The sequence below is a fragment of the Primulina tabacum genome, chromosome 15 (assembly GCF_025594145.1).
Source record: "Primulina tabacum isolate GXHZ01 chromosome 15, ASM2559414v2, whole genome shotgun sequence".
Classification (NCBI taxonomy): Eukaryota; Viridiplantae; Streptophyta; class Magnoliopsida; order Lamiales; family Gesneriaceae; genus Primulina; species Primulina tabacum.
This window is the reverse complement of record NC_134564.1, coordinates 29,162,665-29,232,866: the sequence shown is the minus strand read 5'-3', so window position 1 is coordinate 29,232,866 and position 70,202 is coordinate 29,162,665. Positions and strand designations below refer to the sequence as shown.

At 33.3% G+C, this 70,202-nt stretch overlaps 9 protein-coding genes across 26 annotated transcripts; 4 read left to right on the top strand and 5 right to left on the bottom strand.

Moving 5' to 3' along the window:
* Positions 1-12,208: 12,208 nt before the first annotated feature.
* LOC142527373 (trihelix transcription factor GTL2-like) lies at positions 12,209-14,385 on the top strand. The gene is made up of 2 exons (XM_075632152.1): positions 12,209-12,634; positions 13,031-14,385. Exons 1-2 carry the CDS (start codon positions 12,342-12,344, stop codon positions 14,202-14,204), a joined length of 1,467 nt encoding a protein of 488 aa, XP_075488267.1. The 5' UTR covers positions 12,209-12,341; the 3' UTR covers positions 14,205-14,385.
* A 4,959-nt stretch (positions 14,386-19,344) lies between these two features.
* Positions 19,345-21,698, top strand: LOC142527864 (transmembrane emp24 domain-containing protein p24delta3-like). Its single transcript, XM_075632839.1, has 4 exons — positions 19,345-19,677; positions 20,852-21,064; positions 21,228-21,304; positions 21,397-21,698. Exons 1-4 carry the CDS (start codon positions 19,471-19,473, stop codon positions 21,539-21,541), a joined length of 642 nt encoding a protein of 213 aa, XP_075488954.1. The 5' UTR covers positions 19,345-19,470; the 3' UTR covers positions 21,542-21,698.
* Positions 21,699-22,496: 798 nt separating this feature from the next.
* LOC142526998 (F-box protein At1g10780-like) lies at positions 22,497-24,864 on the bottom strand. Of its 3 annotated transcripts, none has more exons than XM_075631704.1 (4): positions 24,665-24,864; positions 23,470-24,214; positions 23,101-23,381; positions 22,497-22,892 (listed from the first exon to the last, which is right to left on the bottom strand). In XM_075631704.1, the coding sequence occupies exons 2-4, from the start codon at positions 24,209-24,211 to the stop codon at positions 22,656-22,658; spliced, it is 1,260 nt and encodes a 419-aa protein (XP_075487819.1). In that variant the 5' UTR covers positions 24,212-24,214; positions 24,665-24,864; the 3' UTR covers positions 22,497-22,655. The 3 variants fall into 3 exon arrangements, with proteins under 3 accessions (XP_075487819.1, XP_075487818.1, XP_075487820.1); XM_075631703.1 differs by having other exon boundaries at positions 24,669-24,864; XM_075631705.1 differs by having other exon boundaries at positions 24,681-24,864.
* An 873-nt stretch (positions 24,865-25,737) lies between these two features.
* On the bottom strand, positions 25,738-28,639 carry LOC142527837 (uncharacterized). 4 transcript variants are annotated; one of them, XM_075632808.1, is made up of 2 exons: positions 28,519-28,639; positions 25,738-26,975 (listed from the first exon to the last, which is right to left on the bottom strand). In XM_075632808.1, the coding sequence occupies exons 1-2, from the start codon at positions 28,610-28,612 to the stop codon at positions 26,224-26,226; spliced, it is 846 nt and encodes a 281-aa protein (XP_075488923.1). In that variant the 5' UTR covers positions 28,613-28,639; the 3' UTR covers positions 25,738-26,223. The 4 variants fall into 4 exon arrangements, with proteins under 4 accessions (XP_075488923.1, XP_075488924.1, XP_075488922.1 ...); XM_075632809.1 differs by having other exon boundaries at positions 28,506-28,615; XM_075632807.1 differs by lacking the exon at positions 28,519-28,639 and adding an exon at positions 28,270-28,512.
* A 4,081-nt stretch (positions 28,640-32,720) lies between these two features.
* Positions 32,721-38,309, top strand: LOC142526523 (uncharacterized). The gene is made up of 5 exons (XM_075630984.1): positions 32,721-33,892; positions 33,982-34,739; positions 34,814-34,903; positions 36,946-37,671; positions 37,778-38,309. The coding sequence occupies exons 1-5, from the start codon at positions 33,808-33,810 to the stop codon at positions 37,898-37,900; spliced, it is 1,782 nt and encodes a 593-aa protein (XP_075487099.1). The 5' UTR covers positions 32,721-33,807; the 3' UTR covers positions 37,901-38,309.
* A 3,801-nt stretch (positions 38,310-42,110) lies between these two features.
* Positions 42,111-44,010, top strand: LOC142527975 (uncharacterized). Of its 2 annotated transcripts, none has more exons than XM_075632990.1 (2): positions 42,111-42,875; positions 43,548-44,010. In XM_075632990.1, the coding sequence occupies exons 1-2, from the start codon at positions 42,291-42,293 to the stop codon at positions 43,599-43,601; spliced, it is 639 nt and encodes a 212-aa protein (XP_075489105.1). In that variant the 5' UTR covers positions 42,111-42,290; the 3' UTR covers positions 43,602-44,010. The 2 variants fall into 2 exon arrangements, with proteins under 2 accessions (XP_075489105.1, XP_075489104.1); XM_075632989.1 differs by having other exon boundaries at positions 42,113-42,875; positions 43,531-44,000.
* Positions 44,011-45,496: 1,486 nt separating this feature from the next.
* On the bottom strand, positions 45,497-45,865 carry LOC142526046 (cysteine proteinase inhibitor 1-like). The gene has a single exon (XM_075630321.1). The coding sequence runs from the start codon at positions 45,863-45,865 to the stop codon at positions 45,497-45,499; it is 369 nt and encodes a 122-aa protein (XP_075486436.1).
* Positions 45,866-47,288: 1,423 nt separating this feature from the next.
* On the bottom strand, positions 47,289-50,654 carry LOC142526700 (large ribosomal subunit protein uL3-like). 2 transcript variants are annotated; one of them, XM_075631250.1, is made up of 6 exons: positions 50,544-50,654; positions 50,090-50,191; positions 49,665-49,775; positions 48,929-49,233; positions 48,088-48,497; positions 47,289-47,746 (listed from the first exon to the last, which is right to left on the bottom strand). In XM_075631250.1, the coding sequence occupies exons 2-6, from the start codon at positions 50,172-50,174 to the stop codon at positions 47,488-47,490; spliced, it is 1,170 nt and encodes a 389-aa protein (XP_075487365.1). In that variant the 5' UTR covers positions 50,175-50,191; positions 50,544-50,654; the 3' UTR covers positions 47,289-47,487. The 2 variants fall into 2 exon arrangements, with proteins under 2 accessions (XP_075487365.1, XP_075487366.1); XM_075631251.1 differs by lacking the exon at positions 50,544-50,654 and adding an exon at positions 50,478-50,540.
* An 11,537-nt stretch (positions 50,655-62,191) lies between these two features.
* LOC142527660 (tubby-like F-box protein 8) lies at positions 62,192-65,926 on the bottom strand. 11 transcript variants are annotated; one of them, XM_075632527.1, is made up of 7 exons: positions 65,766-65,890; positions 65,620-65,671; positions 65,266-65,316; positions 64,368-64,599; positions 64,086-64,173; positions 63,604-63,736; positions 62,192-63,094 (listed from the first exon to the last, which is right to left on the bottom strand). In XM_075632527.1, the coding sequence occupies exons 6-7, from the start codon at positions 63,654-63,656 to the stop codon at positions 62,383-62,385; spliced, it is 765 nt and encodes a 254-aa protein (XP_075488642.1). In that variant the 5' UTR covers positions 63,657-63,736; positions 64,086-64,173; positions 64,368-64,599; positions 65,266-65,316; positions 65,620-65,671; positions 65,766-65,890; the 3' UTR covers positions 62,192-62,382. The 11 variants fall into 11 exon arrangements, 10 of the variants coding, with proteins under 10 accessions (XP_075488642.1, XP_075488643.1, XP_075488644.1 ...); XM_075632528.1 differs by having other exon boundaries at positions 65,620-65,856; XM_075632529.1 differs by having other exon boundaries at positions 65,667-65,856.
* Between the last annotated feature and the right edge of the window lie 4,276 nt (positions 65,927-70,202).

Here is a 70,202-nt window from a genome sequence, read left to right as displayed (position 1 = left end):
GCAAGAAGTTTTATATTAGAATACTTTGGTTAGTATAAACAATTTGTAAAACCTACCTCAGCAGGACTTACCACTAGTCTATTGAGTCAACAACGATAAAACATATTGATTAATGTGTCGAAAGACTCTTTCTGAAAGTTTAAAAGATTCACTCAATATACAAATAATTTTTTTTCTAAATTTTGAGTGAGTGAATGCAACATGATTGATCTTTGATGCTAGCTATGATATAATTTTGAATTGTTTGCCTGAATACTTTAAGCGAGGTAGCACCAATACTTGCTCAAGATTTCTCATAAAAATAGGTTTTGATCACGTAGATTGTAGTCATTTCCGAGTCCTAAATAGAAGCGTTTTTAGGAGCAATTTAAAACCGATCTTGAAAAGATAACAACATAATTGTTTTAGTTAAACTGTTTCTATTGCCTTACATTTTAAGATTGGTTTCTTAACCCCCTTCCATTGAACCTATTTTAGTATGTGTTTGTATAACCGCTGTTACAAACTGCTATGAACATTCTTTAAAGTGATCATTTTGAATATTTTAAACAGTGGTTCTCACAAAACCGGTGTTGTAAGCTATGTTTATTGTCATATTTTATCAGGATTGATTTTTAAACTGTACCTATTGAATACTATAAGTACCAGTAAATATAAACCGCTCCTGTTGATATAATTATTAGGATCACTCTTGAAACTGCTTCACTGAATATTTTTATTAGAGATTTCACAAAATCGGTGTTGTGAACCGTTTTTATTGGTTTGGAAACTTTTCCACTGAATAATTTTAGTATCAATTAGTATAAACATCTACTATAAAATGCTCCTATTAATATAATTTAGGACAACTATTGAACATGTTCATAGTGAACATTCTTAGTAATGGTGTGAACAGTTTTTATTGCTCTATTTTTTAGGATTTGTTTGGAAATTGTACTTACTTTAGTATCATTTCGTATAAACCATGGCTATAAACTGGTCCTATTGATATAACTATTAGAATTATTCTTGAAATTGTTCAGAGTGAATATTTTTAGCTAAAGTTGTCACAAAACAGGTGTTGTTGATCACTTTTATTGCTCTATTTTTTAGGACTGATTTGAAATTGTACCAATTGAATACTTTTTAGCATTGGTCTGTATAAACCGCTACTATAAACTTTGTTAACTTTTGCGGCTAAAACATCAAGATGAGTAGTGACTATTTGAAATGTCTAAATTAATATTATGTTAATTTTTTTGCTTGTTTTTAATAAAAAAAATTGACCTATCGATTCAGGTTCATTAAATCTCATATACGGCACCGTATGGAGCAACGTCCAAAAAATGACTGAAATAAAAAATAAAAACCTATGTGGCAGACTAAGACCAAAATTTGAAAACACCGAGGATTAAAATCGACAAGAACAAATAGGCATGATATTACCACAATGTTTAAACGAGGTTCTCCACACCAAATTAAAATCACAGTAGGAAATGGCTCATCTATGCAAGGAGCTTGCGATGACAGTTTATATAATCAAAATAATTTTTCTCAAAAGTTTTATATTACGATATATTAATGTTGCAACCAAACGAGTGCAAGTGAAAACGTCATTCTAAACTAATCAAGCAAATTCCTATGTCGAACTATGCTAAAGTTGGTTAGTCTTGGAATTATGTTGAACGCAGCGCTCTGTTATTCCGGTGAGTCTTTGATGTCCACTTAGCTATCAGTCTTCTCTAGTGATGTTCATTCTGGAATTTATAAGTGCAATAATTTGAAATTCTGGAAAATAAGTCATGTACTTCATGCATCCAATAATTAAAACATTAATATGATATGATGGATGAGAAAAAGGAGATGTATGGCGTGCCTTTGCGTATTTAACGCACGATTTTACGTTGACAAATCGAAGAACGGCGGAGAGAAGACGATGGCTTGAAACCCTTTGCAACTTTTGAACTTTTCTTCAAATTATTTTGTGTGTGTATCGTGTATAAGGGGGGTGGGGAGAGTCTTTCTGAATTTTGGGAGTGGGGAGGCGTGAGGTTTGATTTGTGAAATCAAGGGTTTTGGTGCTCAATGATTTTAAATAGCTAATTAATTTGCTAATTAGGCTTAGGCCTATTACGCCACTAAATTAAGCCCATTAGCCTAAATTAGAATTTAATAAAATGTTATCAAAGTTTTTGTTTAAATAAGTTTGTGAATTTATTAGCCGAGTTGCCAAAAAGCTCGTATTTTAGTTGAAAAACCAACACCGATAAAATTTACGTCCCGGCGAATAAAATCACATCAAAACCTCTTATTTTCAAAAATATGAAAAACCATCAACCATATTTTAAATAATTAAAAACAACTATTTAATAAAAATATTTTCTATTTTTCAGCCATCGGTCTCCGTTTCTCGATCGCAACTCGAATAACCTTTTAAAAATATATTTTAATGCAATAATGTAGAAAAATATATTTTAAACATGCAAATATGCACAACATAATTAATTAATGCAATTAAAACAATTAATTAAAATACAGGAGAATTTAATAATTTGCATGCATGTGGTTCGCGTGGACTTTAAAATTTTCGGGGCGTTACACATACCATCTTTGATAAGCCCAAATCTTATAGAGATTTAGGGATTTTATTTGTGCTTATTTATAATTTTTATCCCTAATTATGTACTTATTTGAATTAATAATTGTAGATTTGAATAAAAGAGGAAACATGCTTAAATTGAGAGATAAAATAAATTTATAAGACTTCAAAGGAAAAAAATTCCAAAAGAAAGGAATAAAATATTTTATATTTTATATGTCATATTTTATTTCTTGATAATATTGAAGTTTTGGAAAAAAATATACGTAGATCTTAATAAAGATAAAACCTCACATTTGAAAATAAAACATCTACAATTTTTTTATCTTGACATGGACTTAAAAGATTTGAAAGATGAGGTCCATTTAAAAGAATAAAAAGAGGCGTGAAGGCATAATAGAAACAGAGAGAAGGAGAGCAGAGACGTGAGGAAGAGAAGAAGCACAATGCAGAACAGAAGGCTACAGTGAAGCAACAACATTGAGGAAGAAGAATCGAAGGGAGGAAGATACAAGGCAGAAGCAGGAAGAATTCCTCAACACGCGCCAAATCACTGAGAATTCATTTCATTCCTTCTCAAATATGTTTTCTTCATTAAATTTAAACATGGATTTGACTTTTGTTTTGAATTTATGGAGTAGATTTTTATAAACTAAGGCCACGATAGAGCCGAGACAAATTGCTTTTGATGTTTTGAGTTTGATTCAATTCTATTATTTATTTTTTTCATTGATTGTTGTCGTTTATCATGTTTTCTTTTAATCTGGCTAATTAAATTGAATATTCGTTGGTTAATCTAAAACCGAAAGGCGATAGATTAATATTTGCTTCATACATCAATCAACACATGGTTAAATCAACTAGAAATATTATTCGGTTTCAGTTTGCGACTTTAGGTTGAAAAACTGGAATTTCACAGCGACTTAATGCGGTTGAATCTAATTAAATTCAGTTAGAAATAATCGGACTGTTATATTTAATTAGATTTTTTTAATTCGAGAAATCGTTTAAAAGATAATTTTGGAAATTTCGCCGTGAATGAAATAATTAATTTATTGAATTTAAATTTGACACGTGAATTATAAGTTTGTGTCGGCACCGTTGTGCGCCTTAGTTGTTTTTAAATAATTTAAATTTTCGTCTAAATTAATAGCTTAAATTATTTTTGGCTTTAGTTAATTTATTTAAATTGTTTAATTTAATTTCAATTAATTTATCTCATCTCACTTGAATTTGATTAGTCTAAATTAAGAAAAATAATTCATATTTTAGTATTTAAACATCGATATTTGTGGGTACGATACCTGGACTCATCATCCAATTATTATTACTTGACATAGTCCGCTTGCTAGATTTTTTTCCAACCGAAATCATCTGAAATGTCTGCTTAATCGTTTTCTTAAAAAGTACTAGAAATTTTTTTTTAAACATCGCATAGCATCGGCCGAACCATACATGTTTGTCTAAAATACTTTTGCACCCTTTTTAAAATAAAACCAACTAACATTTAAAAATCCAAAGGAAATAGTTTAAAACATAAAATCGTTAAACTTTTTATCAAACCTATAAACATTATTTGAAAAGCATTGCTCATACTATAACCTCTCAAAAACCACTCATAAATAAATTGTCGTAAAAATATCTTAAACATCACTTAAAATCATAAATCATAACTAGTGCGAAAAACTAGCGTCGGTCATCGGGTTATGTGCACCTTCAGTCCAGCAAAGTCAATCATGTCCATTAACATTATTATCATAATCGCATACATCAATCACACCTAGTGAGTCTAAATACTCAACACATCATAATCTTGATAACAAGTAATACATATACAGATCACATACAACAGTGAAAAATATTTGTACTTAAAATATCGTTTTCATGAAGATGCATAAACCTTAAAACAATATCATTTTCATAAACATTTTCATGATGCATAAATTTTAAACAAAACGCTTTTCATAATGATGCATCAATTTTAAACATAAACATTTTCATAAACTTTTTCGTAAACCTTTTCATATCATCCTCAACATATTCATATGAACATGCATAACATAAACCTCAACATTTTTCATTTTCCTCATTTCATAACATATATCCTTTCATCATGATCATAAACATTTTTCCTTTTGTTTGAATTCAGATTGTTAATTATGACTTTCCTCATCCTCAAAAAGTCGATGGATCCATCTACATGTAACCACAGTACTGGGCGACGGGGACACCAGCAACACTCTCACCGGTTAACTGGCCTTGGCCTATTCTCATCGAATGGAAATACGATCGTCGGGGCTCCCTCGGGGGCCTTCTCCCATAGACGGGCTCCCACTGGGGCCTTTTCCCACGCATGAGTTCCCTCTGAGACCTTCTCCCGAAATGAGCTCTTTCTGGGGCTTTTTCTCCTCACGACATCCCCATTCTTATCCTCATATCCTTAATACTCACAATTACTTCACCTCCTCCAATGTTTCACATTTTCATCAAATCATGCATTTAATATCATTTTCTTTTAAAAACAAGCATGCAACATTTCTTTTAACGTTTTCGTTTAATCATAAAATCAATAAACATTTAAAATAATAAATCATAACATATTAAATCATACAATCCATAAACATTTAAAACCAACATTTAACATATTAAAATCATAAACATTTTAAAATAACATTTTAACATATTAAAATCAGTAAACATTTAAAATAACGTTTTAACATATAAAAATCATAAAAAGCCATAAACGTTTTAAAATCAACATCATAAAAATGGGGTAGAATTACATATAATATGTAAATCATACATTCCATAAACATTTAAAACCAACATTTAACATATTAAATCATCACATTTAAAATAACATTTTAACATATTAAACATTAAACATTAGAATAACATTATAACATATACATATCCATGAACATTTTTGACTTTTTCTTAGTTTCATTGTCTCTAACGTGTCCCAAATAATTATTTAAGCCTACATGAATTTTTCCATATTTTTATTTGGCTTAAATCGATAACTTTTAATTTAATCTTTAAATAAGATGTATTACTGCGTTTTAATCCCGAATTAAACCAAACCTTAATATAAAATTCCCAATTTACAAACTTGGACTTTTAATAATTATTTGAGCTTAAATATAATTTTTCATAAATTTATAAAACTTAAAACTAGGTTTTATAATTAATTCTTTAATTAACGTTTCGTGCGGCGATAAAATCTCGGATAAATCCAGAACTTATTATTTTGATCCCAAATTTTAAACATAATATTTTTAGTATTTATTCTACCCTTCTAAGTCATGAACCACACCCGTGGACCCATGGATTCAATTTTAACCTTTTAATTTTGAATTTGACACCTTATCGAAGCACCCGAGTCATCTTCCAAAATATTCGAGCCACACCCAAGCCACCTTGAGCCAAAACCTAGCCAACCCACCTAAGGACCCTACTGACCAGCCCAGCCCAAAGAACCAGCCCTGGCCCGCTCAAAAACCTTACTGAACCTTGACCCGATTCTGCCCGTGTGCGTGTGTGTGTGAAACCCCTAAGCACATAAGGACTCCTAGACAACCTAGGACACTTCCAGCCGAGCCACCACCGAGCCCACCTGACCCTAACCATCCCTGGACCACGCTCAGACCCTACCCAGACCAGCCCAAGCCCTGGAACCAGCGCACGAAGCACCTGAATCAGAAGACACAAGCTGCGTGTTCCTTGCTCCTCTCACGTTTACATGTTTTGCTGGTGCCAGCAGTGAGCCAAGACACTCCAGCCCCTAGCCAGACCCCTGCCCATCATCCTAGGACCCTGATGAACCACCTAGCCCAGCCCCAAACCGAGCCACAGCCCCTAGAACTCTCGGCCACCAGAAAACCCCTCGAGAAGAGCCCCAACCAGCGTGGACTCCTCCCCAGCCCTGCTGCGCGAGTCCCAGCCCCCTAGGACTCTACCAGGCCCTCGCCCAAGACCCTCGTCGAGCCCCAGCCAGCCCTGGCCGAGCCCCCAAGTCTCATGCATAGTAACCGAACCATAGCATTAAGAACAAGCCAAGGAATCCTACGGTTTCTTTCTCATGTTGCTGCCCACGGTTCCAGCTTGTTTCTATTCATGTTTCAGAGTTTTGTGTGTGATTCTAGGCCCTTAAACTTGTGTAAAACAATCCCATATTACTTCCTAATCATGGCAGCCCCTTAGGTATATGAATTTCATGATTTATGGATCAAATTACATGTTTTAAAAACCAGTTAAGATGCTTGTGCGAAAACAATAAGGCGCAACTTGTTTTCATACAATTTCATAAACAAATACATAATATGGTGTGATGATGAGTAAAAGAAAGAATATCCTTTGCATTTTAAACGCACGATTATCCGTTGACGAACGACAAATGCACGATTATCCGTTGACGAACGACCTTGGCTTGAATATCCTAGCAATTTTCGAAACTTTCTTCCTTGAAATCCTTGTGTGTGTGTCCTGTACTGTGTTGAGAGAATTTGTGAGATTGTGAGGCGTGGGGTTTATGGGATTATGGGGTGGGTTTTTAGTTTAAATAATGCTTAGAATCCTAATTAAACTCTAATTGATAGCTTAGGCCCATTAATCATATTAATTAGGCCCAATTAGCCATTAGTGTTTAATTAATATATAAAAATTAATTTTGTTTAATAAATTTTGTGAATTTATTAGCCGAGTTGCCAAAACATTCGTATTTTTGTTGAAAAATAACACCGATAAAAATTACGTCCAGACGTATAAATTCACCTCAAAAACCCATTATTTTAAAAAATATGAAAAAGCATCACTCATATTTTAAATAATTAAAAACAATTATTTAATAAAAACATTTTCTATTTTTCAGCTCTCGGTCTTCGTTTCTCGATCGCAACTCGAATAACCTTTAAAAATACATTTTAATGCAACCATGTAGAAAAATATATTTTAAACATGTCAATATGCACAACATAATTAATTAATGCAATTAAAACATTTAATTAAAATACAAGAGATTTTGAAAACTTGCGTGCATGTGATTCGCGTGGACTTTTAAATTCTCGGGACGTTGCATCATCGGTCAATCTTTCAAAGAAAAATGTATTTTTTAAAAAAAATTTAACATTAGTTGAAAATAATGTTATAACAATATCATGTGCATAAAAGTATTGAAGGCAATGAAAAAGCAAAAATAATTTTCCAAATGATACCATTCTATATATTGAATATACAATATATGCTAGTAAATATAGTACAAATTTTTGTATCTTTAAAGATAACAGCCGAACTGGATATCATATTAAAACATTGAATGAAACAATGTTGAACACCTTTGCATTACTTCTATTATGTCTGGCTAGAAGCAAATAAAAGAAATATAACACACACTTCTTTGTGGGATGTATTACACAATAATAAAAGCAGTGGAGGAAAACATTGTCACAAATCAGAAGTTTGTCAATAAGAAAAGTTTACTATTATGGAACGACCAACTTGTTCATCCCGGAACATCAATGATGTGAAGAATAATAAATCATCCACATGAACATCATTTAAAGAATCAGAAGATTATTTTGCATGATGATTTTCCATGTGTGGCTTGTTCACAAGGTAAACTAATTATAAAACATTCACCTATTAAGGTTGATGTTGAAATTCCAACTTTAGTGGATAGATTTCATGGAGATATTTGTGGTTTAATTCTCCCACCATGTGAACCATTTCAATATTTGATGGCATTGACTGATGCATCAACTAAGTGGTCACATGTTAGTTTGATTTCATATCAAAATATAGTTTTTGCTAGACTACTTGGACAAATTATTAAATTACGAACTCAATTTCATTATTACTCAATCAATACAATTCGTCTTGATAATGCTGTTGAATCCAAATCAATAGCATTTGATGATATTGTACGTTAATCGGGATTTCAGTAAAGCATTCAGTTGCCCATATATCCATACGCAGAATGGACTGGCAGAAGCATTTATTAAACGGTTGCAATTAATCATTAGACCACTACTCATGAAAACAAAATTACGATCTTATGATTGGGGTCATGTCATAATACATGTTGCATCATTGTTTCGTGTAAAACTAACTAATTATCACCAATACTCAACTTTGCAACTAGTATATGGTAGAGAACCTGAAGTTTACAACATTCGAATATTTGGTTGTGCAGTACAAGTAGTACCCATCCCACCTACACAAAGACCCAAAATGGGTCAACAATATAGACTTGGAATTTACGTGGGATATGATTCACCATCATTTATTAGATATTTGGAGCATTTAAGGTTGACTTGTTTACTGCAAGATTTTGAGATTGCCACTTTGATGAAACAGAATTTTCAGGACTAGGGAGAACAAAGTTGTATCTTGAAGAACAACAACAAAAACTTTGGGATGAGAAAATATTATCTGATTATGATCCTTGAAACAATCGATGTGAGCAAGAAGTTCAAAGAATTATTCACTTGCAAAAAATTGTAAATCAATTGTCCAATGCTTTTGTTAATACAAAAAATTGTGACAAAATCACACATAAAAATAGAGAATGCTCTAGTCGAAAATTGATGTCCCTGCAGGACCATGTATTAATCTATCTGAAAATGAATCTAAAATAAGCTAAAAGCGTGATCGACCAATTGGTTTGAATGATAACAGTGCCTCGAAAGATAAAGGTACAAGAGACAAAATAATTTAAATCTCCAGAAGAAGCAATTTTACATGATACAATAAAGAAATAAATGAATCAGATGTGGATAATGTGGTTCCTAAATAATCACAATCACTTGAAAATATCGAGATTTCAACAAATTACTTGATGTTTAATAAAATATTGGATCAAAGTAATACAACAATTGACGATGTTTTCACCCTTAATGTGGCCCGTTATATCATGCAAGGTAATGAAGATCCTGAACCATAATCTATTAGTGATTGTCAACAAATGCATGCTTCAAAATGCAATGAGGCTATAGAAACCGAATTAGATTCTCTACAGAAACTTAGTTTGGACCAGTAATTCAAACACCTAAAAGGATACAAATGGGTGTTTGTAGGAAAAAGAAAAGAAAATGAAAAATTTTTAAGATACAAAGCCAGACTTGTAGCTCAAAATTTCTCTCGGAGACCTGGAATCGACTACGAAGAACGTATTAACCTGCGATGGATGCCACTACATTCCGATTCTTGATTAGATTAGTTGTATCCAGAAATTTAGACATGCGACTTATGAATGTGGTTACTGCATATTTATATGGTCCACGTGATAGTGTGACATATATATGAAAATCCCTGATTGATTTAAACCACCAGAAGCAAACTCTAAGGATCATCTTTTCAATAAAGCTGCAAAAGTCATTATATAGATTAAAACAACTCGAGAGCATGTGATACAATCGGTCTTAGTGAATATTTACTACTAGAATTTTATACAAATGATGCTATTTGTCCATGCATTTACAAAAAGAACGAGTGATGGTTTTGCAATTGTGACAGTATATGCAGATGATCTAAATCTTATAGGGACTTCAGAAAAACTTACCAAAACTGGTAATTATTAAAAAGTGAACTTGAGATGAAAGACTTGGGAAAGACAAAATTTTGTATTAGATTGCAAATTGAACATTTACCAAAAAGAAATATTTGTCGGACAAAATTTTGTCTTGTATTGCAAATTGAACATTTACCAAAAAGAATATTTGTTCATCAATCATCTTACATTGAAAATATACTAAAACGATTTTACATGGACAATGCACACCAATTGGCATCACCAATGGTCGTTGGATCCCTTGACACTAAGAAGATCCTTCTCATCCACTTGAAAACAAAGAAAAGATAATTAGTCATGAAGTATCATATCTTAATGCAATTGATGCATTACCATATCTCGCAAATTGCAATTTTTCTATTTTGGTTAACGATAAAAAAATATTACTTTTTGTGTCAAAAATATTACTTATTATTGTGAATAAAAATAAAGCTGATCAATCTAACAAATAAAAATTCATGATATCATATCATAAAAACTGAGTAGATTGATAATGAATAGTGACAATGAGGTCAAAGAAGTGTCCTCCAACCGACTACCCAGCCCATGGAACACTCCTCCATCTCCTCCGGTTTGTGAGATATCATTTATGAGATATTCATAAATTTATTTAAATGGCGGGTCCATTCTACTTGGCAAGAGACACCTGTGAAAAATCCCCCCACTACTAAATAACATACATAAGATGGGCCCCACTCTCTGCACGCATTCACGTGCTCTGCCTACAAATTTGACGTTCTCTACATAGGATTCTGTCCGATATATTTTTCATTTCAGCTCATCCCCACGTGTGTGCGCCACACGTGCACCTCACCCTCCACTCACATTGTGTGTGTGGCATCAATCCACTCTCTTTATTGAATTATTTTATTAATATCGCTTTCAATTTTTTTGGGGTGACTGCTCATGCATTTAATACTCTGTTGGGATACAAGGCAAAAAGTTATCTAAATGCCAACACACACCAATTTTCTTGTTTTCATAATTTGTGTTCTTCTGGTTAGTGATAATCAGACTAAATGAATCAAATGGAACCAAATATTAGTTGTTCGCTTCCGGCTCGAAATGTTAGAACTTATTTTTGAGCTATTCGAATGATTACTAGGATATTAAAGTTCGAGAATAAAGATTCGAAAAGGTTGAAACGTAGAGCTCAAAAACCTAGGAAATGTTCGAAATGTATATATATTTAATATATAATGATATTATATCAATAAATTATTAAGGCACGTGAGCAGCTCGTGAATTCTAGAACAAAAAATTTCTGGCCCAAGTTCGATAAGTTCGAACACGAATCAAATATTTATCGAGCCGAATTTAAAAGTTCGAGAACCGATTCGATTCGTTTACAACCCTGATAATAACAACAATGATAATAATTATTGAGATTGCAACCAAAGTCTCAATTTGAAAGATGAAGAAAGAAAGATCACGTGTTAATAAGATATAATGATATCTTTATTAGTTTTTTGGGTAAAGTTCAAAAACAAATACATGAGATCTTAGGCCCAAAGTGGACACTATGATACAATTGTGTAGATATGTGACTTTCATACTCCAACAAGTGGTATAACAACCATGATCTAGATCGAGCCATGTGAGTGGAATACTCGGATATTTAAACGAAAGAAGTGAGAGATCCTGGTAAAAATCCTTGATAAGCACTCGAGATAGATGATGCTCCCTATATTAGCGTAAGGCGTGCGCCCCAACGCGGTGAAGACGACTGACCTCGATTGGAGAAAGGATAAGGCTTGAGAGGAGGCCTGAATCATGAGAATAATGGTGCAACTTCGTTTAATCAGAGGAGTCTCACATTGAAATATTAAGAGGAATATCATAAGTTAATAAAATGGAATGATATTTTTATTGTTATTTGTCTTTTTTTTTTTAAATTGAAAAGCACTTATGTTCAAATGAACAATATTATATTATTATAAAGATACATAACTTTAATGTCACGACGATAATATTATAAAATGGATTTGAACTCAAGTCTCTCCATTTTAATACGACTGCATCATAAATGTGTCTAAAATTTTTTTAATTAAACGAAACCCTCAATTAAAGAATACAAAAGACCCAAAATATATAAAAATTATCTCTCCAAAGTAATACATTTTCTTTTCTTTTAAGTGAATATATATTTCTAGCGTTGGCAAACTAGAACGCAGAAAAAACACGAGAGAATCCATCATGTTCAATGGCGTGCCCAGTGATGAATTTCATCGATTCATGTCCTCGAGAAATTCTTCGCTTCCAATTCAGCTTCATTCCTTTTCGGATAATTTCAATCCATTCTCCTCTTCTTCGTCTTTGCTGCAGCAATTTCAACGGCAAGAATCAGTACTGGTTAAAAATGCGGGCAAGCAGCTGCAAAGAGATGGATCCATGGATCCCTGGTCGGCAGATGAACTTCTCGCGCTGCTCAAAGTTAGATCCAGCATGGAGAATTGGTTCCCTGATATGAGTTGGGAGCTTGTTTCGAGGTGAATTTAATTTGTTTTTATGGCGATTTAGGTGAGTTTTCTTCTGTTTGGCTTTCGCATTATTAATGTCCAACTATATATATATATATATATATATATATATATATATATAGCTGACTTATATATTTATATATATATGTGTGTGTGTGTCAATCAATAAATTCGTCAAACGGGCTTCCAAGAGTTCAAGAATTTAGCCGAGAGATTTCCCTTTTTACGGGGCTCCTTACCTTCTGGGGTCTTTTTTGGGATTGTTTACTTGCTTTCAAGCTGTTTCGTTTTGGTAAAAACTATGACTAAGTTGTATATCTGCCTTGATGACAAACTGCTTATAGTCTTTAATTGTTTACTGCAAAAAGTTAAATTATGGTCTGCATTAATTCGTACAATTTGCAGGAAACTGGCTGGGCTTGGATTTATCAGGAATGCAGAACAATGCAAGGAGAAATTTGAAGATGAAAGCTTAAATTTCAACGGTCTTAGCTACGAAAAAAACTACAGAATATTCAACGAGTTTGATCCATTCTACACCTCTGAGAATCAAGAAAAATCCCATGTCCCAGAAACTGTGAAACAAATCATTAAAGAAGGGGACAAAGTACAGCAGAATATTTATGTTGAAGAATTAGAGACAGAAAAGTTCCAAGAAATGGAGGAAAAAACGGAAGAAAAAACCAGGAAGAGAAAGAGGAAAGACAAATTTGAAATGTTCGAAGGTTTCTGTGAGGCAATTGTGAGTAAAATGATTGCTCAACAGGAGGAGTTACATAACAAACTGATTGAAGATTTGGTGAGAAGGGATAAAGAAATGGCGGAAAGAGAGGAAGCTTGGAAGAGACAAGAAATGGATAGGATTAAGCGTGAGAATGAGATCAAGGCACGGGAGCAAGCTCTTGCAGGAGAGAGCCAGGCAAAGATCATTGAGTTTTTAAAGAAGATTCAAGATCTAGTCAAGTTAAATGACTCTACTACTGGCAAAAAATTTCAAGATTTTGAGTTCTCCAACGCACAAAACACATCTTTTTCACCGAGAATGGTTGAATCCCACAAAAACCCTAGTTCCGAAATCCCTTTTGATAGCAACACAGAAGCCACTAAAGCTACTCCATCTCCTCCAAGCCCAAGCTCCAGTCTTGCCACAAAAAATTCAGAAGCGAACTCTTGCTCTATCTCAGCTCTAACAATTGAGAATAATCTCTCTACCAATAAATCTCGTGAGATGATGGATTCAAGAGGTGACATCGGGAAGAGATGGCCGAGAGATGAGGTGTTGGCTTTGATTAATCTGAGGTTTAAATCTAGTGGGAACGTGGAGGAAACCAAGGAAGGAGCAAAGGGTCCTCTTTGGGAAAGAATCTCCCTAGGGATGATGGAACTGGGATACAAGAGAAGCGCAAAAAGATGCAAAGAGAAATGGGAAAACATCAACAAATACTTCAGGAAAACCAAAGACATCACTAAGAAGAGGTCCACGGATTCAAGAACTTGCCCTTATTTTCATCAGCTCCACTCTTTATACAGTGGAGGAACACTTGAGGACCATTCAAATGTGCAAGAAAATAGGGAGTAGACGGAGACACGGAGTCCATTACCGTCCACCACTAGACCTGTGAGAAATGTCCAAAAATTTTATGTGCAATGTTTCTAAGTTAAAAAATGTAATCAGCTGCCACCTCGGCCCTTTCTCTTCTTTCCGGTGGTTTTGGATCTGAGCCTGGTAGCGAGAAAAATAACATTTTGAGCATGCTTTCTCTCTCTATCTCAAAAGCAGGCAGGCAGACAGGCTATTGAATTAACTAATATATTACAATAAAAAAACAATGGAAATTCGGGAATTGTTTCCTTTAAATTTCGCGTTAATCTGCATGAATGACCGACTGACATATGAAATTCAGAGCTCGGGATTAGACCCGTCATCCACCTGCATGCATTATTGCCAAATCAAACAAATTGAAATCTGGAGTATTATTTTCAATTTGAAGGAAGCTGGTAAGGTATAATATCATTTAATTGCATTTTTAACTTTTTCTGATTCATTGTCGGTTACTGAATGCAGAAAAAGTGAATGATTTGACTGATTATTCAAACTCATAGAGCTTGCAGACCCGGCCCCGGGGATCATATACTAGCTAAGCTAGTCCCGCATCATTTCTTGCGTCGGGGATGAAACCCGAACAATTCAGCACCATTCACGTATCCACACAATTAAATTCTATTATTTTTAAATCAACCAATTTAATTAGTTGAAATTTTTAAATAAATATTAGAATCAAACAAATAAAAATAGTTTTCGAGTCAAATGCAAGCTTTCTTTCGAGCTTTAAAGTAGTTGTTCTTAATGTTCAACTCGATTTATTTGTATTTTTATTATTTTTTTGTCATTATGTAGGACTGAGCGCTTGTCGCTTTACCAAAAGCTATAGCCAGTAGTAATGATACAACCCAAATCTTTTAAACCGCACAGCAGCTCAAGTATCACGATTTGATCGCTCTACCATGGACAATTATTGCACTCAACAATCTCCCTCCCAATAATTGCACTCCTTGCAATCAATGGGAATCGAACACGTGACATTGTCTCTGATACCAATAGTAGGACCGAGCGCTTGTCGTTTTACTAAAATCTATAGCTAGTAGTAATGATGCAACTCAAATATTTTAAACCGCACATCAGCTCAAGCACCACGATTCGATCGTTTTGCCAAACAAAGACAATTATTGTACTCAACACATTACATGTTGACTAGATTACCATTTTATCAATGATTTTGTCACAAATCACAGTAGATAATATTCAAATATAGTTGGTATCCAATGATTGCGAATTTTCGCTAAAAAGATAAATAATTTATTTTGATGATTTATATTTCTCTATTTTTATAATGTTATTGTCATACATTACGTTAATGTTTTTGAATTAAACTAAGCCCATTTGATCAACCCTAAATATGACTATTTACTTGCATAATGCACCACAAGTTCACCTCTTGGAGAGATTCATCGTATTATAATATTTGCCATAGTATTTGGAGTTGAAGATTATAGTACCAATTACTATGGAGAAACATCGATTAAAAAAATCATTTTAACACTTTATTATACTCATAGTTTGGTTCATATGATAGAAAGATAAATTATACATATTACTATTCTGTTGTACGCCTTGCATGTTTATACAATCGACAAAGTTATTTTTCAATTAAAATTTCCAAATAAGATATATGATTGGAGCAATATAATAAATTCGAATTTTTTTCGCTACTTTGCTTCTCTGTAATTTTAATCATCGGTCGTCGGTTTCTGCTGCGCGCTAGACTCTCGTCGGTTCTGTTCCACCGCTGCGCCTCCTCGGTGTATATAATATATATATATATATATATATATATATATATTGTATATATATATATTTGTATATATATATATTTGTATTTGTTTATAATTAAGTTTATGTATATTATGCTAGTTAAATCGACGACGGTTTTACCAAACGTTGCTATTATTAAAACCGTCGCAAATGTTTAAATTGCGACGGTTTAAATTAAAACCATCGCTAAAGTTTGTGAACACCTATTTTTTTTTGTAGTGTATAAGTTTGAGTAATTAATCTACAGTAATAATTTACTTATGTAGGAATCATTTTGGTCATGATGGCAACAGAAATTGGATGTATAACTGATTAGAGAATGTTCTTTTTTTAAAATAACAAATGAATTCTTTAACTGGTGTGGAATCATTTGTTGAATTTGATAAAAATGAATCCGCAATGCATGTCCGAAGGAGAATTGAGTTGTCCGTGTAACCGTAAGCAATGTAGACATAAATTATTCTTAGATGAGGATACGGTTAAAGTTCTCCTAGGATGCTATGGATTTGTATTGGATTATTATCGTTGGATCCACAATGATGAAGAATAAAGGATTATGATTTTCTTTCGGCATGCGAGGTTTTTTTTTTCCGGCATACGAGGTTAATGGTGATGATTTTTATAAAGAAATCCATACAATTACTAATTGTGGATGGAGGAGATTAAGCATCTTTTGAGAATTACCTTATTTCCAGACAAAGCTTATCGGACATGATTAGGATATGATGCATATGGAGAAAAATGTATTTGACAATGTGTTCGACACCAAGAAAGTATTTCACATGTAAATGATGTTGCAGATAATGATGATCCGGCGTTGTTGTCTATTTTTAAGTTTACTCGTCGGATATATCGGTATTGGTAAACAATGTTGCCACTCTGACGAAGAGCATGGTATTGTGATATCGTGTTCTCGCATCCAAGACGCAGCGGAAGTTTAAAATTTTTGTTCTTGAGCATCGTGTGTTCAAAACATTCATAGGATGTTCTAAGAATTATACACTCGCATATATACCGCTGGACTCCAAGCTATTCTGGATTTTAAGCGGATATAACCCTTCTTGTATATCCCTACGAGCGGCTCTTCAAACTCAATCGTCTAATTAGGTTCACGATCAGAAGCTATCCTCCTCACTTGGATTGCACTAAAAATCATAAACGATTTGTGCGTTGAGACTTTATAGAAGAGGAGGAATGAATTTTGCAAGTTTTGTGTGCAAAATTGTGGTTTTTTGTATTAGCACCCCTCATGGTGTATATATCCCACAAGGACTCAACATATATCATTATATTAAAACTCTCATATAACTAATATATAATTTATTTATTAATTTTTAATAATACATGATATAATAATACTATATACACATATTTTATATCTCCATATAAAATCTATATATGTGTATATGTACATTAAATTAAATAATCATTATTTAATTTATAAACTAACTTATTGTTAATTTAATTCCCGACTTTTCTAAAACATTTATGGGAATTTGTACATGTTAGTAGTCACCACTACTACCACTCGACTCACTCAAAAGATAGTGTCAACCACAGCTGGAAGGCAATAAAAGAAAAGCTAAGGCAAGAATTTGAAGTCCGGAATTCAAACCCGCAAAAGACTTTTATAAATACCAAGACATAAGGAAGATGAAGGCATCATTCAACCTCTTCATTTTCTTTCAAATAATGTGTGAAATTCTCTTTTTAGTTTATGTGTTGTAATTTCGACTACTATAAGTAGATAAACAAGTTCATCATCCTCTACAAGAGGTTACTATGTAATAATTATTTGTTATGTTTGAATAAAAAGATCAAGGCTTTTGCCCCTCTCGTGTATTATTTTCAAATTGAACAACTTTAATATATACACGAGGTAGGAAACGAAACAGAGTAGTACTAGGTGCTATTGAAGGATTTCACGACATGAACCATCTGTTGCGACTGAGTGGTTAGGCTGTGAGGAACAGTCTGTAAAACCCGGTGGATATAACCCGACGGCACTCCGATTAAAGAGTTAAACTGTTCAATTTATTATACGGAACAATGATGGGTCATTTATATAAATAAAAAAAAAATCGATCATCTAAACATGGTATATAGCCTGGAAACCTTGTAGGCTCGATAGGTAAAAAAATGTCACGTACCATATTTTGAAAATTAAGGATATTTTTGAAACTTAAGAAATTGAGGAGCTAAAACAAAAATTTGAGGGGATGTGGAGTAAAAAGAAAGTTAAGTATATAGATGATAATTTATTGTAAAGTTGCCCTTTATTCTTCGGGGTTTTAACTTCAATTGTACTTTTAAAAATAAGAAAATATACCAATTAAAAAGCTCCATCTACAAAATATCATATATTATATTACATATTATATAAATTAAGATAATCTCTTACTAACTTCTTTGGTCCAACTTGATTACACCAATGTAATATAAATATACTCAAACATCAATGTGTGTGTCACATATTCAATGGACAAAATGGTAATAATATTTGTCCATTTTCTGCACATACTCTTATAAACCGAAATGCAATTTTTCTCCCACTAAACTTTCTCAACTTCCAATTTTCACATTTTTTTTGTTTTATTCCTTTGTAATGATTTTGAAAATATTGGAGTACGTTCGGAAAATTCAATTATTTAATTTTGAATTTTTTTATCCAATTTATGCGTAAAATCTTCGGAAAATTGACCTTCAATCCCCAGCCGTCGATTTTTTTTGTGTTCAGTCCCTGGGTACTTTTTTAGTACCATATTTCCACATGAAGTGTACCACATTTTGCTATGACATAGTACCACAATTTTGTGGGTAAGAAGTGAACTCAAAGAAATGTTTTGATGGGAGATTTTTAACTAACTTCCCCTAAAATCTTTGCATGCACATACATAGTGTGTGCTATAAGTAAATAGTTTTATAACTAATTATTTTACATGATTGATTGCTCGTTGTAAAGCTTAACTTAATAATTTTCTATATTTTATGATAAACAGTTTTATTTAAAATTTATGTCCTTTAATAGCTTTTTTTTAAAATTTCTTGAGTAGCATTTAAAGTGTCACAAATAATTAACAAATTAGGAAAGACAAAAACTTGTGTGAGACGGTCTCACGGGTCGTATTTTGTGAGACGGATTTCTTATCTGGGTCATTCATGAAAAGTATTACTTTTTATGCTAAGAGTATTACTTTTGTTGTGAATATCGATAGGATTGAACCGGCTCACAGATAAAATTCGTGAGACCGTCTCACAAGAGACATGCTCATTAGTAAATATGGATTTATTAATTTAGTTAGAATTTGATTAAAATAAACAATAAAATATTATTTAAAAAAATTAAAAGAAAAAAACAACCACCACCACCCCGAAGATGAAGCAGTCCAAGACCGAAGTTTCGATAATACTGAGAGAGATCCAATCGATCGCCTCGTATATACAGAACTAAGCTTTATTGAGAAGATAATCAATGGCGGCGGGGGCTAACATGAGCTACGCGGGTTTTCTGTTGATTTTGCTATGTTTTCTGCGGCGGGGGGAGTCCATATGGTTGAGTTTGCCGGCCAAGGGAGCCAAGTGCGTATCAGAGGAAATCCACACGAACGTCGTCGTTTTGGCCGATTATGTGGTCATCTCCGATGATCATGCTCACCCCACACCCACAATTTCCACCAAGGTTAGGGGTTTGTTTCCCTCTTTCTGTTACTTGACTTATTTTGCTTCGTTTTGTGTTCGATTCAATTGCTTTGTGTTATAAGGTTATATGGCAATGAAATTATTGGAGTTCCTTGTAGATAAATTAAATCTTTTTACATCTGATGTTGATGTGGGCACGTAGCTGGAGATGCATGATTATTTACTTTGCCAAGTGTGGAGCTTGATCCTTAGGTAGCAATTATCAAAAAGGGTGATTTTGGGTTCATTTTTTAGGTGGTAAAAGCAATCATTAATTGTAAATATGGGTATTAATTTGTAAGTGGATTAGGGACCACCTTTGTACTTGAGTTAAAGGAAAGAAATCACAATGTTAAGATGAAGGAAGGAAGCATATGAAGGGTTGATAAAGTTATAATTGTTTAGCTTGATGGCAAGTTTTATTTATCCCGGGGTGCTCAATTGCCCTTGGTTTCGAAAAAAATTCGTGATGTCCTTTTTAAATAATCTATCAATTAGTTTGGGCTTGTACTTTTGCAATCTCTCAGAGATGATGGAAAATGTCATTAAAAATGTTGTTTTTCCACCTGGTCTAGCTGAATTGGTGTTGGTATTAAAGCATGATTCATGATATTGTCTGCCAATTTGCCTTAGAATTAGCTAGCTGGGTGATTTGACTTTGAATAATATTTTATTGTTTTTTAAGCAATCTTTTGATTGCTTCCCACCTTTTAGGGTTGATTTTCTTCTCCTCCCTTCATGGGACTTGCAAAAATAGCTCAGAAATGGAATGGGGTAGGGAAGCTGAGGGAAAAGTCCTGGGGAAAATATTGCTAGATCCCATGGAAAAATTTCCTTTTCTGCTTTCAGTATCCAGACTTTCGGACTCTATTGCTAAGGCTATAAGGCAATGGATAGAAACTTAGTGTTTGAAATTAATTTGCTAATCTTGTAAGGGTTGATAAATTCACATGGATTCAAATAAATTACTCGGAGCTGTATCTAGCCATTGTTTAGCATTCAAGAAGCTGGCATGAAGTAAGTTAAACAGTATCTTTAGGTCCCGTTTTCTAGGTGATTACTGCAATTTTCAGTTGGATATGGCGAGCTAAACCTTTTTGATTCATTATTTATGAAGTTGTCTATATTTCTTGCTGCTGGAGCTAATAAATATCAATTTAATGTTACCCTGTTAGGTGACTTCGCCATATGGAAACAACCTCCATCAAAATGAAAATGCCACGCATGGCCAATTTGCATTTACAACTACCGAGTCTGGAAATTATCTGGCTTGTTTTTGGATCGATGGCCATTATTCAGGTAGTGGGGATATAAGCATCAATATCGATTGGAAAATGGGCATCGCAGCAAAAGATTGGAAGTCAGTTGCACGAAAGGAAAACATCGAGGTTAGTCCTTTATGCTTATGTGCAACTACCATTCCCAGTTATACCTTTTTTCCCCTATTTTGGATGTCCTTAATAATCAGTTGCACTTAAGTTCTAATTGGTTTCAAGAACAATGAGCCCAAGAATTCTTTGGAGATAATATTGTTTTGTTGTCTTCTAGTAGGGTGTTGAACTTGATCTAAGAAAGCTTGAAGGAGCAGTGGAAACCATCCATGAAAATCTTTTGTATCTCAAAAGCAGGTTAAATACTCTTGTTCAAATTTGAAGATTTATGATGATGTGATTATTCTTATTTCGTTCAATGTCCCAATTGTTTTCCTCGGGCTTTATAGAGAAGCTGAGATGCGGGAGGTGAGCGAAAGAACGAATGCTCGGGTGGCTTGGTTCAGTGTCATGTCACTGGGAGTCTGTATTCTGGTTTCGACAGCTCAAATATGGCACTTAAAGAGATATTTTCAGAAGAAAAAACTCATTTAGATGGAAAATCCTTGATCTACTTGTACTCTGCAACAATAGATGAAATATTAGGCTAGGTTTGATTCATTTCCACTCTGTTTTTTGATTTTGGAATGTGTTTTTGGCTTTATTTGTGTTTGATTTTCATATCTAAACAGGATATTATGATGCGCGCTTATTCCTCATGTCTGATACTTGATTTAGAGACATATAATATTTTTACAAAGTTAAAATAAAAATAAAAATACCAATCAATGAATGAGATGCTAATATCGTATGGACAACGGTCTGAAAACCAAAAACTAATTTAAAATATGAAAATAACTATTGATTTATTTGTTAAAACAATAAATATAAATTAAGTAAAAAAAAATTAATTGATATATTTAAATATTGTATTTGAATCAATTCATGTGATCTTTAATTTATTTTTATGATTATGTATCTATACCATTATATACTATAAGCATAAAAAGGTATTAAATATGAAAAACGATATAAGTATGTAACATGTGTATATAATCACTATTATTATAACATAAAGGAGTCACATTCTTCAAATGGTATCCTAATTTTTTAAATAATTATCATATCCTAAATATGTATTATATTTTATTAGTATTCAATAAGAGTGTCCCATAACTGTGTGTGGAACAATATTCACAAAAAAACCACGGGGTTGAATCAAGAAAATAATTTATTATAGACTCAAATATAACACATATCAATTGTAAATCAATCTATTAAATTATTTTACCTATAACATAAATAATCTATTTATAAATGTGAAATAAGATCCTCCCACCTCCCAAATATTTCCAAGAAACATAGGATACCAATTTCAATCGTTCTCTTATATTATACCTTTGATTTGCTAACTACTACGTTAGTCTGGAAGTTTACCCAATCACACCGAAAGGTAACAAATGATGATACTCAAATCTGAAAAAAAAAAAAATCAGTTACATTTCCTGACATCAATCAGACCCAAAACCAAGAACCAACTTGTGTATTCTGGTAGTTCAAATCAGTGTAACATCAATCATCTCATAATGACAAAAATGCAAAGAAAATAATGTCTAGAATTAGAATAGGAGTTAATCATCCTTTTCAAGAACAAGCCACTAAAAAATAGCTATTCAATAGAAACAATCTTGCGATTCATGTATCTGAATCTGCAAATGTCCTCAAAGAAATCATCAGCACTGCTATGACTGCTCTTCATCTGAAGAATCTTTATTGTCATTTTTCTTAAATTCTTTGCATACTTTATCAATGAATCCAACGTACTCATCTTTTGTTCAGCATTTAAAGGGGATCTTACAGTTACCACAACCTGCTTGAGGCATGGAATAAAAAACCTCGAGTCAACCTGCAGCGTAGAAGCATGTTTCTTAGTTTAACGAGATAAAACAAAGCATTTAAACAACTCAAAACCTATTGAAAATCATCATCTATCTTGAAAATACTTCCGAATTCAATGTCCTGTGCGTTCATTCACCTATCACACAAATCGATCTGTAATTCCACAACACTGAAAAATTAATAGCTTACATGAGATTTCTGAGTTAGAGACTTACGTTTTTCAGGCTGTTCTTTTGGCAAAGAGCAGCAAACATCGCTCCATGAATGTCAAAAGTTTGCAGCTTTGGATGGCTGTTAAAGAAGTCGACTAAGTTAATCTCTGGAAAGGGGAGAAGTGTTTCAGAATCACCGGTGAATTCAACCTTCATGTAGAGGTGCTTAACCTCACTGGCCATTTGAAGTATTCTGCTTATCGCATCCCAGCACCATTGCACACCCCTTATGGACAATGTTTCCAATGCCACGAGTTTCCCAAAATCCACCATATAAACTCTACCTGTAACACACCAATCGAATTATCAAATATTATATCATGCCAAATAAGAAAATGGACACCTGACTACTTACAAGCCATGAAAAACTACCTGAATTGTTGGCAATGGAGAGGTTTGTTAAAAATCGAGTTTCACAAACCCTGATGAAACTACAACCCTGTACTTCAAGTGATTCGAGCTTCGTTGAGTTGATTGTGAGCGAGCAGTTGCCTACTCCAAAAAAATCGAGCTTGCACTTCTCGAGATGAGGATTCTCAATCGAAACATATCTCAACCCTTCACAACCAAGAAGCAAAAGCTGGCTCAAATTAGGACAAGCACGGAGAGCAACAGAAAGTGCATTTTCTTCTAACCTAGCACCAACTATTTCAAGATTCTCGAGCCTATGAAAAACATCCCATTTTGGAGTATAAATCATTAAAACACCCCAAAGTTTGAGAGATTTCAAATTTGAAGCAGCTCTGATACAATCCAACTTCGAAGGAATTTCAGTAAAAGTCTGTTGCTGGATTATGTTGTCCATTCGGAGCTCAAGGTTCTTCAACGAGGGTCCTGCTATAGATAGCCAAGACGCAAGGCCAGAACTTGAAAATGGGCAATAAACCACGAGTTCTTCTAGGTCAACAACTGAGGAAACCATTTGTCTAACTACGACATCAGGAGTATTTCCATTGGTGAGAGTGTCAAAAAGATTTCTGGGGAAAATTAAACTCCTCAAATAGGGCAATGAATCCTTCCATCTCTTGGAGACACAGTTGCAAGAGGCTACATCCTTAGCATTGCTAATTAGAGATAAAATTTGTTGAACTAAAGCATCAGGTAGTGACTCCATTATCTGCGGAAAATAATCCAACACTTCACGTCTAATTTTAAAACAGCAAAACATAGGGAAGCTTTAAAAAAATTCAAGAACGCATGACCCATTAAATGCACAAAATAAAAAAGTAACGGGGTTTATTTTGTACACAAAACCAAGCAGATTTAGCTGAAGCGTACGGTAATCAAGAAATGGGCAATTAGCACAACACATTGCACCTAATTAGAGATTTAAAAAAAAAATCAATTTTCAACGCACAAACACAAATTTTCTTGAAAAATAGCATTCCTAAAATTTCCAAGACTGAACAGTCATCGCAGTTTGAATGCCAACAATTCCGATAACAACCCAGATAAACAGACATTGATAAATATCTGTTGCACACACCCACACCCAATTACACGCACATTTCATCTGATTAAAAGTGCATCAAAAAATGGAAGATACATGAAAATAAAAGGAGCTAACTTACAAGAAAGATTACAATTTCTGCACCAGGCTTAGGCAAGAAACTAGAGCTAGATTTCGCTCCGATTCAAATGCACGATGGAGTAAGAGAGAGGAGGGTGGCGGAATCGTTAGGCGCGGCTATATAAGAAGGAAGGAAGGAAGAATGAGTGGATATTTTCAAATTTTGAAAGAGAGATTTCGGAGCTTGGAGTGTATTTGTCAGAAAACGAAATGCGTGGAAATTTTGAAACCCGCCTGGCTTTTCAACCCTTTTTTAAAATATTTCGACCGTTCACCGCATTTTTTTTTTTTTAAAGAAAATTGGTTATAATCATTCTTCTAAAAAAATCCACTTAGCTCTGTTTAACTACGTTTAAGCTTGAAGCTCGACAAAAACGTCCTGTTTCGGAGAGAAGCGGAAATTTATAGTTGGATAATTCTAAGTCTATTGATCATACAAACAATATTAAAATAGAAGATATTCACAAGAAATGTTTTGTCATAATTCACGTGATTGATTGATGTTAACTTTCTTTCTCATGTCAATGTGTTAAATTATTTTTTGTCGAGAAATACCAACAAATTAATCGATGTTTGATTTATTTACGCATGCAAGACAAAAAGAAACGTATACACGGAATATTGATACATGAAAAGCAAACAAATACATATTAATCCATCCATGGCTAATTGCAACAACCTTAATACGTACGATTGGCATGTAATATGAATGACAAAAAATATACATTAGACATAAGGTAATTTGTGTGAAGTAACTAATTATATGGTGTTAGGGGTATAGTTTGAATGTGAGTTATGCAATCAACGCCAAACAGTATCGTTCACTCAAGGATTTAAAATTTTTATGCTAAATTTATATTTTCAATTTTATTTACTACTTGAAATTATTTCATCTTATTTTACGAGTCTATTTATTAAAAAAAAAATTATATATTTTTTTTGCGTTCAAATGTATGAACACTGTCTTCTGTCTTGCATAGGTGGCTGACCTTAATAGACTAGTGCAGATGCTCTAAGAAACCAGAGACAACAAACGTTTCTTACAATGAAGGTCAAAGAGAGAATAAGTCGGAACCATAAATTTTCATCAATAATATAAATATAACGTCGACGATAAACATCCTAATTAATTCATCAGTAAATTACAATCAAACAGTTAGTTTGATGCTACATAATCTTTAGATATCCAACAAAACATGGAGCATTAGTGAGATTGAGAAAACAATACAAACAAATGAAGTGATCGGAACTTGCACACCACCACTATACACTATGCTCATTATTGCCCTCTCTTGGCCTTCACCTACGTCCTGACCGTCCCAAGATGACTCTACCACGGCGACGTAGACGACTAGCCCATGTCATACGGTTCCTCCCAGAAACTTCATTTTCATCAATATGGTTGTCATCTTGATCCAATTCGTGGAAAGAAGCAACGGGGTTACCATGACTCGATCTTGGAGTGTGGCTTGAGCCTCGATCATTCTGTCTCGTTTCAGAATCAAACACCTGCAGAAACATCATCACAGACATCAACCTCCTGTCAAATTCATTTTCTAATTCCTCGTTTGGTTCCAAGGCATCCCCGCATCACCATCAGAACCCAAATCAAAATGGCTTAGTTCAATTACGTAATCGCCAAAAAACAGTGCCCCTGGATTTGACGACCTTATGGTGCCAGTCACATCTTCCCTCTCTCGCTCCTGCTCTAGATTTCTCCACTTCTGTTCTAGAGTAGGATCCACTTCATGCGGCTTAGCAAAAGGGTGCTCAGTCCTCACATGTTTCTGCAGCTCTTTGTATGTTCCAATAAATGAGCAGTTATCCTGGTTGCAAGTTCGTTTCTTTGCGTTGAGATGGTCTCGTGCTGGCTCCACAACCGTCCAACCCTTCACTTGACCCCTACAAAGGGGACATGTGAGCTCTGTAACTTTATCATTAACCACCAACCTACCAGACAATGGATCCATTGCTTCAGTAGACGCATCATAAATTGGTGTGTTGTTAGATGACATTACTTTTGTGTCTGCCTTCTTGTACTGGTCCAGGCAGTTCGAAAGGAGGAAGCTGGTTCCACACATGTAGGGAAGACAGCCTTTATCATAAGAGGTACAGAGGAGAAGAATAGCATTATGAGGACGCTCCATGCATATTGAACAAGTAGAATCTTCCCAATCTTGGATGAATATTTTCGAGCAATTATTTTGCTTGTCGCTATGGGGAATACTGGAAGACGGTAAGTGGTATGGTGTTGGTCTGTACAGCCGAGATGTGATCCCGTGTCTTCCCCTGCCACCTTTTGCCATTCCTTAAATAAATTAGCAAAGCGATGTTAGAATCTTAAAAGGAAGAGTAATTTCACTTGAGCAAAAAGACTTCCCAATATAGCAAACAATGAGATTCGTCTAGTCGGAGTGGAGAGTTCATTTACTCCAAAAAATTGCAAAACATTAGGGCAGAATTTAACAAAAGATAGAACTTGGCACATCATGCAACAATTATCGAACAAAAATATGCAGCACGTGGCTTCTCTCAAAAGATTTCAAACTAAGTGCAAGATGAAATGAACATGGTAGAATACTTTCCTTTTTATGCCTATAAAAGTAGCCCAAAGCATTAAATCCCGACCATTTAATTCTGCACTAGATCTGAGACTTTGAAAAGTGTACGATTCAAAAACTGTTTAACGACATATAAAAAACATTACAACTAGCATAATATGAATGTTACAAAACAGCCAGTAACCAAGATATAATCACCCATGATAAAAAAAAAAAAGACTGCCAAATGTTTCTTATCTGTTGCATTGTATCAGAGGGGGCAACAAATAAATAATATAATCTCTGAGTGTCTACAATGGTATCTCGAGGTTGTATTTTATAAACAAGTAGATAAGATAAATCATCTAAAGAAAAGTTCCAAAGAATCAGTGGAGTTAGAACAAAGTTCTTCATCCACCAGAGAGTAATGAGAAAAATAGAAAACATTAAGCAAAAAACACTTGTTTTGCAGCATCTGCAACTCAGTCCGAAATATTCAATGAAATATCAGTTATACATAAACAAGTAGATAAGATAAATCATCTATAGAAAAGTTCCAAAAAATCAGTTGAGTTAGAACAAAGTTATTCATGATTTCACAAAAAGTTTACAAATGAGAAAAATAGAAAATATTAAGCAGAAAACACTTGTTTTGCAGCATCTGCAACTCAGTCCGAAATATTCAACGAAATATCAGTTATACTTCGAGAATTCTTAAATTATCACCCAGTAAAAAGAAACTTATCTCTACCATCCGACACATAAATACAAGAAACCATCCTAAAAGTTACAAACTAGCAAGACAAATTCACAAATTGGCGTAAACATAAATTCAACATTTGTAAAGTATATCATGAAAGATTAAAACTACAATAAAAGGGTCAACGCAAATATACTGATTTACATGCAGACACCAAATATTATGTCAATCAGATTACAAGTCGAGAAGGAGGTCGACTTAAGCACCCAAAAAATCAGAAAACTTTCAGAACATGAATGCACAAAGTCACGAAGCTCGAGCAGTGAAAAAGCACAAAAAATCCAATCTTCACAAAAACCTACCACGACAAAAGCTCATGGAAGATCTACCATGTCCGCGTGGAACACAAAATTGATTACGCTGGGTGATTAACGTTAAAATAATTAAACATACAGAATCCATTATCATACCAGAAGGAGAAGTGAGAATTTGTAGTTGACAGAATTTACGGATACGAAACAGAAAATCCGAGTTTTAAATAAGGAAAATCCATATGTAATCGAGGGAATTTTCAATCGAAGCGCGGGCATTTCTGAACTTTTCGGAGGTACCATGGATTTCTTCCTTCTTCTTTCTTGGGCCCTTGAGATAGAAAAGTGGCCCCACTTCTAACAAGTCCCGGGAGTGGGCCTCCAACTCCACCATTGAACTAAAGCTTAACGATTTCAAAACTTAAACCTTTAAATTATAAGGTTTTAATTTTAAATATAAATAAATAAATATATATATATATATATATATATTGTTGTCACCTCAAATGTACATATGTTCCTTTCCATTGACTTGATTTCTCTGTTTCATTTATTTTGTTAGGATCTTTCATTTTCTTAAGTGAATTCCCTATGTTTATGTTTATTAGAATGGGAGGAGTAAAATAGGAGCTACGATTTTTCTTTCAGCTATTGAGCTGCATATTCTATAGCTGCATTCCCGTTGTCCACATCCGAAATAAGGATGACAATTTTTTCAGCGGGTTTGGTGCTCTATGAGGAAAACCCGAAACAGGGATGAGGATCCTCGATTTTTTTGGATTTGGGTTCGGATTCATGTAGTTCGGAGCGCCCGGTACCCGTCCCGAAAATATTATCAATAATAAAATAATAATGATTAGTATCGATAATATAATAATATTATTATTTTTTAAAATATTAATATTATCACTAATAATAATATATAATAATAAGTTTTGGTTTGAAAAAATCTACAGATCCGTCATCATCTTGACATATTAATATTTTTGAAACGGAGACGAGAATGAGAAGTTGATCCCTGAAATTTCGGGTTTGGGAAAAAACGAGAATCGGGACGAGTATGAGAGTGAGAATAGAATTCGATGACAGAAATAAGGATAATAAACCCGCCCCACCCCGCCCAGCCCATATTGCCATCACTAATCCCAAACATAGTTGAATCCTTGGGAGTTCGGGAAGCTTTTCGTTGGATTACGTTTCAGCTAATTTCCCAATGTTATTATCGAATTTGACGTTCTTTTGATTATTAATATTTTATATGATTCGTCTTGAAGCTTGTCTAGCTTAAGAATGATTGTGATGACTGTAAGGCCGCGTTTGGTTCGGATGATTAGCCGGGATAGATTATTTTATCCTACCTAGTCAGCTGTTTGGTACGCGTGATTATTTAACCAAGTCAGTCCCTCCTATGAATGATTAGGTTATATTAGGTAGGTTAAAATAATACCTCCTCACCCCCTAGGATTATTTATCCAACTCTTAATACCTCCTATTTTTCCAATTTTACCCTTCTCTTATATTCAAACTCGCCACCACTTCCCGCCACCGACCGCCGCCGCCGCCGTCACGATCGCCGCCGGCCGACCGCCGATGTGCCGCCGGCCGAGCCCCGGCCGACCGCCGGCGCCGACTATTTCCGGCGCCGGTCGATATTTCCAGGCCGACCGTTTCTGGCCGCCGCCGCGAAGGGGAAGGGCAATTTTGTCTTTTTATCAAAAAATTCAAAAAGTATCCTACACTTAAAAATCTTACCAAACATAATATTATTTTACACCATATATTACAATCCTACCACAATCATTTTCTTTATCATTTACATACTAATCATTAGTTTATCCTATCCTTCTAACCAAACGCAGCCTAAGAATAATTGCATTTGATGTACACTGCTCTTTTGTTTTTGTTAAAACTAGCCTTTCACCCGTGCGATGCACGGAGTGTTGTTTTATATAATTAATGATTAAAATTAGTAAGTATTAATGTTTAAATAATTATTTAAAATAATTAATATAATATAATGAATATATTTAAATTTTAAATATTATTATAAAAAGTTGTCATATCAAAATATTTATGTCATTTGAGATAACACTCAAATGATGATAACAATATTCTGTCATTAAATTGACTTATTTATTTTGTTTAAAGTGAAACTGTTATTAATAAATAAAAAATAAAAAAATATTTTAAAAATCATATATTATCTGTTTATCAAAATTTTAAATAATAAATATTTTTTTAAATTAAATTTTTATGTCACTTATTTAGATGAATAAATTTATTTAATTTTTGAAAATGGTAAAAATATTTAAATTAAATTTTTATTAAGATACATATATTAAAGTTCTATTAAGATATTTAATAATAACAACATTTCACAGGCAATTAATATACCAAAAATTAATGGCATTTTTAAAATTAGTTGAAAAACTTAATATTATATTAAAATTTGATATTTTATTTAATATGATATAGATAGTAAAAATTAACTCTATAAAAATAACACACAACTTAAAAACATAATTAGAATTAAATAGAATGATATAATCAATACAAATACTTAAATGTAGTTTATCTTTTCAAAGAACATCAAATTTAAATTTTAAAAAATAAATTGAAAAAAAATCACATTTCATTACATATTTATTTCTTATTTGTTTCAAATATTTAATATGATAGGTCAATATATTAATAATTATCAACAATTTTTCTTTTATAACATATTAGTATTGACGGAAACTTTTTAAATAGAACAAAAACTATGTTTATATATATATGATATTATTTGAGAATATTTTTCATTCTTTCATGATCGGACGCTTGATTATTTCATATATGTGTGAACCCCATAAAATAAAAAAAATATAAATAATACATCTATATCAAAAAAATAAAATATATGGAAAAAAATTGTAGCCTCTTGGTAATGAAAATAATAAGTTACATTTAAATTGATATAAAAATGAATTAAATTCAAATTTGAACTAAATGAATTGATATAATCAATGCAAACAATAAATGAATTATCATTTATTGCAGTACACATATTTCAATATTCTATGATATATATTTCTTTTTTAGAAATGACATTTTGGCGGAAAATTACTATTTTTAGCAAAAACTCTGCTTTTATATATATATAGATATCAACAAATCATGTTGTTCACGCGTTAACTAGTTCGTCTTATCTTTATTTGATTTTAGTCTTTTATAAGCGAAAAAAGTTAAAGTATATATTCGCATAAGATGTTTGTAAAACTTTTATTAAAAATATATTTTAAAAAATGTTCTCCAAGTATAATTTTAAAGAAAATTGATATATATATTTTCATGTTTTTAGAAATTAAAGTGATTATGTAAATCAAAACATATTACTTTTTAATCGTAAAAACGTTTTTTTTCTAGAATAGTTTTTAAAATATATATTTGTTTTTAAAATAACTTTTAAAATCTTTTATATTTTTTTGTTTGTAAAAACACTTTTATAAAAATATTTAATAAATACTAATCCAAATGAAATTTATTGTTATTTAATTTCTATTAAAATAAAAAGAGTAAGTTTCTTGAGAGATAGTATCACGGATATTTATTTGTGAAACGGGTCAACCTTACTGATATTCAAAATAAAAAGTAAATTTTTAGCATAAAAAGTAATATTTTTTCATGTATGATCCAAATAAGAAATATGTCTCACAAATACGATCCGTGAGACCGTCTCACATAAGTTTTTGCCAAATAAAAATTCAATTGTCAAATCGCTTAACAACTCATGATATATGATAGGTACAAAAGTTATGGATTTCATCTTTTATGTGTAGGCTTTGCGACCACATATGGTATAAAGAGTTTAGAGAGTTGGATTTTCATAACAAACTAAAATCTGGAGATAAAATCACAATTTAAATTTAAAACCATGATAAATGTTAATCTTTCACAGTAAATAAAATACTGTTTTTAAAATTTTTATCTTGCACATTCATTCATAAAATTTGTTACTATAAATCTTAAATTCAGATTATGTTCAGAGTTCGAGATTCAACTGTAACAAACTTTTCTCCTTAAAAAAACCGAGTTTTTAAATTGAAAGATATATCGGTTAGAGATTTAATTTTAACAAACATCTTTTATTGAAAAATTTATAACTTTTTATAAGATATACATTAAAAATTGTAAGTCTATTGTGAAACGTTATCACATATCTATACATGTGTGACAGAATGACAAGATCCATATCTATAATTTAAATAATAGTTAAAAAATATTATATTTTTATAAACCAGATCAAGTTTGAGATCCATATAACAAATTTGATCAACGAGACAACGAGTTTTTTGTGAAAAATATAATACACAAGTAGGTTTAAAAAAAATGGGTAGGGATTAGGATTGATATAGTTAGAGAGTCCTAGAATTGAAGGGTACTTAATCCGACGATTAGGATTAAGATAGATAGATAATCCAATCCCATGGTTGAAACGAAGTAGGGCTATTAAACCAAACTCTATTTATACGAACACAATATATACACCCGCAAATACATACAAAATCTCTGAGTAATTTTCTGCTTCCTCTCCAACATACACAGATTAAATTTCTTCCCATCTCGTTTGCTGCATACCAGGCCAAGGATTTTTGGAGGAAATAGATGACATTTGGCTTTTGTTTCTCTAGAATATTCGACGCACTTGTTTTAGACCCTGAAACGATAGCATAACTCAAGGCGGCGTGTGCAAGGGATTAGGGTTTTTCCTTCGAACGGAAGACTGTTTTGGGTATAGTTTACCTGTATAATATTGCATTCAACGCGTTGGTTTCACTCTAATTTTTTTTGAAAGTTTTTTCGGGTATTATACGACTGTTTCTGAGTTTTGATAAAATTTTCGTGTTGGTGGACTGTTCAAATTCCTGGGTTCTTTTGCTGATTTTCGTTGCTGTTTGGTGGATTCTCTAGGGTATAGGGTTTGATTCTCATGCGTTTTCTCACGTGGGTTTTAGATTTATTTTGAAGAATTTGATCTGCTCTGGCATTCCTTGTGCATGGAGCAGGCTCATATTTAATGGGGTTTGTTGAATTTGTTTGTTATTGTGGTATGAGTGTCTTCCTGGCCTGTTTCCCTTGAGCACGGAGGACATCGAAGCTGCTAGTGTTAATGTTGTTTACGGGCAGTTGAATGTGACTGAATTTTGGTGGATTTGTTTTGTTAAATTGAATGTTCTGTTTTGGTTGATAGAATACTATAAATTGTACAGAGTGGGAAGAAACCCTAGATACCCTCTATAGGACAGTTCAGATTATTTTATTCGAACACCAGTTCGTTGGAGCATTCTATTTGGTGTTTTAGCTTGCATCCCTGAGATACTGGCTATTAAATTTTGGAGTTCGGTTGTTGACAGAAGTAAAGGTGGATTTAGGAAATTAGCAATAAAGAGTAAAAGCTAGATCGACTAGGTTCAATTTTGTTTAGGTGCGGAGACGCTGCATTAACTTGGTATTGGCACGTGGCTGCGGAACGGTGGTAGCTGTTCTTAGAAGACTAGTTAATTTTCCTCCCATTGATTTTATTGTATATGATAATGTTTAGCACTGATTATGGAAAACAGTGAGCCCACTTTAGTACCTGAATGGTTGAAAAATTCTGGAAACCAGAGCGGCAGTGGATCTATTTCGCATTTAGGTATTTTCATCTTAAATAAGAATCTCCATATCCAACTTTTTTCGAAATTTTGCATCCACCTATTTTTTATGTGTTGTGTTTTGTTTTAGATGACAAATCTGCACCGAAACTTTCAAGGAACAATTCATTTTTGAGTAGCAATGGTCATGATTTTGGACGGTCATCAAGTTTTGAAAGAACAAACTCGTCATGTTTCCACCGGAGTTCCAGTAGTAATGGCTCTGGAAATCTGAGGTCCTATAATAGTTTTGGCCGAAATCGACGTGACAGGGATTGGGAAAAAGATAGATATGATTCTCAAGACAAAGACAAATCGGTATCGGCGGATCGCTGGCGCAGGGGCTTTTCAGATTCACCAGGGAACAATTTTTCTGGTAAATTTGATTGGGATGGGGTAAGAAGATCTCAGTCTGCAACTTCTGGGTCGCATGGGGACAGATGGACTAAGAAAGTTGTAACTGACTCAAGCAGTGCTGGTGGAAACGACACTAGTGCTTTGCTTACCACTGGTGCTCTTGGTGGCAGCGCGAACAAAACAAGATTCGAGAGAAATTTTCCATCATTAGGAACTGAAGAAAGAGCAGTCATTCCGGAGGTTGGAAGAGTCCCATCTCCGGGCTTAAGTTCTGCCATTCAGAGCTTACCTATTGGTTCTGCTGCTGCAGTCGGTGGAGAAAAATGGACATCTGCTTTGGCAGAGGTTCCTGTGTTAGTTGGGAGCAATGGAATTGGAAGCTCGTCTGTGCAACAATCTGCTTCCACACAACTTGCCTTGGGCACAACCGCCACTCTCAATATGGCAGAAGCTGTAGCTCAGGGTCCAAGCCAAGCTCTGGTTACGCCTCAGGTAGGTCCCTTTCTCCATTATTATTGAAGATCTTGGAGTGACTGCGCTGATACACAATGTTCATTTTGTTACAGATATCTGTTGGAACTCAAAGACTTGAGGAACTGGCAATTAAACAATCTAGGCAATTAATTCCAGTCACACCATCCATGCCAAAGACTCTGGTAAGAGTGGCATTGTACTTGTTTTGATTTTTAATATTTAGAAAGATGTCATGTTTCATTTTTAGTTAGTCAATGAACTTTATTGATTGTGATCTTTCTTATAGGTGAATGGGTCAGTAATTCTCTTAATGATTTAATCTTTTCTCTCTTTTAGGTAAAAAAGTTTGTGTAAATATTTGTTTCATGATGACATAATTGGAACATTTATCAATACAGTTCCAACTTTTGATTTTACCAGGAAAACAGAAACCAATTGGTGAATGTCTTTTTACTTGAAGATGCTTCAAATCTAATATGATCTTATTTTCCTATCCATTTGGCAAATCAACTTTTTTGAACTCCATACCTTTTAATTCTTTTTGGGGAGCTGTATTGATGTCATTGAGTGGGTTGCATTTATTCATTCAATTATTTTCTTGAGTCTATGAACTCAAGCACTTGTATTTTTTCAGGTATAGCCACATGCCTGCAATTTTCTCGTTTCCAAGTCCCAATGATGTAGCTAGTTTCTAGCAATGAATATGAGACTAGATTCTCACCATTATGTCGTAGTTGTAAAGTCGGTGGTTTGATGGCAGGGCTACCTTCTGCGAAAATGAACCACAATTTTAAAGATTCAGATTTTTCGTCATTTACTGTTTCATTAACTCCTTTATCTATCTTGGCTAGTTAAAAAAGAAACTCTTCTGTCTATCTGCGCAAGTCAAATATTGTGCAGTCATTCAACCTTGAAAAGCATTCCGTTCTGATATGTTTTAGCTTTAGGTGATTTATGTTTCCTTGTCCTCTGGTCAAGATGGTAAAATTAGGCTCCATTGTCTCTCTTGTTTTCATGTGTTGGAAATTCAATCTTGCTTTAAACTGTACTGCTTTTTAAGTTCTTATCATGAGTGTACTGATTGATTTTTTTCTGACACTCTTTCCTAAGTCCCCATTTGAGGAAAATTATATGTGGATGTATTCCTCTTACGATTACCATCAAGTTCTCTATATTTCTGTGCTTTATATTTATTATATTCTCTGCAATTTGAATTTGGACATTGTGTGCCTATATGTGTAGTCCATCTGATCTAGGAAATTATTTATCAAGCTCTAATAATAAATTTTCTGTGAAACATAAATAAGTGCCATCACAACTCACGGCCTCTATGAATATTGGATTTTCCAAACTTAAAGCGGCTAGTGAGATTTGCATGCCTGAATTTCTGGTTACGCCTTGAAATCTTTTTGGTCGGTGCCTGAGTTCTGACAAAATTTGGCGCAAAATGATGATTAATTTGATCAAACTGGCAGTTATCGCATAATGACTCTAATTAGTTATGCTCACTTTTCTTCCTTTGCTGCAGTAGGACCCCTGAATTTGCATGGCCTGACAAATAATTAGATTGATTTTTTATCCTTCTGTCCATTGATCAACTTCATGTTATTTTTCTCACGATCAAGTATAACCCGATTTTCGCTGACTGTTGGCAAAAAGTTGGAGATATATGTCTTGTGGATTGTTGATGTCTTTAAATGGATATGGTGACAGATTACAACCCAACAGGCCTAGTTTTGATTTTCTCGTTTTTTAAGATACTGCTTCGAGAAGGTATCGATGAAAAGGTGATTGGAATATGTTTTGGGAGTATCGAAGTGGCATTGTTCCAGAAACAGGAAATAAAGATATCTGATGTAGATTTTGTCCATTTTCTTAAAATCATCTCCATTAGAAACCATGTAGAATGTTAAATATGGAAAATAACAAATAAGATGAGTCGCTCATACGTCATTGCATAAAATAGGGAGTAAAATTATATGATAAGCTTGGACATGGTCATCCGAAACTTTTCTACTTTCTGTGCTTGTGATGTTAGTTTGTGAACATGTACATTTGTCAGAAAGTATTCTCTAAATGAGGTATATATAAATTGTGTCTATCATTTATACTCTTACTGGTTTGGAACTTGATAACTTTTGGCCTACGACTTTCATTGGTTTGGCACCGTCTGGTTGCAGCTTTTTTTGTGAAAGTTTCTTGAGTATACTCATATTTGCTTCAGGTTTCAAATTCTTCAGATAAACAGAAAACTAAATTGGGCCAGCAGCAACATCCCATAACTTCACTTCCCGGTAATCACTCGAAGGCTGATATGTCTAAGTCATCAAATGTGGGAAAACTCCATGTTCTGAAGCTATTGCGAGAGAAAAATGGGGTCGCTCCTGTTTTGAAGGACAATTCAAGTCCAACAAGTGGTATCAATGGAGTAAGTTCTACGCTTGTATCAGCCAAGAGCTCACCAAACATCCCAACCCTGAACCGTAAGCCTGTATTGACTGTGCTGGAGAAGCGAACCACCTCTCAAGCTCAAAGTCGAAAAGAGTTTTTCAACCTCGTGCGAAAGAAATCTATGGTGATCTGCACTTCTGTAACCGCTACAGAGAACTTCTCAGTTATGGACACGCGGACTGCTGTAACCCCTCCACCTTCAGAAACTTTTGAGAAGGAGGACGCAACTGCTCTTAGTACTTCTCAGATTGATGATGCTCAATCAAGTGCAAGCCTGAGTGATGACCTTTTGTCTGAGAAAAGAGATGATGTGACTTGCATTGATGATACTTGTATTGTGCCGAAGTACTTAGGCAATGGAAAGAACGGTTGCATGGATCCTCTATTTTCAGAGGAGGAAGAGGCTGCCTTTCTACGATCTTTGGGCTGGGAGGAAAATTCTGATGAGAGTGGACTTACCGAAGAAGAAATAAGTACTTTCTTGAAAGATGCGACTAAGGTGCTTAATACAACCTTGATTCGGATATATTACTTTGTGGTTTATTCATTTTAAACTTTATCATATTTGTTTCACTGAGAATTGTTATTCATTTCATCTTATGCAGTACAACTCAAAACCAGCTCTGAGAATACTTGAAGTCGTGCAGCCCAAATTTATTGCATCATTAGACTCGCAAACTGGCATTTCTTCTGGATTAAGTTCTTCTGATGCTAAGCTAGAATCTTGATCTGCTACAAGTGGTTTGTTTTACTGAGAATCTTAGTTTGATCGGGAAGATGAGTTCTTATGCCTCTTGGTTCATTTTTCTTCGCTGCTGGTTCGGAAGATGCTGTAAGAAAAAGGGAGGTGGGTTGATATTTTTGGTCTTTCACAGAAGTGGAATAGGAATAAATTACCGATGACAGAGTCCTACAAATCACTTTTGATGACAGAGTCCTACAAATCTAGATCATTCATGGTCACTAGTACAGAGATAGTATAGGTTTTAATCTGTCAAGCTACTCAACGACATTGCTTGTTTGCGAAGTCCGTCTTTTACAGTTTTGGGGTTAAATGATGAACAGGGATATTTTTTAACATATATTTTGCCCTTTCTTTTGGTTGATTAAAGATGGAAAAAAATCAAGATTTTACTATGTTCTTAAATTTTATTGACCTATATATTTAAGCTTGAGCTTTTCTTCAGTCATCTGAATGTTTGATGGGTTTTAACAATTTGGTTCATGATATAAATAACGAAAAATAATATGGTAAACATGAAAAATGTTATTTTTCATAAATCATATATTTATCACCTAAATTATCATATGTTATCGGTATTTTTCATCATATAACTAGTAAAATGTCACATCTCTCATGTGTAAGGGCACCCACATTGGGTGTTAAAGGAGTGTTATAACACCTCTTTAACATCCACTCTCCAATGTGAGTGGGCGTTAAAAAAGAGGGTGTGGCGCGTTCATATGTATGAACGCATATGAATGCCCCTGTGTCAGTTTTTCTAAAAAAAAATTGGATAATTAGCGACGGTTTTGAAAAAACCGTCGCTGATTAGCGACGGTTTTTTAAAAACCGTCGCTGATTTATTTTAATTTTGTTTTCAAATTTAAATGTTTTAATTTTCTTTTTAATAGTTATCTTATCATACGATTCTTATATTCGTGAGGTGTGTCGATCTGATCCATATAATGAATGAAAAATAATATTTTTTATATAAAAAATATTGTTTTAAAAGACGTCACCTAGACGATGTCTGGGCGCTGGATAGTTATCCACTGTCCCGATTTTTATTACTGTCTAAGGACTGTCTAATTTAATACACAGATAAGAGATGACTCGAAGAGTTTTAACTGAAAATTGAATAACTATAAATTAAAAAGGCCGCCACTCTTTCTCATTTTCACCTTCCCTAACCCTATTTCAATTTTCTTCACTCCCGCGCACCAGCACTTTTAAAATTTCAACCGACTCAATTTAAAATTGGCATTCCCCATTGCTATCGAGGTGTATTTTGATTCGGTACGACCATTGCTTGTGGAGAATTCTGTGTATTTTTATTTGCTTGCCAACCGCTCTGGCCGGGTTGATGTTGGCGATATCGTATGCTTGTTTTCCAGCATGAATGATCTATTTTGTCTCATGAATTTTTTTGTAAGCTGTTATCCTATATGATGTTGTGATTAACAAAAAAAATTAGGTTTTGCTGTTTTGGGGTCCATAAATTAGTTTTCCCAGTTGCTATAATATGCGGTTTAATTCAGTTAAAAAGTGAGGAACAATTCTGCTGCTAACGAGCGCAGTAATTCAAGCAGAATCGGGTTATTATAAACTTTATGCCTTGGCTAGGTGTATATGTTTCATCTGCTTCGATTTTTGGTACACATTGATGCCTAATATCGATTTACACACGACAGAAGGTGGCTTTATTATATTCTTAATTTAATGTTTAGTGAGTAACTTCATAAGCATTTAATTTTAAAGAGTGGAATAAGACTGAATCATGAATCGGGCATGGATGGATTGTGCCCCCGGTAACGTTGAGCATCGTTTGCTGGTATGACTCATGATGTCATCAATAGTGGGCTTGGGGCCTCGTCTAAGCGTGGAAAACTTCAAAGCCATAGTGGCCAAATGTCTTTGGAGGTGATGGGCAGACTCCAAAAGATGCAAGAAAAAATTAATGAGATGGAGTTGCGACAAAGACAAAGTATTGCGAATATAGGGCAGATGATTGTGCAGAATCAACAGCTCAAGAACCTCATACACACCGTACAAAGTGAGACTCCAGACCAGGCAGAGGGATCTCATGTTCCTGAGCTATTTACCAAGTGGGTAAAAATAACTTGTGAAAAAAGAACTCTTTAATTTTGGTTGTTGCTTGGATTAAATTACTATCATCTTTTCGCTTTTGCTGGCAGGATAAGCTGACTATGGGATCAAAGTCTGGTTGATCAGAGCTATTATTGATCGATATAGATGCTCCACATGTTAGAGTAGATATCCTGTAAGCTAACTATTGACTAGATAATTTATTGACTCAATTGTAATAAACAATCTTTATTTTAATATAATTCATTATTTCATGGTTGATTAATTCTTTATTTATATATCCATGTGATCAACATAGATAAAGATCTTGATTATACTTTAATACAAATGAATTGTAATTCGATGTTGAAACTCATTTGTAAATATTGTATAATCTAAATTCGTTTTTAGTCGATTCAACCGCCTAAAACAAGGATAAAAGTTGCTTGAGCTCGAGACTAGTATCTGTGATGTTGTGTACCGCGTTTCTTGGTAAGGACATAGAGATGTCCAAACATGGAGATGGGTAGTCATATAATGTTTATACCGAACAGCCCTCCCTCGGATTTTCCAAGTGGTTATCATTAATCGAGAGGATAAGTCCGTGATTATGATTGTACATCATTAGTCCTTACGACTCGGGACAACACCGAGGCTCTATATGCAAGGGCTGTGCTTTGACTCGTTTACTGACTCCAGGAGGGTCATTAGGTGACGAAATTGGGTACAGTTGCGACGCATGTAAGAGCAAGTGCGTTGTAGTCGGGAATTCATCGCTCACCTACGGGTGCTGATATCCTGTGTGATATGATGAAATAATAGTGCATGTAATTTCTGCCCAGAGTATGAGATGTACGTTAGAAAATAAGTTCTCCAATTGTACATGCGATATCATTATTTATCATCAAAGATATGTCATAGAGTCATCGAATTCTTATGCAACCCTCGATGAACCAATGGTTGCAGATTCTATCGGGATATATTAGATGAAGGGACCTTACTGTATGTTAATCATAACCGACTGGTTCTTACTCGCACTATCAGTGATACCTAGGGAATAATGGGACGATGCTATTAGACGCTCTTACCATGATTCGATGGGTTTAATCAGAAATATGATTTCTGACATTCTTATGATCAATTGTTGATACATAAAATGGGGCGAATTATGGTAAGCCCAAATACAGGATTATGTCATGAATCACAAAGAGTTGTGAACCCGCGGCTAGCTGTATCCCTGAACCATTGAGGGTCACACAAGTACTAAATTATTTTTTCCTCGTTGAGATAATCTCCTTGAATTTATATAAAATTATGATATAGTAAATTCAAGGAGTTGAATTTATCATAATTAAATTTTGAGAAAATAAATTCAAGTAGTTGAATTTATGAGATAGTAAATTCAATAAGTTGAATTTATGAATTTATCAAATTTGGTAAATTCAACTCCTTGAATTTATAAGATTTACGAATTTAAACTATTTAAACTCAAAAGTTGAGTTTATTAAATATTAAATTCAATGTAATGGGCTTGTAGAAGTATAAGCTCAACATACTAAATAAATTAAAGTTATTAATGGATTTTGATTAATTAATTAAACTAGTTGGACTAGTCCAATTAATTAATCAAGCTCATTAATGTTAATTAAGAAACCAAATATTATACTATAGTAATTAGGTTATGGAGATTTATTTAAGTAGGAGACTTAAATTCTAGACTCCACACACAAACACAATCTCGAAAAAGGCCTCCTCCCTCTCCTCAAGAATTCGGCCATCCTCTTTGAAAAAAGGGTTGAGCCGTCTTTCGTTTTTTTGATCTCAACGTAAAAAAATTCTAATTTTCTAGTGTAAGTTAGAAGAGGAACTAATCTTCTAATCGTGAACCTGATTCGAAGAATAAAGAAAGTAGTTCGTAGGAATTTCAGCAACAGCTATATCTGCTAATATCGGAATAGTTGAAGTTGAGTGAATTAATTCATTAAAGGTATAAATTTTAACGCCTATCAATATTTATTCAATCCAAATCATACGAATGTCCAAATATTTTGATTATCAAAATAAAAAATAAAAAATAAAAATTTCAAACCTCCGGTGTATTTGGTCTCTCTATATATAATAATTTTAAAATTGAATTAAGCATAAATAAATGCAAGCATCGCTTCACTCCTGCTTTCCCTTTCCCTTTACCTTTGTGATTTGCAAGCAAACCAGAGTTCTCTCTGTAAAGCACGACGGTGCTGCCGCCGTGTACACCGGTGGTGGGGGCGAACTCTTTTTCACTTTTCCGAACGGAAACCCATCTGAATATGACTTCAAGACCCGCCGCCGCCGCCGCCGCCACCAACGGTAATCGCCACCACTACTATCCACCCACCACCACTTCCTCTTCTACATCCGCCTCCTTCCGCGGCTGCTGCTGCTGCTTATTCCTCCTCTTCTCCTTCCTCGCCCTCGTCATTCTCGCCGTCATCCTCGTCATCGTCCTCGCCGTCAAGCCCAAAAAGCCCGAATTCGACCTCCAGCAAGTAGGGGTTCAGTACGTGGGTATCAACCCTACCACCACCTCCTCCGCCGTGGTTTCTCTCAACATCCGCATGCTCTTCTCGGCGGCGAACGACAACAAGGTTGGGATCAAGTACGGCGAGTCCAGGTTCACCGTCATGTACCGCGGCATACCCTTGGGACGTGGTACGATTCCCGCCTTCTACCAACCAGCCCACAGCTTAAGACGTGTCGAGACCACCATTGCTGTGGACCGGGTCAATTTACTGCAAGCAGATGCTGCAGATTTGGTGAGGGATGCTTCGTTGAACGACCGGGTCGAACTACGGGTCGTCGGTGATGTCGGAGCCAAGATCCGATTTCTTGGTTTCAATTCTCCCGAGGTGCAGGTGAGCTTTTCCTTGTTTTTCTTGCTGCCGAAGTTACTTTTCTCATTCGTTATTCGTCGTCATTTGGTGCGAAAATGGAGAGCTTTAGGATGTGCTACCATGCGCTCCGTCACACTGTTTGCTATAATGCGCGGGTATTAGCCCTTCCGCCCTACAGCCATGGAGTCTTCTGTCCTTTTATTTATCAATTATTCATTATTACTGTCGCTTACAGTTTGAATATTAATACGAATATGATTGGGTTTGGTAGGCTTGTCGTGGCACGGGCGACACACTACACTGTCCACTTCTCCAAATAATTTTACCCTTTTAATATTTTTCGCTGTACATTCTAAAATATAATATTTCTAAATTAAAATTATTTACATTCAACCATATTTGGAAAGAAAAATACAATATTACTTGACTTGATGTTTTCTTTTTCTGATAAAAAAAAAAAAAACCAAACTAGAGTATATATTTCGATTTATGCTATTTTGGTTTTGAACTTTTGATGGTTCTCTTCTTTTGTGTGTGTGTATATATGTGTGTGTGTGTGTGTGTGCTGGCTTCTACATTTGAAGGGAATAGTTGGTTGCCCACTGGGACATGTTTTTAGGCTGTCTGTTGTGTTAGACAAGATCATTCATTGTGAAAATATGTTGTAACTGGGCAGGTTTCTGTGGATTGCAGCTTAGCCTTAAGTCCAAGAAAGCAGACCCTAATATCGAAGCAGTGTGGATTTGATGGTCTTAGTGTATGATTAGATACTTTTTCTTTTCATTTCAATTTCTCTCTCAAATAACATAATAAGGTTATATTGAGAAATGAGATTTTACAAAGTGGCAACCACATGGGATTTCATCTGTTCTGACCAAGAGAGATGGAAAAAGGATTGGTTGCCAATGGATATGGAAAGAATACTAGGAGGGGAATTTTGCAAGTTTAGTTCCTCTGCTGTAGAGTTTTGGACTCTGACTGATTCTTGTTCTGTTTTTTGGGTCATTCCCACGCTCTTTTTTTTCACCTTCAATTTACTGCATACCATTTATTGTATTCCAGCTCTTCACAATGAAATGAATGTGGTACGGTATTTTTTGAATGGTTTAATTGGTCTCAGCGACATTTGTTTGTTTTGGCACAATCACTTCCTTTGCCCAAGTTGGGCCGCATATACTCTTACGGGTCGAATGCAATTACCATGTACTTTATTATTCTAATAAAAAGTGCTTGACATGTGTGAAGAAAAATCTTCAAGTCAAGTGGTGGAAAAAAGCAGTCAATCTAAAGTTGAACATAATAAATGCGAAAAAGCGAGAGATTAAAGCACGATTAAAAATGGGCTTTTTCGATAAATAAAATTTCTGAATTTTATGTTAACTTGTATTATTTATTGAAATTAAATTAACTTTTAGTTATTTGATAAATATTTTTTAAAAATATATATATCATAAATGCTCCAAAATATTCTTTAATAATTATGTTTGATAGTAAGAAACTTTCTAAGATTTACATTTATTCTTAAATTTAGTATGTTTATTTGTGGTTTGACAAAAACTTGTGTGAGACGGTCTCACGGGTCGTATTTTGTGAGACGAATCTCTTATTTGTGTCATCCATGAAAATGTATTACTTTTTATGCTAAGAGTATTAATTTTTATTGTGAATATCGGTAGGGTTGACCCGTCTCACATATAAATATTCGTGAAACTTCACACAAGACACCTATTGTGGTTTAATCTATTGATTAGTTTGCTATAGTTAAAATTATTATAAAAATTTAAAATATATTTTCAAATTCAATCTCATAACTTATAAAACTTGAAGTTTGATTTTTAGGCAAAAATTTGTGTGAGTCGGTCTCATGGGTCGTATTTTGTGAGACAGATCTCTTATTTGGGATATTAATGAAAAAATAATATTTTTTATGCTAAGAGTATTAATTTTTATTGTGAATATCGGTAGTATTAATCCGTCTCACATGTAAAAATTCGTGAAATCGTCTCATTAGAAATCTACTCATGATTTTAATGTTTCTTGTCATACTTTGTTATTTTTATTTATAACCTTACTTTTAAGAGTAAAGCCTGACATCATTATATTTACAGGTAACTAAACAGATTTAATCTTAATATACTTCTAATACATATCGATCATACTTTTGGTTCAATTATTAATTATTCTAGAAAATCAAATGATTTATCATTTAAAAAGTAATCACTGTAAAGTTTTATATATTATGTTAATATAAATTTTAATGTATCAAATAAATACTTTGCTCGAGATAAAGAAGATCTAGGTAAACTTCTAATTAGGGTGGTCAATCTATCCCCTTCTAAAAATCAAGTTTTGTGATTCATCACCTGCGTCAGTTAGAGGCGTCGAGATATACCCGGCAAAAAAACGTCCAACACAGTAAGTGATAACTTTACCCATCAAGAGCGCGTTTAGAATGAAAATTATAAGAACGTAACTTGAATAATGTACCAATTGAGAAATTTATAAAAATTCATGAACTTATTTATCAACAGTTTGTGCTCGTAAAAGAATATATACATGCAACGATACCAAATTGCACAACTCTCCACAAACCATGGTTTAATTACACGTACTCTTCCACGATATTTATATAAAATGACTAATTAAGCAATCTTCTCAAACGAAGTAACTCGCCTCTCTTTCTTCCAAGGCTTGTCCCAAACAACCACCCGGTAATTGCTTTCCGCCGTCATCGCCTTGAGACCGTCCCTGGCGATGATGACGACTCTGTAATTCTTACCATCAACTATCTGGGTTTCTCCTTTTATCACGGAGACAAGCTTTAGTATGGTAATTGCCCGCTTGTTGTGCTCTTTCACGGCGAATTTCGCAATCTCAACCACCTTAGGGTCCGTCAGGTTACTGATCACTTGCCAACCGGCGATGGAGGAAGATTTTCCGTCGCCTAACATGGCAGAAGCGAGAAGAATTAAGTAGATGACGAGAAACGACGAGAAAGATTTGGGTGCCATTTGCTTGTCGAATGTGTTTCCTTACCGCACAGCCACAGGTGAGTTTTTATAATGGCGATGCAAAATTGAAATCTAATTGGGAAATTCGTAATCGGGATTTTAAGTGAACACTTTGTCTTTTTATTTGTTAAATAAAAAGAAAATTACAGTAAGTATTAGTAAATATAGATTTATATAAAAAATATATTACTTTTTGATTGATAAAATCGAATTTGAGATTACTTTGAAAGTGTATATTTAAAGTTTCCAATGTGTCCTTTTATGATATATTATTTTAATAAATAACAAATTAAATATCTTAATTAGGTTTTTCATTCAAGACTACACACACCTCCTTCATATCACTTTTTTGAGGTTGATTTTTTTTAAAAAAAAAAATTTAAGGTTGATTTTGGTAATATAAATTTGGAGTAAAAAGTAGAGAGTTTAGTGGGTGTCCGTTTTCTCCCTATATACTTAGGGATAGATAATAATTAAATGGTGAAATTAATAATTAGTACTTTAAGTGTTCCACAAGTAATAATAATCGAGGATTAAGTGAAATTAAGCTTTACCATAAGGTTACATCCAATAATCGTTATTTATTTTCATATATGGGGTTGTTTGATCCAAATTTTTCGGCCTAAATATAGCGCTCTTACCCGAAACACCTACTACAATAACAATTTTTAGCATGCAACAATGAATTTAATTGGAGTCAAAATCCAAATAAATGGAAATCATAAAACAGGGAAAATGTATAATGACCCGTTATACAAGCGGTAAATGTACACAGAACAGATGTTACTGTTTCCAAGCAATTGTAATCGGAATAGAGAAATATTGAATAAGTGGGTACGAAACATATAATAATTATTTGAGGTAAACATTGAAATAGAAGATTTCACATGTTCATGCAAAAAATAAGAAAAAATATTAGATGTCGAGGTTGAGTATAACAAAAAGATAGTTAGGTCACCAATGACAAAAAAATAAAATAAAATAAATAAAATAACCAATATACTAAAAATTTGAGAGTGGTAAAGGGTAAAAGGAAAAAAAGATTTCGAAACAACGTATTTATGGACATATAACCATACTTGTTTTACAATCGGCATGTTTCAAAATATTCAATAAAAATATTGTCTTTAATTAGTTCGATTGGATAACTAATTGACCACAAATAAACTGTTGTTATTTGTGAAGAAGGTGATCTTTACTAGTCTCTAACCATGGATTTGAGGAAGGGAAGTCCAACGTTGTCCCAGATCTGCCAACATTTTTTTGCTAGACAGAGACCTGCTAGATGTTTAAATTGTATTTTTCTCGACTACTTACTACTTATCGATAAAATTAGATGAACCTGTACAGTCTGAGCTTCCAAGTTAAATGAATGAAATGTGTTGATGTTTTAAAAAATAAATAATAATTCAGAAAGCAAGAATGAAACCTGAACTGATTTTTAAACGAGACAATTTTTTTTGCAGAAGTTCCAATAGGTGAACGACTCTCCGACAGAATGGCAAAGAAAAAAAAAATTATTCCAAAACCAGCTTAAAAGTTTGAAACATAGGAAACCATGAATCCTAGAAAAATGCTTGAACGTTTTAGAATATCCCACAAGCACCAATGGCTTAAGATATCTAAGCCTTGACTCGACCATAAAACTTCTGCTTCTCCTGGGTTGTCTGGAAGCGTCCGTGTCCAAACTTGGACGAGGTATCGACAAACTTGAGCTTAATCTCTTCAAGGGCAACACGAGAAGTCTGTGCGAGGAGGGACTGACGAAGGGTAACAACCCTTTTCTTAGGGCCAACACAGCACCCCTTGATCATCAGGTAATCATCCTTAACCACGCCGTAGTGAGGAAATCCACCCATCGGCGTAATATCTTTCTCCGTCCTGCCATAGTTTCATTTAATAAAAAAATTAGTCATGTAGAAAAATAACTGGTTAGAGCAGCAGATACAAATTTACTACTGTTGTTCAATATACTACGGAGATTAATGTAGTAAAATTCTAGAATTCAGTGCAACTGACAAATCTGCCACAGAGCATGATGGTCATATTCCAAGCAACTTTTATTAGAAAAAAGTTCATATCATAAAAAAGCAAACACGTGAGAAAATAAAATAACAGAAAATACCATGGAAAATAGCAATTTTTTTGAAGTTGAAAGTAAAATAATTTGAAGAAACAAAAAATATAGATAATCGGTGGGGGGAGGAGGGAACGGTATTAACCTGTCAAACTCGGTACTGGCCGAGTGATCTTCATTCCCCACCTTTCCAAGCCTGTAGATCTTCTTGTTCATTTCAGTACGGTGATGGTATCCATTCTGACCAGCTCGGGCAACAGTGAATGAAACTCTGGCAGGGTGCCAAGCTCCAATACAAGCAACCTTGCGAAGACCCCTGTGAGTTTTGCGGGGAAGACGAGTAACACCCCATCGGGTAACCACACCTTCATAACCTTTACCCTTTGTGACACCGATAATGTCGATCATTTCGTCTTTCTGGAAAACAGCATCAATAGGGATCTGCTTCTCAAAGAAACCATATGCAAAGTCAACCTTTTGAGCAATAGTTCCACCATTCACTTGAATCTCCATCAAATGAGCCTTCTTTTGCTTCAGCCCTTTCATTTTCCTTATCTGCATAATTAATACATGAAATTATCAGAACAATACGAGAGAACCAAGACTTTCACATATAATAGTCAACTGTTGCATGGCAAGAAAACAAGTAGAAGGTAAAGCCAAAATTAACCAAGGAGTATATTCGTCTCCAGATTACCAGCATCATCTAAATCAATTGATGAAACATTCCTACTTCGTAATTTTAACATTTGATAGACAAATAAAAGATTTCTAATACAATATAACGAGGCTAAAATTGATATTCCTCTATGCCATTGGACAATGCACTGATGTGTGGCTGTAGCTCACAGTGGTTTTCTCGAGCCATCAACATATTGTGAATGAAACTATGATTCAAAATCTATTTAATGTTAAACAACACATAATTCAGCTCTAAGTCAAATTCAAGACACAATTGTAAAACAAGAATAAGATCGTGTTCATACCTGAGTGTGAGCAAGTACGCGAACAACAGAAGCATATTTTTTCACTTTCTCCAGCTGTGACTGGAGATCCTTCTTCCCCTCATCAGTCTCCAGTTTCTTGGAATACTTGGTAAAGGCCTTCTTCTTGGATTTGCACCAGTTCTTGTAAAACCTTCTCTTAATCTCCTCACTGAGATGCTGAGCCCAAACAGTGTTAAGACAGCGAAGGCCACGAGGAGTCTTCACATAACCAACCACTCCAACAACCACCATGGGTGGTGTTTCGACTATAGTGACAGCCTCGCAAGTCTCTTTCTTATGCAGTTCTACAAAATACAAGTAGTTCAAGGTGAGATCTATTTCAGGTAAAAATAATTAGCTAGCTCACAACTATTTAATAAAATAACAGTGAGACACAAAAGTAGGTATGTTTTCTATGAGAGGGAAACAATAACACAAAACACCAATAAAACGAGAAAAATAAGATGCAAAAAATTATAAGTTCACCAAGAAGTATATATCACGATTTTGTTGAAAATAAAAAAGGAAAAAAAATTGTTTCAACACATCACCGAAAAGATCTTATAGAGAAAAGATCATTGCTAATTTAACCATAAATGCAAACAAGAATTGCCTTCCGCAGACAATGGTACATTGCACCAGGAAAAAGATTGTACAGTGCACATTAGTAGAAGTTTTTGCAAAAGGAACTAACTAGGAGAAGTCTAAAATCACATAAGTAAGATATAGAAGTTACTTGATCCGGGTTTCTCAACTTCTCGGACAATGTGAGTCATCCCAGCCTTGTAACCCAAGAAGGCTGTCAGCTTGCAGGGCTTGCTGGGGTCATCCTTGGGAAAAGCCTTCACTGCATAATTGAAGGCAAGAAACAAGAGTAATTACAAGCTAAATGCAAGTGACAGGAAGAAAAACAAAGGAAAACCAAGTAACTACATTGCCGCACACATGCAATAAATATCCCTATATGTGTATCCGCTGATAAAACAGTCAACTTACCTAGGATAAATTACATGATCACACATTTCAAAATTGTAGTTTGGATTCCATACAATTTGCTTACTCGTATTTCCAAGATTCTCCGAGTAACTTTCGAAATTATATTAATCAGCAACAAAAAGGAGTCGCATTACTTCCTAGCTTAATCTACAAAACGATAGTTACCCTTTCCCCTGTGACGAGCAGCCCGCTTCCTCGGAAGGAAACCGAGTGACCCGTGCCTTGGGTGCTCAAACTTCCTGTGCGACATCTTTTCGCCTCCTTCACCTGCACAACACCCAAACTTTGAAAACCATCGAAACCAAAAAAATACAACAAACTAATACTATCCTAACAAACGTAGTTGTGACAATTGCAGCTACTCAATCACCCTTACTTCCACGTAAAAAAAACATAACTTTAACACAGAATGTGTGACAAACAAAAATTCTACACTTGTATATCAATGAAACAAACCATTATCCAATCATTTACATACAGATCGGTGAAATGGATCATTTCCAAACAAAATCTTTGAAAAGGTAGTAAAACATGCTCCGAAAGGTGCTCAAACCTGAAGCTAGCAACAAATTGAAATCAAACTGCGTAAGAATGATCTGCAAGAAACAACGGCGTGTACCTGATAACTGCGCGTCAGCTCAGCGAGAAACCCTAAAGCCCTGGGCTTAAAATATTTATAGCATTAACTGTAAAAGTCAAATAATTGGGCCGACGGCCTTTAATTGGGCTTCCAAGTAAGTATCGGTCCTTCGGATTCTAATTTAATTTAATTTTTGAAAAGTGAGTTTTCAGAATCTATTACTATTTTATCAGTATTACTATTATTAAGAATTACTTCATATAAATCAAATTATTTACCAAAAAAATTTAACTTCAAAGAAAATTTTCAAAAAATATATAAGTACGCAACGCGTGCGTGGTATTTAGATAGGTTAGTATGACCTTTATAAAATTGTAATTTGGCCCCCCAAATAAAATTATGATATGGTCTTTCATTAATTTTTATAATTATATAATTACACTTATTTTAATATAAATCAAATTAATCACCAAAAAAATTAAACTCAAAAGTAAATTTTCTATAAATAAATAAAATATATAAATACTGGTATTAAATGAGAAATGTGATCTATTTTTGGTTGTTTTGTATGTAATGAATATTTTCTAATTTATATGACAATCGTACCAAAATGTACTGGTGTATTCAATTTTTAGTAATAAATATAAATTTCATAATTTAATACAATACCGCATGATAGAATTATTATTTGTGTTTAGTCACTATTGAAATACTATTTCTCACAACCAATGAGCAACAGAAGTTTAAAATTCAAACGTTTATCGAGCGTTTCATGATTTAAAATGATTTATAGGGTATTAATTTAATTTACTTCTGTGTTTTAAAATGCTTACACCAAACTAGTCTGAGATCAGCAGATATGATTCTTCTTATATCTTACTATGAACGATCCAATGGAATCAATGCCTTATTAATTCGATTATCTGAATTAGGTCCACGATTGGAATCTTAATTCTTTGTTTAATTTGCATTAAAAAAAATTAGATAAGATTCAAGACTTTCGGCGGGTTGTGACAGCGGCTGTGCTAAGGCGGTCTCGGCCGTGAACTTTGGTGGACGAGATGAGGAATAATCCAATATTAGGAACATATTGTAAATACATGGAGTCAAGAGGAGGTCCATAACTTCATCAGATGTTTTTCCTTGGAGATCAGGATAAACACTAACCCATAGAAGCCGAGTTAGGGAATGAAAACTGGGTCAGGAAGGAAGGATGAGTCACTCAACACATCAAATCGCAAGCAGAGAGACTTAATTTACCCCATATCAAAGAAGTGGTACGCAACATGCTGGAATGACCAACAAGGAAACCAACAAGTCCAGGAAAATATGTGGATGGCCATATTTTGAAGGAACCATGAACATAGTGATTCAAACAATATAATTATACACAGATCCTAAGAGTATGATACCCAAATCATAAACCTTACCGGTGCCGAGAGAACAAGCCAGCGATAAGTACTCAAGTGATGGATTACCAGAGAGGATGGACGTAAAAGGTAATGACAAACCAAGACCCAAAGAATCAAAATGTGCTTGGTGTGGTATAAGGGTCGCCGGTAATAAGTGTACCATGTTCTTTCACTATTGTGCTACAAGAAGGGTGAGAATAATCGTTCTAAGCAATCTATCAACGTAACAATCTCGGCCAAGATTTAAATGTCTTGGGCTAACCATGAGGTAGCAAAGGTCGATAGAAAAATAGGTTTTTTGAAAGCAGAGTGGGCAAAGGGAATATCTGGATACAAAATGACGGTGGAAGAAGATTTCCGAGTAAAAAGGATGTCTCATGCATGGGACCAATAACTCAAAATTAGGATAACAGATGCCTCAATCCCGCATGTCAAATAATAGAAATACTCCATCATAACAAGGTTTACAAAAGGCAAAAACCATGAATCCAATGGAGTTCATATATTTTCTCAAAAATATTTTTGAGAAAGTTATAATTTTGGTCTTTATGTATTTGTCTTTATTCACAGTTTTGATTATCTATATTGCCAAATTTCAATATTAATATGTATTCTTTGTTTTTTCCCTGCCATTTTAACATTTGACATGAAGCTGAAAAAAGGGTTAAAATTACCAAAATCGAAAAGTACACGAATTATCAAAATTTTAAATAAGCAAACAACATACAATATCGAAGTTGTAATTTTTTCCCCATTTTTTGACAATTCATGTCAAATGGATGCTTGTTTTTGTTCGTTGGAAAGAAGAAAATGGAACGAATTTTGGCTTCCGATTTCCTATTTTTCCGTCATGTGTACTGTGTGTTGAATAAAGAGGTCGTGGGCCGTGGGAGGGGATGAGATTGCACGTGAGAGACAGAAGAAATGGGCCAACTTATTTTTTTTTTTTTTATAATTTTTTTATGATTAAATGTTAATAAATTTGAAATATAGATATTTATTTCATCAAATATCATTATCTTACAAAAATAATATTAATTTTATATTAATAATTTTTTTTATTTCATTCAACTACGATCATTCCACAAAAACTATCAAAATTCATAAATATATAAATACTAGTGTTTATTTACACGCGTTGGATGCTTATGCAGTTAAAATAATTATCTAAAAATGATAATTTTTGTTATTTTCAAATTAATAATTTTTTCATGCTTCTTTAATAGAAGCTGTATTGTAATCTAAAATTTTTAAAATATAGATTTTTAAAATATAGATAAAGATATGATTGAAGATTTCAAAAAAAAGCTGTTTTAGTTTTAGAAAAAAAATTCATAAATAAATTTATATAATTAAGATATTATTGTAATTTTAAATAAGGTTTCATAAAATGGTTAGTTAATTTTAGAGAAAAAAAATAAAGAACTCTGTTGCAGAAGAAACTAGTAACCTTTCTGTACAATTCCCAAAAATGATGAAAAATTACAGCAGTACAGAGAAGCATTTGACCTTATAAACTATGCAAATACACGTCTTACTAACTCTTTCAGCTAAGTATCTGACTAGGCTACCAACTAATTACGTGTAACTTTATCTAATTAAAGTTGAGGAATATATACTAACTATTTTAATTTATTATTAGAGATAAGTATGTGTGTGTATATATATATGTGTGTGTGTGTGTGTATATATATATAGATATATGGGGCCGGATGTGAGTAAGATTTTAGAACAACTGTTTTATCTCTGAACCCGAAAATATCTCATAATTATTTAAGCAGGTCTAAAAATTTCTCTATATCTTTCACCATTCAGATCAGATATATCGATTTGAAAGAAATTGATACTCCTATTAACTAGGCTTTGTCTTCTTTTCCTTTTTTTTTTTATGCGAGCGTAACTTGTAAGTTGTAATTATTTCCCGACATAAAAAAATTTGCAAAGAAATCAAACACACACTAGTCACCAAAGTTTAACCTTTGTTGAGATATTACAAGTCATAATTATTATATGTTACATATGAAATATTTTTTCCTTAAATGTGGTCAAATGTTAACTCTTAGATCGGTTAACATATATTTCAATTTTTATAAAAATGTAAAAAGTCTATATGATCTAATGATATTGAAATAAGGAAGAAAAATGTTTCTAATATATTTAACATACAATAACTAGAAAATCATGTGTCAAGATCAAGTTAGCAAATATAAAATATATTAACCAGCTTTTTTTAAAATCTCGGGATACGTTAAAGTCAAAGAATAAAATACCAACATACCAATGTGGAACTTTCTAGACAAATTCCGCGTATTTGCATGCATGCTTCATTTTTTTATTATAATTTTTTTTTTTTGCTAGTTGTAAATCAACCAACATTTTCATGCCTTTTTAATGTTTTTTGAAATGAGCATTGTCAAATATTTCTATAAAAGCTATAAATCATAGAAGATATTATAAAATACTTGCTTTTCAAGACGTTAGTGACGTTTATATTAGAATAATTACATAACCGCAAAACATTAAGGTTTATAAAGATTTTATATACTTTTTAACACTTAATTGCATCATACATCAATTTTTTCAACATGAGCAAGTCTTTTGTAAGACGATTTCATAGATCTTTTTTAGGGATATGTGAGACGAGTCAACTCGATAAATACGTAATAATTTAAGCATAAATTTAATATTTTTTCATAAATCGAATCGTGTTGGAAATCCGTCTCACAAATTGATCCATGAGACAATATAGCATGAGTTTTTATTATGAACTGTAAAATGAACGAGAAGAAGATAAATAATAAATATGTCTTTAGATGTAATAGAAGTTGCATCCCCTCGAAGTGTTTTGATCTTCAAAAACACTCACATTCGGAGACCTAAGTAATTAGAGTAGATTTCTTGTGAGGCGGTCTCACGAATCTTTATCTGTGAGACGGTCTCACGAATCTTTATCTGTGAGATGGATCAATCCTATCGATATTCACAATAAATAAAAAGTAATACTTTTTCATGGATAACTCAAACAAGAGATCCGTCTCATAAAATACGACCTGTGAGATCGTCTCACACAAGTTTTTGCCAAGTAATAATTTCTCATTTATAAATATATATTTTCATCTTCGTAGATTAGTTGACAGAAAATTCTTGACTTTATTTTGTTATTAAAAATTCGACAACTCTGTCATCGTCCATCGTTAAACAACGATCGATGACCTTAATCCGCATAGATACCTATAACATTCACGTCATATTTTTCGGACACCTCAATAAATATACAACCACCGAACATTGGACAAACTCCTCGTGTGAGTATCTCAAGCCAGAGCTTGGGATGATTGCTCGACAACTCTCCTCGGATCACTGAACTTCCCAGTTTTCGTTTATGCAAATAAAAAATAATAATATTTCCGTACACATCACATCATATAAATCGTATTTTCATGATCCATCAAATCTCGGACTTCCAAAAAAAGCACGACTCTAATATATTATATACACACACACACACACACACACACACACACACACACTCACATCCCAAATATGCTACAAAAAATTTACGATATTCATGGTCTTTCATCGCGTCTTAGTCTTTCCATACATTATTATTTTTTTATCTAGTTCCTCACTTGGATGTCGTAGGAGTTAAATGAGAACAATTATATTAGGAAAGAGTACGACGACTGTGTCATCGCCCACAGTTCCTTGATAAATTTAGTCTTCAAATTGCCGAAACTTTGTGTTCTTGAGAGTAATTTTGGAGTTTGATGTCATGATTAATATAGCAACAGCAAGAGAACTTCGGTTGAAATATGCTCAAAGAATCTTAGTTTGTTTCACATTGGTTGTATAATATACTCGAGAGTTGCATATATAGATTTAGAAAACCCGCCTTTTAGCTAGATTTTGGGGTTGAGTTAGGTTCAAGTCTCAATCTTAAGTACATGATATCAGAGCTCAGGTTCCGCCGTTATGTGTTGGACTGCCTATAGTTGGGCCACTTGTTCTGCCCATAGTTGGGTCATTTGTAAACTTCACGCTCCAAATGTTTATTATTGGACGTTTTGAGTATGTTAGTTATCCTACATCGGTTGGATAGTATACCAGAGAGTTGCACATATGGACTTGGACAATCGTCCCCTCTTGAACTAATTTAGGGTTGAGTTAAATCAAAATCTCAATTTTAACAAAGAGTATGGTGTAACATACCAACTTCATGGTGGCATCAGACCCAACAACATTCTAGTACGTAATTCGAAATTTCCAACTTTTTATCACAAAGTCTTGATTAAGACTAAATTCAACTCGTCGCCCAGAAGAACAAAATAACACACACACACACACACACACACACACACACACATATATATATATATATAGAGCGTCATCGTTATGGTCGTCATCATGTTTTTGCATAAATAGAGCCTATATGTTTCGTTTTTATTTATTTATTTCTCTATTTGTATCATTTTGTTTTCTCCAAATATATTTTCATGGAGGTACTATCCATTTATCCTCAATAGAATACGATGAAATGAGCACTTTCAAATAGTTCCAAAAACTAAAAGAAAGTGGAAGTTGGGATACTGTACACGCCCATTTTTTTTTTTTGTGAAAAAAAAAAACTAAAAATTCAGAAAAATAAATTGCAAAATGTATACGAAAATAGATAGGCGATCGCTTCTCGCCAATGATTTTAGTAATGATTATGTGTAGTCTAACTCTAAAAATGAAAAAAAAAAAAAAAAAAAATCTTCAGTCAGACAACAATTTAAGCTTCCCCTTCAAAATTTTCTGGGTTTTTTCTTACGAATTTAGCTAGATTTGGGATCAATGAATCGTATTAAATCACACTCGAATCCTAAACCAAAATAATAAATTCAGTATAACTCATAATTTCTCATACGAAAATCCCAGATTGTCTGTATGATCTTCCTTCACCCAAAGCAAGAAAAGACTGTGAAAGTAAAACTTAGTGTATTACGAGCAGTAATATTACACATAAAAAAGGAGGACATCAAACATAAATATGTACACAAAAACGAAGCTGAAATCTCTTCCCCGAAATGCAAAACAGAAAGAAAACAACAATCAAACCCTACCCCTCTTACGCCCCTCATTCTTGATCATCAGAGGCTTCCCAGTCTTTCCATAGATATCAGCAATCGATCCAACCCTGATTTTCATCCGTGGCAACACCTCCGTATCCAAGCAATTTTCTGCATCGATTAACGACGATGATGTCTCGCCGACGCTTTCATCTTCTTCTTTCTGCCTCTGAAAATTCACCCAGACGACGTGAAAATCTTCGCGGAAATCGCCGCTGAGCTGGATTAACTGCACAACCGCTTCGATTTCTTGCTCTGTGAGGGTCGACTCCATCCCGTGCTCTTCTGGTTTTTCCGATTTCCTGGGGGAGGATGTATAGATACAGGATCTGTGTATATATGCTTACGTGTGTTCTAGGAGTGTGGGATGATTAAGAAAGAAAGAAATTTGTGGCAAATGAAGGAAAGCCATTTATTCCGGGACATATTTTATTATATTTTGTGTCCTGAAAAGGCGATAATACCCCTACTCAAGAGCCTTGATTAGGAGACTTTTCCTAGTGGTCAACCGACCTTGGTCGAGGGCAATAATGTCATTCTATGATAGCGTGGCCACTATCTCGCTAATGAATGTTACTTTAGTTAAGTTTCACCGCCTTAAGGATTAAGATATATTGATTTATATATATTTTTGGAATTGTTTGGCAGATGTCAAATTTTATTTTTAAAATTACCACTTCAGTTTAATTTCGGGATTTAAATGTCAATTAGGTTTATGGATTTATAAAAATCATGGATCGAGAAATTTATTTTTCCATGTCGTTTCTATTAAATTAATTTTGATTTGAGTAACATACAAATAGAACAAACTCAGTGTCAAATAAATCATATTCGATGAATTAGTGGTTTAATTCAAAAAAAGACCAAAATAAAAAAATAAATTCAAATCACTTTATAAAAACCAAACTTTGATAAGAAATAAGACTAAAATTCCAAAATAGATCAATTTACATGACTAAAATTATAATTTTCCAAAAAAAAAAAAGACCTAATAGAAATATTAGAATTTCACTCTTTCCTACTATACTTTACAAAAGGTGTAAGGTACGTTTATGTTCATACGATGAAATATAATCCATAGAAGATGGTCAATCTGATTTACATAAGGGCCGCATATTTTTCTAGGAGTAAGTCTCTTGTGAGACTGGTCTCACGAATCTTTATCTGTGAGACATGTCAATCTTTCCGATATTCACAATAAAAAGTAATACTCTTAGCATAAAAAGTAATATTTTTTCATGATGACCCAAATAAGATATATGTCCCACAAAATACGATCCGTGAAACCGCTTCACATAAGTTTTTGTTTTTTTGTTTTTTTATTTCAACGTCTATGAAACGTTTCTATTAATAGTGTTGAGGCAACTGATGTGATAAAATGTGACGGTTTTCAAAAAATAAAAATAAAAATTCAAGAAAATATAATTTTCAAGATTTTTTTGGACAAAGGTGCCCAAGTTAAAGCACGTGCTTTTATCTACAACGGAAAATATCGTGGTTCATTTGCATCGACAAATTTATGGTAGGTTTGTTTGCATTTTATTTTTAAGAATTTATTTTCAGAATAAAATCTTATCATCTGTTTATTTTCTAAAAGGAAAATTATCGATAATCCATGTTATAAAAATCGAGTCTTAGCCTTGTATCTTTCAAGTTTTCAGAAATTTTAGTCATTTTTTTGACAATTATACCGATGTCTAAAATACACATCGATACTATACAATGAACAAAATTAAAATTACAAAAAATAAAATAAAAATATTATATTAAGACCGAATTTTAACAACATAAATGACATAATTTCTAGCCATGACAATATAATCATTGTGTTTTCTTAGCTTTTCACCATTTTGAAACAAATAATTTGTTATTTACGTTATATCATGTTTTAATTATTAAAGTACATAACTATCACTTGAAATAAAATTTAATCAATATTAGCATACATAATAAAATTTAATATAGTATAAAAATTTCTAGTTGAAAAATATATTTCAAGCATAAATTTTTATTGTGCAGATTTATTTAACAAATTTATTTCCCAGAATTATTTTAGAAAAAACAGACGTCGATTTTAAGTTAAGTTGAAAGCGAGTTCCGAGTTAGAATTGCGTTTGAAATTTAAAAATAGAGTGGATTGATTCGTGAAAGAGAGAAATAATTGTAAATGAGAATTAAAATTGAAAATAATCAAAATTTTACTTTGAGATATCATAGAATTAATTTAAAACTATAAATAAATGATTTAATTGATTTCTGATAAATTATCTTTTACTATATAATTATTGACTCATGGTCTCCTGATAAGATTATAAAATGATCAAATCAACTTTAATTTTAAAAATAACAAATATGATCCTACTTAAATAATAGGAAATACTGTGTTAGATTGAAATGTATTAGTTTTGGTGATATATTTTATCGTCTACTATTTTTTTGTATTAATAGGTTTCTACTTGTATGCTATGTCAAGTCGGATAATCTAATATTCAGGACTCTTGTTGGTCGTTGGACCACATATTTAGATGGTCATGCTAAAGTCAGGCTGTCATATCTGTCTTGTGACCAAATTATGTTACATATTTGGAAAACAGAGAACGTGTTCGGAGAACTCTCCAACCTCTTCGGAGGAGTTATGTTATGTTAGGGAGCGGACATCCAGTCCAAGAGCTGTGGTGATCCATGCTGGTCCGGTATTGTGGTTTAGTTTGATCAAACGATTTATGTTATGGGCCACTTGTGTTGAACAAAACTATACGCAAAATAATTTACAATTACGATTATTATGACAAGTATGTGAAAATATGATTTTCTGAACATGTTTATGCAAAAAAAACACGTTATACATATTTATGTTTATAGTATGCTATGTACGAGCTATGCTTAAATTGTATGGATTTTATTACGTATTACTTGTTATTCACGAGTTATGCATGCTGAGTCATTAGACTCGCTAGATTTGATCGATGCAAATGATGTGATTGAAAAGATAGAAGCCGATTACCAGTGAGCAGGCTCGGGCCAGTGGCATTGAAACCCGAAGACCTTGTAGTTCACGAGTTTTTATCATGCACATTTTAAAACTATTTACTCTGCTTTTATTGCACTGGTTTTGATGACTAGTATGCTATATTTTTAATATATTAGACTTTTTCAAATTATAGTGGATGTTTTTAACTTGGATTTTTGGTTGTGGTTTTCAAATGATGGATGTTTAATAATAACTTTATTTTTTGTACAAGTGGTGACCGTGATTTATTTTACGAGTTATATTTATAACAATTGTTTAATAAAAAATTTTAATTTTTTCTGCAAATATTAAAGTAGTAGTATTTTAAGATACGGTTCGTCACAGTTATGGTAAACAAAAAGTTAAGTTTTTCTAATAGTATAGTATAATATAGTTAAATCATGAGTTCATGCCATAAATAATGATTAACGAGCATTGACCAACGATTAAAACTTGAAGTAACACCGTCCATTTGTCTTTTTTAATCTCATTCGTAAACACTCAACAAAAATCGATAATCAATCCAAAATACATCTCTCACGAGTTCCCGCAAAATCATCCGCTATTCTACGACGATCAACGCTATTGCTCAATTTTTCTATCTATTGATTCGTTTAAGTCGATTTTCCAATACTTGGTTGCATAGCTTTTGTGATCCATCGAAAGTTACATCTGTCGAAAGGAATTTTTCGTGTTGAAGTTGTTTGACACTTATCTCTAATCAATTATGTTACAAAAAGAGCTAAATGACTTGACTATGTTATTGATCAAGAAAGAATGGTTGAGAAAATTGATTATGCAAACTAAATTAATACTTTAGCTTTCAAAACTGCGAAGCAGACAATATTCAATTTATTATGTACTGGTTTAAAATATGAATTTCATATTTTATTGGGATGATCTTAGCTTCATTAATATTTTATTATGTCATTATTTTGGATGAATTACTTTGTCTGTATTTTATTTCTAGAATTCAAGTTATTTATACTATATTATTTATCAATGAAAAAATATATGAAGGTGCTCGCCTCAAGCCTCAAAATTCACGGTCCGTCACTGTTAGCAAATATGACAAAGTTGATTAAAAAAACATGGAAAATGTGACAAAGTTGACATTCAGAACCTACACAAATCCAATACGCATCCAAAGTTAGAAATAAGACAAAAATTCGTGTGAGATGGTCTCACGAGTTGTATTTTGTGAGACGAATCTTTTATTTGGGTCATCCATGAAAAAATATTACTTTTTATGTTAAGAGTATTATTTTTTATTGTGAATATCGGTAAAGTTGACTCGTCTCACAGATAAAGATTCGTGAAACCGTCTTACAAAAAACTTACTCTAGAAATAAGTAGATACAAAAAAAACAGATAGAAATAAAGTACATTCTTTAACATAAGAGTCCTATATATAAATCCAATATCTACTCATGTCACTAGATTGTAGAGCTCCACTTGTTTTATTTCATGAGTTAGCCTCACAACATTTTATGCATGATTTTTTAATCTAACATCAAATCATTCAACTTCATCATTTTATCACAATGATTAAACTTTTGTGAACTGCCACTGAAAGTTGCAAATTGATGTCTCTTGGAAACAAGATGTAGAGGAAACAGTCCCATGACTCTAGTGGCGGAGTCAAGTGTAAAATCTGGATGATCCAAATTTTTTAAAAAATTATATTTAAATTTTTGATAATTTTGGATTAATTTAATATTAGTTGAGATGGTTCAGTTAAAAAAGTTAAAAGATTTCGGAGTTTAAAATATTAATTCGAGTAGATTAATAATTATGATTAAGTCATTGCGTGATTAATCAAAATTATAATGCGTTGAAATCAAGCTCAATCAAACTTCATCAGTTAGCTTCATCTGTGCTCGATAAAGAACACAATCAATCGACAAGAATACAAAATCCAACACCAAACAACAAATCTATATAAATCAAATTTTAAAAAGAAACCCTAAATCTAAAGTTGAAGACAAATTTCAGAATCCAAGAAGAAGAAAAAATGTGGTTATCGTGTGAGAGACAAAATCGGAGTTACCTACTAAAGATTAGTTGGGTGCAATAACATCTGTATCATACCTCAAGTTGGAAACGAATTTCTGAGTGTGATGCATGTGACGAAGAAGAAAATCGGTGAGTGAAACATTGCATTAGCCAATCTTCAAGAAATTCAAGATTGAAACTAGAAATCGAATTGAAGGCACAACTTTGAAGGTTCCACTGCAACAATAACAAGAACGAACAAGAAAAAGAAAACATATATATCTATAAAACTACAGGCATTGAATCACAGCTTTTATTCAGTTCAGTTGGCAACATTTGCTGCAAACTTGCTTTTATTCACAAACCAACTTTGTGTCAAAACTGCTCAAACAAATAGCAAATGACTGAAAAGCCGACAAGGGATACCTATAATCCATGGTGAACATATCTTTTCCAACCTTACCGAATTGAAGAATAATTTTATCATGATCACGTTGCGTTGACTGAGACATCGTTTGGGCATTGGAAGATGGTTGTGTGGCGGAAATCAACTGAAAATTTTTAACTGAAGCAACCGCAACTCGCCCTTGAAAATTTAGGCACCAGCATTGCAATGGCTCGTGCCATCGAGGGGCCTTGTTTTTGAGAATCAAAGATCTTGTTTTGCTGTCATCATCTTCATTTGACAACCCCACAATGTCGGAAAATCGCGAACTGCTGAATTCAGACGAGTGGTCTAGAGATTTCGAGAAAGAGATGCCACGGAATGAGTCTTCTTCAAGGGGTCTTGGAAGGAGTTCGGGTTGCCCGGGGACAACCCCACCTGGTTCAAGGGATGAAATGTGTATTGAGTGCACAATGCAGTTCATCCTACGAGGACCACGAGTCCCAAGCACGTTGAGCTCATATGTGATTTGGGCAATATTGTTGTTTCCAGTTGGAATTTTTGGTGACACTTTCTTGGAAGAGGATCGACGGCTTGTTCTCCCAGGTGGTGGGATGTGTGAACAAGTATGTGGAGGTTGAGTGTCATATATTAAAAACTTTGTACCGAGAAAATTCGATCTGCAATACACAGTAAACTAACATGAGTCAGTTACTCACAAACAGAAAGAAAAGGAACATTAAATTTAGGAACCACAAACAATATTTTTGATATACTAATGACCATGACATATCAAGTATCATGTGCACAATGCTTGTAAGTGTTAATACAGCGATAAATTTCTGGTCCTACAATACATATCAAAATTAAGGTCGTGCATCCAATTTATATAAGATTGCAAATTGTAGCAATTGCGTAAAGCGACTATTGCTTCAATTGTCATTTTTGGCTGCCTAAATAACAAAAAAAATTGAAACATAGTACTTTGTCTCCATTACAGCTTAAAAAATTCTCTTCAACATAATAAAGCCAACAAGTTAGGGCCTTAGGGGTTCTAGAAGACCATCAATTTGGGATTAGAAAAATCAAGTAAAATCATGTTTCACAGAAGAAATTATTCGCTATTTCGGATTTAAATAGTGGACTAATAAATTTATAAGAAACTTGAAATTTAGATCTGATGGTCTACCTTAGTTTTCCTATATAAGTGCTACTTGATATGGAAATGTCGTCCGCATCCATGGAGATAACATACTCCGTACAATTAGTTCTATGAGTTCTTTTTGCTGACAGAAGGAACTTCCCATTTTCAACAAGCAAAGCTGAGAAAATTGAAAAAGGTAAAATAAAATATTTGTGAGCAAACCTATACAAACAACCGAAAAACTGAAGTCAACATGCAATAATATGACAAATTGAACTCTTGAATTGAAATTAGCTCTCTCACAGCCAATTGCTGACCTTTTTTTGAAAGTAAATACAGGACACCATGTCAAGACAATTAAGAAACAAGAAGGTATACTCAGTTGCACACAATTTAAGAACTCGTGCTGAAGAGGGAAATAAGTTTTGAACTAAGGTACTCGGCCAATTAAGTAAAAAAAAAAATATTGAAAAGTACGAACATGATTAGCCAAGTGGAGCATATTAAAAAATCTCCACGACACTCACCGGGACTAAGACATAAGAAAAGATGGAAAGTTAAATTAGATTTGTCCCTCTTTATGAAGCATTGAATAGCTCCATCACAATACCCTGGCTGTAAACATGAAAAAAGTAGATTAAGCATTCTAATAGTAATAGTATATGTCCCAAAAGGATCTATTAGTAAATATAAGAGCTGCATATGTAGTAAGAAAAAATCAGCACGAAGAAGATTGTTTTCATTAGTCAGGTTTAGTTAATTAGATCTTGTATATGATGCAAGCATGATAATAGAGAGTGAGACGCTACCTGTTTCAACGAGACAGGAAAAGTAAGCTTCCCACAAGGATTTACCCCTGTGATGACCAGACAACCTCACATCAAAGCTTGGTCTGGATAAGCTCCCAAAACTCTCTTATGTCCTGAGCTATACTTCAAAACGACATTAAATCTCCAAAAGGCAAGGAGTTGCAGAATGGAAAAGAAACTTCGTAAATCTTTTCCCAATAAATATAGGAGCAATTAACTCCCCATTCGGCTTCTGTGAATGAGCATGAGAAAATAATTATCAAAGAAAAAGTTAAGTTCGAGATGAACAAAAGAGAAGAGGATTAAAAAGAGAAAAACTCATACATAGAGGATAAGGTAAGAAATGAAAAATGAACAAAAGAAGAACAAGAATAGTGAGTTGAAAAGAACATGTTCACATGGTCCGTAAAGTACATTGAATCAAAATAATTTGACAGGCTCAGCTTTTATAAGTTCTAAGTGATCTTAGTTTTCATATTTCAACTTGGAGAGGAAAAACAAAGAAAACGCCAACTAAACACCTACTTTTTGCTAATAAACCTCACTCACACATTAAAGTACATCCAAACACAGCAGCCAAAAATATTTCCAACAAACACCAAAAGTCTGTAGAATTTGCACAGTTTGCAAGATACAACTGATTTATCTGAACCACATAATTAGTTGTATGATATAGAAAAATCCAACTGCATCATGAGAAAATTTTATGCGGTTTCAAAACCTCGAATATAAAGCTAATTTCAGGAAACAAAAACGTATTATTGGGACCTAAACTACAAAGAATCCCACACACAAAAAACGGTAAAGTAGAAATTTAAACTAACACAAACTTGAAAAAGTTCAAAATAAAACGAAAAAGACAGTAAAATTCACTGGTAGATAAAAAAATGTAGTAAACCTGCTAAAAGGGCCGTAGCAAAGAGCGAAGGTCCATATTCTCACCAGAAATCTGCAAGAACCACAAAAGTAGAAGATAAAATTCAGCTCAGGTACTGGGAAAACAAATGGGAGTTGTTCAAAGTGAGAAATTCAGGAAAATAAACCCCACCCTTTCAGGCAATGGATAACTACAAAAAAAAAAAATCAGCAAAACTGAAAAAATATCCAGGAAGTAAATTAGTCCCGGCAAGAAAAATCAATACTTCAAACCGAGATTCGCTTTTTCTGGGCCAGAAACAACAAAATAAACATGGAAAAAAGGAAACACATCAAATGAGAATGAAGCATTGACTTGAGAAACAAAAGAATTCACCTTTACACGATGAAATATCCCAGGTGAAGAAAATCAACGATTTATACCTCAACTGAAAAGAAAACGGAGGTCCACAGCAAGAATATGTGGGTCACAACCTCAGACAAGTGTAATGAATGAGCGCAAACAAGTAACACACAAATTACTTCTTCCCACAGACACATACAAAGAAAAGGGATCACATAGGACCCCTGAATGGGATTTAATCCAGTTCCAAAATGCACGGGAAGCAAGGAGACCTGAAATTAAAAATATTAATATATTGGAGAAAAAATAATAATATTAAAAGTAAAGGGTATCTAGATGCTTTATTGTTGTCTAGACATTTCGAGCAGCCAAGTTAAACTTTTGAATATTTGATATTCACTCGTTTATAATAGTTAAGTTTAACTTTAAGTTTTATTTAACGAATATATATGATTTACAAATTTATTCAAGTTTTTATCGAAATTAAATGAAATTTTGTTAAGTTCATTAAAAAATAAATTATATATTTAGAGAAAAAACATAACATTTTTATTAAAATTCGTAAATTTAATAGATTTTTTTTATATATTTCATAAGTAATGTGCAAAATCAATCAATCAAATATCAAAACTATTATTTTCATCTAAGAAATGACTTGTGAACTTATCAACGAACATGTCACGAGCAAACGAGTTGAATATTGTAAAGCTTAAGCTTGATTCGTTTATCTTAACGAGCCTCATTAAACGAGTTTTTGTCGAATCGATCTTCGAATAACTCACAGACGATTTGATTAATTTAAATATCTAATTATCATGATTCTACACAAGAGTAAGCTAGTTTTTTTTTTCCAAAACAATTTTTATTTCTTAAAATAATAACATATTATTACCTTTTTATATTTCAAACAAACTTAAATATATTCTAGATTTTTTTGGGATCTTTTTTCAAATTAAATTAAGGTAACAATTATTAATCTGTTTAATTTTTATCATTATTATCTTATTATATTTATTCTAATTTGTATTAATTTTAATTTTATTTAATCTAAATATTTTTTTATACGATTAACATATATAATGACAATTGGTTGGTTCCAACATAGTCCAAAATGTTTTCCTAAAAATAAAACCAAACATAGCGATAAGGTTTTTTTTTTTTTTTTTACCAATATACACATTTATGAATCTACAATATCAGTTTGTGACAACTTCTTTAACGTATTTCAAAACAAAAAATTGAAGGACTCCTGACAAAATTTTAATTTTATGACAACTTCTTTAACGTATTTTAAAAAAAAATAATAAAAATTGAAGGACTCCTGACAAAATTTTAATTCATAGTTGGTGTGTTTTCACGTTAAGCGACTTTTAATAGAGTCATTTTTTTGGTGCAAAACAAATTCACATTTATATTTTGACTTGTGAATTTATGAGCTCAAGCTCAAGACGCTCATCATTACTAGACTCGTCAAACGAGCTGGTCGGCTTCGTCCCACCTCGACTCAACCGCCATCGCGGGGTAGGTTGGAAAAACCCGACCCGAACTGGCCCAACCTATCTCATCGCGAGTTACGGGTTAAGGTGTTAACACCAGTCAAAAATTTTAAAAAATATATAAATAAACAAAAACATACATAAACCAATGTAAATAATATATATCTTCCAATCATCAACCGACGACCATATACATAAATAACATAAATCTTTCTAATTTTATCAACCATATATAATTCTTTATAAATAATATAAATATTTCAAAATTAATCAATTATACATAAATTATTATAAATAAATATATAAATAATTTCCAAACTTATTAATCATATATAAATAATTTAAAAAAATTGATTGACCAACTCGCCCCAACCGACGACCCAAACAGGTTAGCTCGTTTTAACCCACCTCCAAAAAAAATCACTAACTCAAACGTCTCTTTTTAATAGTGGGAATGTGGGATGAGTTAACCCCACGAGAAATTGACGACTCTAATCATTAAGTTGGTTAATATTTGATTTGATTTAAAATCAAATATAAATAATATAATTATATTTTGTATTATAAAAAAATATTGCGTTAATCTTATTTAGTGAAAAAAATAATATAGTATACATATACAACTAGTTTTTATTAAATTTTAGTCATTGTGTTATTTAATGGGTAAATTAGCCTAAAATTCATACCAATATTTCAGTTCATGACTCAGTCCTCGTGTCAGTATTTTTTTGTTATTAAGAGGACTTTATTGTCAAAAAAAATTATTTCTAGTTCTCCAATGAAATTAAGGCAAAAACTTGTGTGAGACAGGTCTCACGGATCGTATTTTGTGACACAGATATCTTATTTGGGTTATCCATGAAAAATTATTAGTTTTTATGCTAAGAGTATTACTTTTTATTGTGAATATCAGTAGGGTTGAACAGTTTCACAGATAAAGATTCGTGAGATCGTCTTACAAGAGACATACTCTGAAATTAAATGGTACATTTTAAGATTTAAGTTTAAAAATCAACCATTTACATTAAAGCAAAAACTTGTGTGAGACGGTCTCACGGGTCGTATTTTGTGAGACATATATCTTATTTGGGTCATCCATGACAAAGTATTACTTTTTGCTACATGTTATTTGATTGACTTGGGATCATTTGATTTCATATTTATGTTTTAATACATAAGATTATGATGATCACAATTTTCTTTGTTGAGCTTTGCAAGAGAAATCTTATAACATTTTATGGATTTTGTCTCAACTATTAAAGTTTTACTTTATACTTTGAGAGTATAAAGTTATGATATTCTTTTAATGATCGTGCAATCGGTTGGTATTGAGATAACATATATGAATGCTAGTTATAGTATGCTACAAGATGAACATGCTAGCAAATGGTTTCAATTGTAGTTCAGCACATTATTGTTTTATAGTATTTCATATTGCAATAGATTTTGAAATGATAGAACTCAATAGTAGATTCGATAATGGGGCCGTAGAATTTCTTAGATTTACCTCTGCTTTTGAACCTCGAGAAAATTTTAAGTTATTTAAACAAAACGATCATTCTCAGCTATGAAATTTCTTCAAACTTCTCTCCAAAATAAGATAGAAGAAGAGTTATTAACACATTATAAGAATGTTTACATTGAAAGAGAGTTTATTTTAAGGATAGACATTGATTCAATAATTGAATTTTTCTATTCAATGAAAAACAGCATAGCACATCTTCCGTAGTTTATATCTAGTTTGTAATATTTTTATTTAATATTAAATGTTTATTTATATCGGTTATCTGAGCATTCGTAAAAAAATTTCAGGGTACATCCTTGGTGATATCGATTTGAATTTGCTCAATTTGTGGATCCATAACAAGAACATTGTGATTTCCTAGATTTTAAAATTTATGTCTAAAGATATTTCAGCGAAAATGTAAGGACCGTGTATCGTATTATCGTAAATCCCATGTTGATTATCGATAATTATGAAATTGTCATGTGATTATGTATATGATGTATATCATGACAATGAAATTGAGAAAATGAATATTGAATATGAATTGATGTTGTAAGAACTCGAGTGGAGAGACCGGACGCCAATATATTACAAAAATTAATATGTGTACAGAAGATGTGGCGCCCGGGCGGTAGAAAATGACCGCCCGAGCGCCAAGGTATGTAAACTTAGTGTTCGGGCAGAACTTGCGGCGCCCGAGCGGTAATGTTTTACCGCCCGAGCGCGGCATAAATCACACTCGGGGACAGAATGTCTCGCGCTCGGGCGCGAGAATTCTACCGCCCGAGCGCGTGATCGGTGGGGGATAAGAATAACTTCTTTCCTTCTTTTCCTTCATCATTTCTTTTCAGAAAACTTCGAGGGGAAGTTTGGAATTCGATTTCCTTCGTCCAAATCGACTTCGAAACGCTGTCTAAACGCGAAACAAATTATATATTTGTGATTGTCGCGTCGAGGGCTTCTGACTGAGGTAATTTTCTTCTAGTTCCAGCAGCTCTAAATATCAAAGTGCTGGAATAGCCTGTATTTGAAGTTGAAATTCCTGTATGTAGTAGAATAACCGACAAGAAACTCATATTCGAAGTCGGAATTGAATTATGATATGATTTGGATTTGATATGAATTTTTGAAGTTTCATATTAATGATTTTGGATTACGTTATTGATTGGAATGAGTATGTTATTGATGTAGATAAAGTGTTATATGAATATCTTCAGGCTACATCAACTGAAAACGAAGAATTGAGGTATGTTGCGACCGGGTAACATACGACATGTATCTGTATTATATGATATATGTCGGATTGATTTGATTGATTGGAATGAGAATACATGTCTATATGCCTTATTTGTTGATTGATGTGGCATACATGACATTGATATTGAGATATCGATGTATAAAATAAATGTTTTGTTAACACACATCGTTTGATGCATACATTGATACATGACATGCATGTTGAGCTATGATCCTTGGATACCCTGATATGATTTGATTGGATTCTTGGGTTTTTGTGAACATAATTGCTATGTTGGTATTGTATGACCCGTAAAATATAGACAATTGTGGCCCCGATGATTGGATATGAGATTTAGGATTTGATGGCGCTTTGT

Excerpts from the sequence above, each read along its gene's own strand:
- LOC142527373 (XM_075632152.1), top strand. The coding sequence starts at position 12,342 with ATGTTCAATGGCGTGCCCAGTGATGAATTTCATCGATTCATGTCCTCG. Across the intron at positions 12,635-13,030 it reads AGTTGGGAGCTTGTTTCGAG|GAAACTGGCTGGGCTTGGAT; the intron begins GTGAATTTAATT and ends TACAATTTGCAG.
- LOC142527864 (XM_075632839.1), top strand. The coding sequence starts at position 19,471 with ATGGCGGCGGGGGCTAACATGAGCTACGCGGGTTTTCTGTTGATTTTG. Across the intron at positions 19,678-20,851 it reads CACCCACAATTTCCACCAAG|GTGACTTCGCCATATGGAAA; the intron begins GTTAGGGGTTTG and ends TTACCCTGTTAG. Across the intron at positions 21,065-21,227 it reads CACGAAAGGAAAACATCGAG|GGTGTTGAACTTGATCTAAG; the intron begins GTTAGTCCTTTA and ends GTCTTCTAGTAG.
- LOC142526998 (XM_075631704.1), bottom strand. The coding sequence starts at position 24,211 with ATGGAGTCACTACCTGATGCTTTAGTTCAACAAATTTTATCTCTAATT. Across the intron at positions 23,382-23,469 it reads CTCCATTGCCAACAATTCAG|GTAGAGTTTATATGGTGGAT; the intron begins GTAGTTTTTCAT and ends GGTGTGTTACAG. Across the intron at positions 22,893-23,100 it reads AAAAGAACAGCCTGAAAAAC|GTTGACTCGAGGTTTTTTAT; the intron begins GTAAGTCTCTAA and ends TCTACGCTGCAG.
- LOC142527837 (XM_075632807.1), bottom strand. The coding sequence starts at position 28,375 with ATGATAATGGATTCTGTATGTTTAATTATTTTAACGTTAATCACCCAG. Across the intron at positions 26,976-28,269 it reads TTCCATGAGCTTTTGTCGTG|GAATGGCAAAAGGTGGCAGG; the intron begins GTAGGTTTTTGT and ends AATTTATTTAAG.
- LOC142526523 (XM_075630984.1), top strand. The coding sequence starts at position 33,808 with ATGGAAAACAGTGAGCCCACTTTAGTACCTGAATGGTTGAAAAATTCT. Across the intron at positions 33,893-33,981 it reads TGGATCTATTTCGCATTTAG|ATGACAAATCTGCACCGAAA; the intron begins GTATTTTCATCT and ends GTTTTGTTTTAG. Across the intron at positions 34,740-34,813 it reads AAGCTCTGGTTACGCCTCAG|ATATCTGTTGGAACTCAAAG; the intron begins GTAGGTCCCTTT and ends ATTTTGTTACAG.
- LOC142527975 (XM_075632989.1), top strand. The coding sequence starts at position 42,291 with ATGACTTCAAGACCCGCCGCCGCCGCCGCCGCCACCAACGGTAATCGC. Across the intron at positions 42,876-43,530 it reads TCAATTCTCCCGAGGTGCAG|GTTTCTGTGGATTGCAGCTT; the intron begins GTGAGCTTTTCC and ends GTAACTGGGCAG.
- LOC142526046 (XM_075630321.1), bottom strand. The coding sequence starts at position 45,865 with ATGGCACCCAAATCTTTCTCGTCGTTTCTCGTCATCTACTTAATTCTT.
- LOC142526700 (XM_075631250.1), bottom strand. The coding sequence starts at position 50,174 with ATGTCGCACAGGAAGTTTGAGCACCCAAGGCACGGGTCACTCGGTTTC. Across the intron at positions 49,776-50,089 it reads TGCTCGTCACAGGGGAAAGG|TGAAGGCTTTTCCCAAGGAT; the intron begins GTAACTATCGTT and ends TCAATTATGCAG. Across the intron at positions 47,747-48,087 it reads GCCAGTACCGAGTTTGACAG|GACGGAGAAAGATATTACGC; the intron begins GTTAATACCGTT and ends AAACTATGGCAG.
- LOC142527660 (XM_075632526.1), bottom strand. The coding sequence starts at position 64,260 with ATGCAGCTCTTATATTTACTAATAGATCCTTTTGGGACATATACTATT. Across the intron at positions 63,737-64,085 it reads TTTCTTATGTCTTAGTCCCG|CTTTGCTTGTTGAAAATGGG; the intron begins GTGAGTGTCGTG and ends CAATTTTCTCAG. Across the intron at positions 63,095-63,603 it reads ACTTATATAGGAAAACTAAG|ATCGAATTTTCTCGGTACAA; the intron begins GTAGACCATCAG and ends TGTGTATTGCAG.